The sequence below is a fragment of the Dreissena polymorpha genome, chromosome 7 (assembly GCF_020536995.1).
Source record: "Dreissena polymorpha isolate Duluth1 chromosome 7, UMN_Dpol_1.0, whole genome shotgun sequence".
In the NCBI taxonomy this organism is placed as follows: Eukaryota; Metazoa; Mollusca; class Bivalvia; order Myida; family Dreissenidae; genus Dreissena; species Dreissena polymorpha.
Window position 1 is genome coordinate 110,947,354 of NC_068361.1, and position 72,089 is coordinate 111,019,442.

At 35.8% G+C, this 72,089-nt stretch overlaps 5 protein-coding genes and 1 long non-coding RNA gene across 11 annotated transcripts; all 6 read left to right on the forward strand.

The window, feature by feature from the left end:
• The first annotated feature begins 6,036 nt into the window (after positions 1 to 6,036).
• On the forward strand, positions 6,037 to 18,942 carry LOC127837700 (uncharacterized). 2 transcript variants are annotated; one of them, XM_052364976.1, is made up of 6 exons: positions 6,037 to 6,257; positions 8,107 to 8,484; positions 10,670 to 10,826; positions 13,158 to 13,847; positions 14,622 to 14,867; positions 17,481 to 18,942. In XM_052364976.1, the coding sequence occupies exons 2-6, from the start codon at positions 8,395 to 8,397 to the stop codon at positions 18,275 to 18,277; spliced, it is 1,980 nt and encodes a 659-aa protein (XP_052220936.1). In that variant the 5' UTR covers positions 6,037 to 6,257; positions 8,107 to 8,394; the 3' UTR covers positions 18,278 to 18,942. The 2 variants fall into 2 exon arrangements, with proteins under 2 accessions (XP_052220936.1, XP_052220937.1); XM_052364977.1 differs by lacking the exon at positions 14,622 to 14,867 and having other exon boundaries at positions 6,041 to 6,257.
• Positions 18,943 to 25,461: 6,519 nt separating this feature from the next.
• Positions 25,462 to 28,054, forward strand: LOC127840035 (zinc finger protein 596-like). The gene is made up of 3 exons (XM_052368424.1): positions 25,462 to 25,489; positions 25,768 to 25,974; positions 27,834 to 28,054. The coding sequence occupies exons 1-3, from the start codon at positions 25,462 to 25,464 to the stop codon at positions 28,052 to 28,054; spliced, it is 456 nt and encodes a 151-aa protein (XP_052224384.1).
• Positions 28,055 to 31,500: 3,446 nt separating this feature from the next.
• On the forward strand, positions 31,501 to 34,093 carry LOC127840036 (zinc finger protein 596-like). Its single transcript, XM_052368425.1, has 3 exons — positions 31,501 to 31,528; positions 31,807 to 32,013; positions 33,873 to 34,093. The coding sequence occupies exons 1-3, from the start codon at positions 31,501 to 31,503 to the stop codon at positions 34,091 to 34,093; spliced, it is 456 nt and encodes a 151-aa protein (XP_052224385.1).
• A 261-nt stretch (positions 34,094 to 34,354) lies between these two features.
• On the forward strand, positions 34,355 to 46,334 carry LOC127840037 (gastrula zinc finger protein XlCGF49.1-like). Its single transcript, XM_052368426.1, has 5 exons — positions 34,355 to 34,376; positions 37,907 to 38,023; positions 41,125 to 41,271; positions 44,188 to 44,337; positions 46,126 to 46,334. The coding sequence occupies exons 1-5, from the start codon at positions 34,355 to 34,357 to the stop codon at positions 46,332 to 46,334; spliced, it is 645 nt and encodes a 214-aa protein (XP_052224386.1).
• On the forward strand, positions 46,334 to 50,797 carry LOC127840038 (zinc finger protein 765-like). Its single transcript, XM_052368427.1, has 3 exons — positions 46,334 to 46,376; positions 48,202 to 48,376; positions 50,587 to 50,797. Exons 1-3 carry the CDS (start codon positions 46,334 to 46,336, stop codon positions 50,795 to 50,797), a joined length of 429 nt encoding a protein of 142 aa, XP_052224387.1.
• A 9,956-nt stretch (positions 50,798 to 60,753) lies between these two features.
• On the forward strand, positions 60,754 to 63,445 carry LOC127837701 (uncharacterized). Of its 5 annotated transcripts, none has more exons than XR_008029433.1 (2): positions 60,754 to 60,793; positions 63,235 to 63,445. It is a non-coding gene; the product is annotated as an uncharacterized LOC127837701 (long non-coding RNA). The 5 variants fall into 5 exon arrangements; XR_008029434.1 differs by lacking the exon at positions 60,754 to 60,793 and adding an exon at positions 60,834 to 60,869; XR_008029432.1 differs by lacking the exon at positions 60,754 to 60,793 and adding an exon at positions 60,915 to 61,096.
• Positions 63,446 to 72,089: the final 8,644 nt, after the last annotated feature.

Sequence of the window (72,089 nt, forward strand, 5' to 3'; positions counted from 1 at the left end):
TATATACTATATCCATTAATGTCATTAGCACATTGCAAGTGTGCACGTGTCTGATGCATAAAGACTACAACGCGAACGACCCGCTCAGGACCAAGCCATTTCTTTTAAGAACCTAAGGGCTTTCTCTGTGACATACATTGTGCGCTTAAATTCTGACTCACGAAAGAAGATGTGACGAATGTGTCGAATTATAGATGCAATTGCCAGCTAGTTCATTGTAACTTAAAGCCATTCAATTTTGATGTGGTCTTGATGCTGGTGTGTGGGGGGGGGGGGGGGCTGGAGGGACCGGAGTAGTGCCCTGAGGAAAACCCACATGTCCGGTTATGGTGACCACCCACAAAACTCACATTCGCCGGGAACCGACTGCGCTAAACGGACAGACGCAGTGGCAAAAGCACGCGTATTTTGTCAGTTTTAAACAGTTATAATGATTACAGCAGTGGACCAATCCTTATGTGAACGGTTATCACTCATGTCACAATGATCTTCTTTTACTCGAGGAATACCCACTCTAAGTCGGTACACAAATACAAGCGGTCGTCACTTCGCCGCAGACAGTTAACAGTATAAGGCTTTTGAAAATTTGTATTGATTATAAGTTAAAATTATCTTGTCAGACAATAATATAGTTAAATTCGCTGCCAAAACCTGCTTTCTGATTTGAGAAAAACTCAACGAACATATATATTTGTAAAACTAACTGATTTTATCTTTTTTACTTACCTGTATCTAGTGTTTTATTGTAGATATCTGGTGCATTTTATGATCCACTGTGAAACTAACTGATTTTACCCTTTTTACTTATCTAGTGTTTTATTGTAGATATCTGCTGCATCTTATGAACATTGTATTTTAAAGGAACGAATCTGCCCTTTTAAATGTTTTATCTTGTAGATATATAATTAATCTTACATCACTTCAATTATTTAGCAAATGTCTTTAATGTTGATAGATATCAGGTGATATTAGGCATTTTATTTATATTGCCTGTGTGATGTACTGTTTCCTATAATTCTATTATGAATGGCCATGTGTACTTATTTTATAATGTTGTAGATAATATGTTTTATAATGAAGTACAAGTGGATGAGACAATAATAAATAAATAAAAAATATACTGTCTTATGCCTATTATTGTGTAGCGCCGCATCGTTGTCAGAGATTCGTTACATAGTTAAAGCCATACACCTTTAATGAAACTAAATTTAAGTATAAATAAGAAACATACTTTATCTATGCCAATTATAATATATTTGGTGGCTACAAGTAGATATCCGTCTTTTTGCGCTTTAAACTTTAAAATAATCGCGTTTGTCGAAATGGACGTATACGTATAGAAATTCTACTTTTGGTTTTTAAATTAAAAAAAATATAAATTACTTGCTAACTAGGCTACAGATTTAATTTCATCTATGTCATTAGAATATATCTGGTGGTTACAAGGTAGAAATCTGTCTTTTTTACGCTTTAATAAACTTAAACCTAATCGCGTTTGTCGAAATGGACGCATACGTATAGAAATCCTAGTTTCGGTTTTTAAAATTTAAAAAAAAATAATAAATTACTTGCTAACTAGGCTATAGATTTAATGACAATTTAGCACACTTTCAAATTGGATCGATATGTATTGATTAACATGTATTTCATTTCAAGGTGTGTGGCTTTAAATTAATATTAGACTACTAAAACGCGCAGTTCACTCTCTCTCTATGAATGGACGCGATGAATGGACAAATCAGAACAGCGGGCATGCTTCAATGCAAAAGTATAATTATAACAGACGGACGGAACTGGGCGGGGGTGGCATGCGGGCTATGGGTCGGACGAGGAAGCTGCTTGGGTTGGGCGGGCGATCGGGCGGGCGGCCGTTCGGTCGGGCGGTTTGAGCGGACGAGCGGTTGGGCGGGAGGCAGGGCGGGGTGTTGGGCGGGGCGGGATGTCTGGCCGGCCGGCCGACCCGACCGACCGACCGACATACATACATATGGACGGACGACGGACCGACAAACAGACAGTCAGTCAGACAGACAGACGACAGACACAGACAGCAGACAGACAGGAAGACAGACAGACAGACAGACAGACAGACAGACAGACAGACAGACAGACAGACAGACAGACAGACAGACAGACAGACAGACAGACAGACAGACAGACAGACAGACAGACAGACAGACAGACAGACATTTACACTCCTCACAGCTCCAGCTCCATTGGTTCTCACACGTTTGTGTCATGAATAACCCGTGTTATTCATAAAAAGAGCGGCCCATTTTTGCTGATATTGGCAGGGTCACGTTCCACTCATGGAAAGCTTGCATGTACGTATACAAGAACGTCGCGTTTTTGCAAATAAGTGTGTACCAAAAGTGATAAGTATTTCTACTAATAGATTTAAAGGACGAGGGAGGGAGAACTTTTGTTTAAATCTCCACACAGCAAGTGGTCTCCATTATAAATTATTTATCGCTTATCCCTTTCGCGACTCAGCATTGCAGAAATAACAGGGGCTTACAGATTAACAAGCTGAGAACAAATAGATCCTTCCTGATCGCGCTTTCACAACATCGCATTGAATGCACCGCAGCTCCGTTGTGAACTCTGGTATAAATGAAGCCTCTTTCTTGGAAATGGGGTCGGTGTCGTCCCAAAGGATAATCAGAGACGACAATGTTGCTCGATAGGTCATTGTCTGCTCTGATACTTCTTAAATTTAACCCGGGTAATTTTTAAATATACTTAAATGTTCCCCGGGTATGGAGAATAGACTAACACGTACCCGCGCCAATTTAGACCGTAACCGATTTTTTATTCCCACCCAAAATCCTGATGTCGTAAAACGCGCTACGGAATATGAAAAAATTATCTTTTTTTGAACAAAAACCTGTCTCAGCATGCTTTCTTGAGTAGGAGTTCCATAAATTTCAGGCCCTTTTACAGAATATTTACATACATATGAACATTATTAATTTGAAAAAAAATCAGACAACGATCAATTAAGCGTTATAATGCCCGGGTTACGTTTCAATATACTCTCCGTACCCGGGGTACATTAAAGTATACTTAAGAGTACCATACCCGTAGCCAGAGGGGTGCGTTGGGTGCGTTCGCACCCAATTTTTTTGACGAGTAAAAAATTGAACTATAAGTCGCACCCAACTTTATTGAACGCAAAAACGGTTATTAATTTTTTCCAGTAACCCAGTGGGTCTTCGTATTTAAGCGTTAAAATAATGTTGTATTCAATATGCAACCGACAGGTCACCATATAAATTATTTCTCGAGTTAGTCATTTCCAAGATAGCGCGCGATTTTTATTAACAAGTTTTAATTTTAGAATGTTGAAATCAACAGAAGTTGTGACAGCAAATTTGAGAAGCCAGTTCCCGCAAAATTGAATTGGCATCTTTTTTACAATAGATTTTTGTTTCTGTATAATGCAAAATTATTAACCTGGCACTCTAATCCGTATAAAATCGATACTTATTCAAAGGTATTTGATACTAAATGATTGTTTTGTAACTTTTGTCATCGTTATTAATGTCTGTTAAAGCTATAACTGTAATAGATATCATAGCAAAATGTTGAAGTCTAATTATTGTGGGTTGAAATCCCAGTCCACAAACCTTTTTTCGACACTTATATAAATGGCTGGAAAAACAATTTGATTAACTTGAATAAATAAATAATCTTATTAAAAGAAAATACATTTTAGATGATTATTTACGAAATGTTATGTCTGCTTCCGAAAATGACTAAAATCAAAGGACACCCTTCGACTATTGCCGAAGACTAATGAGTCACTTGTTAATAACTTTGCATTATATCACGATTTATAACAATAACACCTTGTGTACAGCATTTTCGACAGACTGCGTTGTCTTTTTGTTATATCCCCGTACAACCATTTTCGGATCCCCTAAAGGGATTTCCAGCAAAAAATATCAGCTATGCTCAAGTCATGATAATTTTTTGTTGTTGAATGACAGAAAACAAATCATTGTTACAAAGCAATGTAGCTTTTTTGTAGTTTACCAACACTTAATGGCATCTGTTCTGCTCCACATACATATGTTCCCACAATGTTTTAATAATGACAAATTTGACACTATAAATGTCTTACTATGAAACAGTTGTTATCATGAATTTAAAACGTTATAACATATGATCAGATGGGCGTTAACGTTTAATTTTCAACAACAGTGACGGATCTTGAGCATACAATGGGCAAATAAGCACATCTTTTTTCTTCAACGTCCTGGTATACGTTGTTAAGGACTTTAAAACCACAGGGCCAGTAGTTTGTGGTAACCGGGTCTAAATGAAACCTAAAGTGTAATACGTTTCTGAAATTCGTTTAGAAAAAGACAACTAATTTGTTTAAAAAAATAAAGTAACCAGTTATAACATTTTGATTTCTTTATAGTATTGATGCACATTAGAGAAAACCCAGTTTTGTTAATTAGTGTTTGTTATAGAATACACTACGTTTAGAGCAATGCTACGCCTCTGGTACTATCCATAGTATCAGACAAACAATTGTTTTGAAAAAAAAGCCAATGATATTTCCATTTAATTTGATCGATTTATGAATGTTAGAATGTTGGAATGGTAAAACACAGGAATGTAATCAAGATTTCAAGATTCCAATAAATAATGTTATTTTATACCGATCTTATTGTTGATTTTACATTCTATAAATGTTTTGTTGCATATGTAAACAAACTGTGTGCGCGCATACTATAGTGTCGGGTTAAACACCGTATACAATGTTGTATGATGTATTTCTGTGACTGATCGAAAAAGGTGGTTATTGAAAAACGGTAATGGGGAATATATCTATGTTATTTCATATTCATGTCGATCAGTCAGTGAGTATGGTCTATGAAAGTGAAATTTCATATAAAAATGCACTATAACTTCAGTCTCTAAAAACAGTTTAAAAGTAACCAGAAAGCAGGAGCTTACGTTTCATTTTCAAAATTGTCTAGGGGGAGGACCCCCAAAGCCCCCGATTGCAAGAGGAACACCCCTTCCCGCACATACCCTCTTCTCGCCACTTCGTTGCTCAATAATAATTGTTGATGGCAAAAAATCGCACCCCCTTTTCAAAACCCTGGCTACGGGCATGACAAAAATATACTTACCTTTACACAACACATCAATTTATGTTTGCAAACAATATGGCACCAACATAAATATTTACATATAAAACATAAAGATATAATCAAATACAACTCTACTCAATAAACGGTATGATAATATACTTCGAGCCTAACTTACCTTTACACAACACATCCATTTATTTGCAAACAATATAACACCAACAGAAAACAGGGAAGTTATGTAAAACATTTTTATTGCTCGCTTTAAATATAAGAGTATTTAAAACAGTATCGATTTGTATGTAAACATATTAAAAACTTTTCTTTCAAAATCGAAAAACTGTGAACTAATCCCTTTAACGCATGTATAGGTCGTGATTATTTTTAAAAGGACGCAAATCTCCCGTATTGCTATTCCACATTCCTTCTCTTCTGTAAACTAAAACGTTAATGGACGAAAATGATTTAAAGTAGCAAATTGATAAAAAATAAATAAATGAAACAACCCGAAATTAAAAAACAAAAACGTCTAGGTTGAGCAAACGCAATGAGAGTCTGCCGGGTTAGATCTAGTGGGGAAAAAAAGAAACGTTTATTACTTATTCATAGTTAATATATTACTCCATACTGCGTTTGAACCTGAGATATAGCCTGTTGGACAAACCGTATCACCAATATCCGCGTACACCATTCACCGAAGTGTAAGGTGTGAAGTGTGAGATATTTTATTGTTAATGAATACAGCGACAGTGTGGGGATTACAAATACAAATTCAAGACTTTCATTATCAGGGCAAGTTGATAACGCGATCACGTGATAAGAATCACGCATAATGTGAATGGGCTCCCTTAGGAAAATCAATTTAATTCATATTGAAAACAAATATTTATGAGCAATATTAATGAAATCAAAATTCTAAATTAATTAACACAAAGTTATTTGCAACATAAATTACAAAAATACATTTAATACAGATCTTCCTTTTGTTTAAAGTTTTAGTCGGTTTTCCCGAATACCCTTTGTGGGCCTCATTCGTCGCCATTTTCTAGGATAATGATAGCTTGGTAGAGAGACGCAGAGAATGATGCTGCAGAGTTTTGAGACTTAACTTGGTATTCTCAGGCGGTCTTCCTCATTTTCCCTAAATTGGTGAGTAAATAGTAATGTATTGCGATATGTATTATGCTATTGGACATGCAGCTACCGTTCAAACTGATAGGCAGTGATGGGATAATTGTTCGGATGATGTCGTCCAAATTGTTTTGACAGTCATTCAAAATCTTGTTTAAAACGAAGACATCCTTCAACGGCGATGTTAAACAGATCTGGATGTAATAATGATATAGAAATAAAGCTGTTGCAGGATTGCGTTATGTGAATAAATTAAATGAAATCGAATATGCAATGCATAATGTGTTTTATGTAGTGATCATTGTTTTGCAACGTTAGCATCCAAATCCACATAAAGATTACTTTTTATTTGGGACAGTATTTTCTTATGTCTGCATCATGTGAATTTATTGAAAGCAATGGTGTTTTGTATTCATTACAAATTTTGCAGTGTTTTAGATTATATTGCTTCTGTTCCAAAAAATGAAATATGTGTGTTTAGCATAAATATTTCATTTAAAAAATACCTACACAGAAACTACATTTTCAATTTTTGTTCCATAAATATTTAAAGAATAACATTTTCATTTTGGTTGCATCAACAACTTAATCCATTTCATTCGGGTCTTGATAGACTCTTAATTCAATTTGCTGTAAGAAAACAATCTACACGTGTGAGTTTTTTGTAAAAGCAGATTCCAGACAGTACGGCCTTTTGTGTGTTTTCTCTACTGTCCTGATTTGAGACCATTTATTCGGATATTCTACATGTAGAATAATATGATGGTTTTATGAGTTTAATATAACACTTGCAATGCAATCTTTGTACGGCTAAAACTAACCATTGGTTATCCTTTTATTGCCCCCTAATAACCCCATCTATCAACAGTCAAGCATGAACCAGTTGTCTTTATTAACGCTTGATTGGTCATTGTCGGTTTTACTACTTATATGTACCCCGGGTACTCTTAAGTATACTAACATGTACCCCGGGAATGGTAAACATACTAAAACGTACCCAGGTATTTGAACCCTTAATCAGTTGTTGTCAGCTATTTTTTAAATAAATAATGTATCACATTTATGTCAATTTTCTGTTAAATTTCCTCTAAATTTCAAAACTCATACTAAAAAGCATGTTGATCAGATGCATTTTTTTTCTTTAAAGAGAAGTTTGTTTAAGATAAACAATATCATTTTACGGTAATCGGTAGCGCGTTTTACGTCATTGGATTTTTTGGCGGGAATACAACTTGGGTAGAGTCTAATATCGACCGGTTACGTTTAAGTATATTTACTGTACCCGGGGTACATGTAAGTATACTTAAAGAGTACCCAGGGTACATGTAAGTAGTACAAAGACCAATCAAGCTTTATTTACACATAATCAGCAATTTATCCGCAATAAGAGAATTTATCAGGCATTCACACGATGGTGTTTTCATGAAAGGAGTTACTTATTTGCTGTCCATAGAAGTATTGTATTGAAATAAAAGCCAAACACTTATGTTTTTTATGGCCCAATCAAGTCTAAAGGTTAAATTGTCCTGTGTATTTTACCCTGAAGTTAAAATACAAATGTATAATCATTCATAATAGTGATATGCTGATTAATTGAATACAGACAAGTACAAGTGGAGTTTGCATATAAATTTACATGCATTTTGTCTGATTTGTAGAAAATAGTTTGTATATGTTGCATATGATAATCTAAATGCACATTTATTTGACAATTGATGGAATAAATAGTGCTTGAAATAAGTATATCAGGTAACACAATTTACACATGTTCAATGTGATAACCCCTGTCACGATTGGACGCCAAATAGAGGCATACCACACATTTCACTGTATGACGTCATAGGCATGATGCTTCTTATTTTTTCAGAATACAATATTCCATAATTCCATCGATGTCATTTTACTGGTAGATAAATTGACACTACTAGAAACTCTGCGTCCGAAACTGGATTCACCAATACAAGCAAACTTCCAGAAATTTTGAGTATTTTGAAAACTTACATCGCAGAAGCAGGGAGTCAGAAGACCAAACGTTTCTAGTGTGTGGAGTAATCACAAAACCAAACATATAGTGTTTGTTAGCCCAACGTCAAGGAGTTATCACAACACCAAACATTTATAGTGTTTGTTAGCCCCCCCCCCTCCTCAAGTAGAGATGCCACCTCCAGACATGGATGTGATCAAGGAGGTACCTGGATACAAGGTCATACTGAAGGCAGTCCTCAAGAGTCAGATACAACAACTGGTGGGTACAAATTAACTGTTTTCATTTATGTTAATTCTTTACTGCTTAGATACTTGTTTTGAACACTTTGTAGTCCTTAAGAAAATTAAATTACTGGCACAACTGTTTTCATAAGCCACTCTCTGGAAGAAAGGGGCTTATTGCATGTTGGTAAAGGGCTGTCCAGGATCAGTGCTTTTTATGTCCCCCACTATAGTAGTGGGGGACATATTGTTTTTGCCCTGTCTGTCTGTTGGTCTGTCTGTCTGTTTGCGCCAACTTTAACATTTTGCAATAACTTTTGCTGTATTGAAGATAGCAACTTCATATTTGGCATGCATGTGTATCTCATGGAGCTGCACATTTTGAGTGGTGAAAGGTCAAGGTCAAGGTCATTCTTCACAAGGTCAAGGTCATCCTTCAAAGTCAAACGTCATATAGGGGGACATTGTGTTTCACAAACGCATCTTGTTCACACCATTTTTGGAATGGGTTCGGGTCCCATTTGATTTGGAAATATCACATTGTGTTGGCTAAAATTGGTTAATGAGTGTTGCTGTCTTTTTTTCTAACAAATACTTAAAATTAAGAATAAAAATGATATGCATACATTTATTCAGGTTATACTTATAGAGCTGGATTGGAGGTGAACTAAATTTTGAGATATATTAATTTTTTTGAAATCTTGCCGATATTTCATCCTTGAGTAGCGACCGTTGAGTCTGGTAGGAAAAAATCCCAACAAAATGTCCCAAAATAACATACTTATGGAAATAACGTCATTCGTTGTCTGCAGGTATTTAATGCCAAAAAGTGCTGTCGCTCATGCAAAGCATGCACTCCAATTGGCCAATATTGATTTTCCGATACAACGATGCTTAAGATGGGTAAAGAGATGCATTTTATTGACAGAGAATCATAAATAGGCTCTCAAAATATTCAGGGAAGTCAATATCGCTTTGATCATAAGAATGGCTACTTGCAGTTAATGAAAAATTACACTTATCAGTAAAATTCATGTGCCCTGGGGACTCTGAATTCTAAATTCAAGTGCCTATATGGAAAGCACTGATATCCGTACGATAGTCTACCTATAATATTGGTGTGGTATTATGGATGTGATATTCTGTATATGCTGTATATGTGATATTCTGTATGTGATATCTATGATTATGTGTGTGATATTCTGTATGCAGGGGGTTTTTTTTAGAAAAAGGGGAAGACGCTGGACGCTGGGTAAAAGGGGAAAATCGAGCGCGAAAGAGACATATTTGGGGAAAAAATAAAAACTGTTCATTTCAATGTCTATAACTCACCTACAGACTTCAGGAGTTTTTTATTTTAGAAAAAGAGGCATGTCTCTGACCTTTTTGTTCTTAAACACATGAACAAGTATGATATTAAAGTCAAAGTCCTAAATAAAGTTGCAGGGGTAGATCTTATAATGGGAAATGTTTTCAACTGGGGCCGGGGAACGATGTCAATATTGTGATTTCAATTTCATGATGAATGGGTTAACGATCTAGATATGCTACAGTATTGGAAGGGAAAGGTGCGGCAGCTGCCGATTGTCTACTTTCACTTTCACAATAATCCGACAGTATTAATCGATGTTGATTACATGTACCTCCGAATCCTGCTTGGTTTCAACGGTTTTTGATGATTCATTCTAAAAAAATGCGTCAACGCAATTAATATTTTCCGAGTCCGAACGTTTTATTTTGTTCGTGTATGAACGCCAATTGTGAGACTTTTTCTGTTTTAACGTTTATATTTTGGCTTTCACATAACCCGGATGAAAATTCGACTGGTTTCCAGTAATTAATTGACGAAACACCCTTCTCGCGCAAGACCGGAATCCAGTAAAATAGTCACATGATTAATACAATTAGTTGCCCGGTTTCCATGACGTAATTTCAGAGCTATATATAGAATCACTGGGATTCCCAGATTTGAGTGTTCGTCGGGAGAGAGAGAGAGCGAGATCGTTGTACGTGGTACAAATTGGATAAGTGTCGACTTCACAAAAGAAAAAAAAACATTTCTTTGAGGGTAAAATATTATATTTTGGTGAAAAGTTATATTTTTGGAGGGGAAATGGTATTTTTAGGGGAAAAATTCTGGTAGGGGAAGACGCCGAATATCGGCGTCACTTTCTTAGTAAAAAAACCCCCTGGTATGTGATATCTATGTGGATATTCTGCAGGTGGAGCAGCTTGCTGAGCACACAGATGAGGAGTCGGTCATTCTCACGGCCAGTGTTGCAGACGGCACTCTCAGCCATCTTGGATCCGAGTCAGGAAAGTCGTACCTCGACGATCATGAGGATGTCAAGTCCTCATTCCTCGGATTCTGTCTCAAAAGTAAGTATTGGAATATAAAAGGCTGAGAGACACATGTCCAACAGTGATGGTAGCTAACTTTTTGGGAATTGAGAAAAAAATATCCATATTTGGCATTGGAGTGGGCCCACTATCGGACCCCTGAGATAGGCAAAAAAAGGCCTGTTATACTTGGAAATCAAGATGCAGCATTGAGTCTGGTTCTTGGAAAACTGGGTTTATTGCATTTGCGTAAAGTGTCGTCCAACAGGCTAAACAGGGACAACTCTTTCAGCTTTTATGGAAGCTTTCGTTTATAGTTAGTCCTTTCTAAACAAAGATCCAGTGCAGACAAAAAGTGTCATCCCAGATTAGCCTGTGGTGAAGAGATTTTGTTATTAATTTGTCAGTTTGAAGTTAAATATGTATTCTTAGACTGAAGAAGAAAACATATGGTATGTCAATTGCAATTGCAGGGCTCAATTTAAACTTTTTACCACAAGGACTTTTTTGTGTCTAAGATCAACTTATTTACCAACTCGCAAAAAGTCATTTAGCCAATCGAAGATATGAGTACCCATTTTCTGTTTGGGTAACTGGAAATACTAGCATAGAAATGTTTAATTGGCAATATGTAAATTGAAAAAAAGTTAAGTATTGAAAAATTACTTACCGTAAATCCATGAATATAATACGCCCTCGTGCATAATACGCACCCCCGAGTTTGGTAAAAATTTATCGGTAAAAATTGAAAATCCGAGTAAAATACGCACTAAAAAATCAGTGTCCGAAATCGGCCATTTCCGAAAAAATGTGTCAATATATTTTTGTGTTGTGAAAATAGCAAATCAATTTGGTGTTGTCAACTATCTGTTACCCCGGTATATTGATCAGGATGTGTTATAGTGCTGTTGTTATGACAGTTGCATAATAAATATCTCTGTCTATTGTTTATATTACCATTGATTGTTACCGATAACACACGGGCCCCTTGCTGACATCCGGGTCAAGCAGTCTGTCATAATTACAAAAGAAAGAAGCAGAGACGCTGTTTTTTGTTTTCACATTTAATTCAATTTGACAATATTCGGGAAGATAATAATTATAATAATAATAAAGTAATAAGAAGACAAAATGGTTACTTCCGTTTTTATAGTTGTCTAGATGAATTACTTTTTCTTTTTTCGAGTTACAAACTCGATACTTTAATATAACTTAAAATACAATTAAACCGCTTGTGTTTTTCATGATCTCTTTAATTGAAATACGCTGCTGTCATTAAGGCTAGTTTGGGAGTAAAAAACAAATTAATTAATTATCACCTTTCAATTTAATTCGGCAATCGGCAGACAGGTGTAAAAGACTCTATTAGCATCATAAAACTAATTATTTAATTACCACTCTTTACTTCAGATATGGTAAATATGCAGTAGAAAGATAAATAGTGGTCAGCTAAGAAATATTTATTTACGGGTATTGTCAGTTGTTTTTTTCACTTGCTAATCTCTTTATACGACTTAGCGTCCAGTCGTTATTTTGTAGGTAGACGACGATATTAACTGTGTATTCAAAGTATACAGTGTCTGCGCATGGATGACCCAATATTATCCGATAGCTCCTCCCGTTCTCACGTTTCATTCGACAACGTCATTTCATGTGTAAGCGAGCTCAATGTTGATTGGCCAGCTTCCATGCGCACTTCAATAACAATAAGGTCAAGCGATGTCTCATAATCGGGTACAGACCGGGTTTTGTTAACTGTTCCAATTGCGAACACTTTCATCAAAACAAAGAGACAAATATAGAAAACCAGTCCGATATAAATGGCGGATGTTTTCAATGAAATTTTACTAGATTTTCGCATTTTCGCAAATAAGATTTTTATTGAGCCAAATTCTCAATATTTTCACAAATGACTCAAATGGCAAACAACAGCGCGAACCCTGTTGCACCCCTTTGATGTAATGGTGTAGTTCAAAATGGCTGCCGCGAAGCGAATAACAGCGATTAAGTTGAAAATTTGCACAAGAAATTTTTTGTTCTGCTCTAAACTCGTATATTATTCGCACCCCCTACTTGAAGACAAAATCAGCAGGTAAAAAAGTGCGTATTATATTCAAATATTTACGGTAATGCAAATTTGTTTACCATACTTTACCATGTATTACGCGCAATTTTAAACCCCCAAATTTTAATTTAACAAGAAAGTGAGCATCTTAGATTGAAACAAAGATTTTCTGACTGCTTATTTTCGAAAAGTACATAGTGCTTTCTTTTTCTTCTCCATTTTTGCATAACAAAATCAGGTTCGCATTATTCATGGTTGCACGTCGTACATAGTAAATTATGTTAATCTGTGTTTGATTTCTTCAGAGCATCACATGAAGCAGCTGATGGAGAAGGACCGACAACAGCAGCAACAACTGGCTGCCCTGCAGGCCTCCGCCCAACTGTCCCAGCTACCCCCTCACCTCTCAATGATCCCAGGCAGGGACCGCCGGATGTATCCGGGACACATGGGGAGCCCACGGCATGCCAGCGTAAGGGCCGGCGTGAGGCATGAACCATATACGACGACACGACCTCGGCACTCCAGCCCTAGACACAACAGCCCACGACACTCCAGCCCTAGACAGAGCAGTCAGACTGCGGGCCAGGCGGTCGTGAAATCAGAACCAGTGGACATTGTTAACAATGATTCGAGTAATGGTGCTACTAAAGACAATGATTCACAAGAAACGTCAGTGAAAAGCTTAAAAGACCATGATGAAAACTCACCATCTGTGACTGATGAACAAGGTCGGGAAAATAATTCAGATAATTCAAACGACCAAGAAAGCTCTCGGACTAGTGGGGAAATACGAGACAAAGACCCCAATGTCAGTGTTAAGCTTGAAGAAGATGGTGAATCAAACTCTGAACTGGAAATAACTGGAGTGGAACCGGGTCAGGTACCGGCTGGTTCCCAAGACTCCTGGGATCCCAACGTTTCCATGGGTATGGCCTTCGACACAAGTGGCCTGGGGGATACGACGACCAACCTGAGCGCCGACCAGAGCTTCAGTAAGTGCATGATGTTTTTATTTTTATTGTTTGAGTCTCATCCTGAGAAAACTTGGCTTAAAACATGCGCAAAAAGTAAAGCAGTCCGCCAAGGCTAATAAGGGACGACAGTGTCCGCTTATTTGGAGTTTTTTGTGTATAGAAAGTCTCTTCTAATTGTAAATCAAGTTTAGGTGGAAACTGCACAGGCTAATCTAGGACGAAACTTAACGCACATGCATTTAGCGCAGTTTTCTCGGAATGAGGCTCGACTATAAACGCTGCAATCTCAGTTATCACTAGGGTTGAATGGTGCTAGGCAACGTTATATAGCCCAGTTTGGTGAAATATTATGGCCATATTGAACAATATTCTGATCAAGGTATGATTATATACAATCTAATTTCCCCCCCCCCCCCCCCCCCCCCCCCCCAAAAAAAAAAAATACATGTGGGCACTTATCTTACTTTTCAAAGTGCCAGTTGCATAACATAGTATTCACATTTATCTGTAACATAAAATGCACAATTTTTGTATGATTTTGCTGAGGTATCTCAAGACATGCTACAAGTATTACTATGCACAACTTTCCTATTTGAAAATGGCCTTGACACAGGCTGTAACACGTGTTGAAGACTGTCTGTTACCAGGAGCAACCAATCAGTGTCATGAAACATATGAAAAACAGCAGCTCTTCCTTCCTTGAAACTCACCCCAGTGTCATGAAACATATGAAACACAGCAGCTCTTCCGTCCTTGAAACTCACCCAGAGTAAGATGACTTTTCTCTTGAAGTCACTGGAGCAGAAAACACCTCGGCAGAGGAATGTACTGCAACATCATCCTTCTTCGGGGTGGATAGTTACCCGTCGCCCTCGGATACGACCTGTGACCTCTCCGGTGACCCCGGTGGCATGGACTGTGAGCCCCCCAGGCGGCGATTCAAGGCCGTGTCAGACCGCTCCTTGGAACAGCTGAAGCTGCCCAACACGGGCAAGACTACCGACCGGCAGACCAAGTGGGCTGTACGACTGCTCAAAGGTACGTCCCCGTGTAGTACAGGGCCTGTTTGCTTAAAATAGCTAGTTAAAGTAACAGTCTGTTAACTAAAGACCTAAAAAAGAATTATTATTGAAAAGCAATAATATTATCAGACATATACATGCAATGTTATTGAGAATAGCAATTGGTTTATAATTAATACATGTATTCAAGGATGAACAATGAAGTTACATAAATACATGTAACTAGATAACAAATTAAAGGCTGTTTGCTTAACTGACTGTTTTAGTTGTGAGCAATCAGACCCAGAGGTGGCATCAGTCACTGATTGCCGTTATGAGTGATTGTTTTAACTAGTTAGAAAAACCTACATGTTTTTATGCCCCCAGAGCGAATGATCAGGGGGTGTATTATTTTTGGCCTGTCTGTCTGTCATTGTATTTGTGTGTCGTTCCCAAAACTTTAACCTTGCTCATAAAATAAAAATTCTTGGCTCTATATTCTTTAAACTTCACATGTGTATGCATCTCATTGAGATCTACAATCAAACACGGTTTGAGGTCACTAGGTCAAAGGTCAAGGTAACTGTGACCTTTACATTCAAAACATAACCTTTTTTCTAAAATAGCCGCCATGCGGCTTAAAAGTGCAGAAGGGGCATTGTGTTTCACAAACATAGCTCTTGTTTATGTTTTAATTTGAGAAAACCAGACTTTAGGCATTTGGAAAAAAAACATCATTCCAGATTAGCCTGTGCAATCTGCACAGGCTAAACTGTGCAATCCACTCATTCTAACCTGTGCAATCCGCACTGGTTAATTAGGCAGGACACTTTTCTCTCAAAATTAATTTTTGTTCAGAAGAGACTTTCTTTTGGCAAAAAATTCCATTACAGATATGTGTTGTCCCTGATTAGCCTGTGCATGTATTGGACTATACTTTAACCCTTTCCACCATAAGAAGCAAAGTGAAAATGGCTTTTGCAACCAGCATAAAACCAGAGCAGCCTGCAAGTAACTCGCAGTCTGTTCAGGTTTTATGCTGTTTGCTGCTCATCAGTAACTAAGGGTTGGAAATTAAGCATTTAAAACTTGAATTTAGTAAGTAAGGTATTAACCCTTTACCACTTAAATACGTATTTTAACGCATTTGTGGTCCCTTAGAAAGTTACATTTAATTTAATACCTTTATTACTATATTCACGTTTAGAGGCTTCATTTCAAAACCTCAGATGCTGATAAGCTGCAAACAGCATCAAACCTGAACAGACTTCGAGTTACTCGCAGGCTGTTATGGCTTTATGCTGTTTGCACATAGCCATTTTCACTTTGCTTTTAAGTGGGAAAGGTTTAAATGAAATCTAACTTTTTAAGGGACTACAAATGCATCAAAATACATGTTTAAGTGGTAAAGGGTTAATTCATGTCCTGTATCCTGCTCTTTAAGATAAACCTCAGTAATATAACAAAGAAAACAATTTTTATACTCAATGACTCAATTGTTAAGTACATGTAAGCAAAAAAAACACCACCAACAATTTAACAATTTGTGTCAATGGGTGAAAGTTTTCCGGGTGTCTGGTGTGCCCCCAACGCCCCCTCTCCCCCTACCAGGGCTTAGCCCTGCACTGACCAGGGAGGGGGGGGGGGGGCATTGACGGCCCAATGGACCCCAAGCAAAATTTTTTTTTTTTTATACATTTTTAACTTTCACTAATGTGTGTCAAAATGACACAATTTTTCCCAATCCAAAGGGCACTGGTCTGATTCCTAAAATGGTGAGAAAATGGTGGTCAAGGACAAGAGCAGGGTCATGATTTTGTCTTTGCATGGCAATAATCATGTTATTTCAAGTGTATGGGCCCTGTTCTGTGAAAAGGGGTTTAATGCATGTGCGTAAAATGTCGTCCTAGATTAGCATGTGCAGTCCACACAGGCTAATTAGAAACGAAACTTTCGGCCTAAACTGGATTCTTGCTAAGAAGAGACTTTCTCTAAACGAAACATTTCATAAAAGCGGAAGTGTCATCCTTGATTAGCTTGTGCGGACTGCACATGCTAATCTAGGACAACATTTTACGCACATACATTAAACCCCCTTTTCACGGAGCACGGCTCTTATTAATTAATCACATGCTGCATAACCTTTTTAGTGACAGCAACATGTAGATTGGTCAATAATAAGTTAAATTCACAAATTAGTTCACAAATGTTATTGTATAAACCTCATTCTGGTAAAACAAGACTTAATATATGTGCAAAAAGTGTAGTCTCAGATAAGGCTGTGTAGTCTGCACAGGCTTATCAGGAACAACACTTTCCACCTAGACAGGATTTTTGTTAAGAAGAGACTTTCTCTAAATGATAAAATCCATAAAAGCGGAAAGTATCATCCCTGATAAGCCTGTGCAGACTACGAACTGCCCAGTCTTATTTTGAATGACACTTTACACACATGCATTAAGTTCATTTTCCCCCAGAATTTGGCATAATTAATCATATCTGTTATACATTATTATGTTAGTTACAGCAACATTTAATAAGACAATAATAACCTAATTCACAAATTATTTTACAAATTTAATTAGATCAGCATTTTGGTGTTTACTTTCCTATCAGTGTTATTAATGCCCTGTTTGTTCTCATTTTCCAGCCTGGATGTCAGAGACAGGGTACGAGAGCACCTGCTTCGAGACTCTGGACCCCAATCAGCTAGATCTGCTGCTCCAAAAGTTCTACGCCGCCCTGCAGACCAAGGACGGTAGTGACTACAGCAAGGCCGCCCTGACCGGGATACGGGCTGGCCTGCAGCGATATCTCACCTGCCCCCCACTTGCACGCAAACTGAACCTCATGAGGGACACAGAGTTCCTGCCCTCAAACCAGGTCCTCATGGGCCTGATTAAACTGTTGAAGAAGGAAGGCAAGAATGTTCAAATGAGGAAGGAACCGATTTCTGACGAGGACTTGACGCGGTTGTATGAAAGTGGAGTGTTCTCTAATGATACTCCATGTACCTTGCAGAATAAGGTGCTATACGACATTATGTGCTACTTTGGGATTAAAAGTCATGAGCCGCTGCAAGAGTTGAGGAAAGACTCTTTCATCATCGTGAAGAATCAGAAAGGCCAGCAGTATGTACGCATCACTGCACAGGAGCTGGATAGGCTTCATCTGAAGAAGGGGAAGGAACTGCGTATGTATGAGACGGGAGATGCGTTCTGTCCCGTTGAGTCGTTCCAGAAGTACCTGTCCAAGCTGCATCCCCAGGCAACCAACTTCCTCCAGAGGCCCATACATAAGTTTGCGCCTGGGAAGCAGGTCTGGTATGATCCCAAGCACTTGGGCATCAACTGTCTGGGGGGCTTTATGTCACGACTGTCACGGGAGGCTGGCCTGAGTCAGAGCTACAGCAATTATTGTGTGCGGGCACTGGGAGAGGAAATATGAACCAACACCAATGATAGGCTGTGTGCGGGCATTGGGAGAAGAAATATGAACCAACACCAGTGATAGAGATAGAATACAGCAATTACTGTGTGAGGGCATTCAAAGGTAGGTTGAGGAAATATGAACCTACACCAGTGATACTAAGGCTGTGTGCGGGCATTGGGAAAGGAAATATGAACCAACACCAGTGATAGGCTGTGTGTGGGCACTGGGAGAGGAAATATGAACCAACACCAGTGATAGGCTGTGTACGAGCATTGGGAGAGGACATATGAACCAACTCCAGTGATTGGCTGTGTGTGGGCATTGGGAGAGGAAAAATTAACCAACAGAATTGACATGGATAGAAAGTTACTTTTTTATCTAAGATTGCCAGATGGGGGAATATCTCTAGTACTTTGTTTGTTTTGGCCTAAGAGTAATTAGACCAGAACCAAGCACATGTCATAATTATCTTATGCTTATTTTACTTGAACAATATCAGACAAGGCTATAAATCTGCTGTCATGATTCAAGGCAGTATGCCCTTTGATGAGCTTCAATCTTCAAGCTAATTAAATGTGAGACTGGAAGACTGTTTCAAGCTTTTTAAAAACAAGCTAATTAAATGTGGGAAGACTGTTTCAAGCTTTTTAAAAACAAGCTGATTAAATGTGGGAAGACTGTTTTAAGTTTTTTTAAAACAAGCTAATTAAATGTGGGAAGACTGTTTCAAGCTTTTTAAAAACAAGCTGATTAAATGTGGGAAGACTGTTTTAAGCTTTTTAAAAACAAGCTTATTAAATGTGGGAAGACTGTTTTAAGCTTTTTTTATGTGTTTTTTTCAAGTTGGGGTCAACCTATTACCATATTTTGAAATGTACTTACCAGGACCTAAATCTACTTGTCTCAGGGAAATGGGCAACCAATAATGTCTATCCCTGTCTTCCCTGAGTAATTTATTTTTGGGCTAATCAAAAGTACCATTGAAGGCAGTTTCCCCAAACAAACTGTCCTCCATGTTCATACACATTGTTGATTTTTCTTATCCACTAGTATTTTGTAGGTGCTTCGATAAACATGAAATAAATTTCCAATTTGCACATATTTTGGAAATATGTGTTGTGAATGAAATTTGATATTAGATATATAAAAGTAATCAAATAAAAAGCAAAATAAACAACCACACACTTTTATGATAAAGGCACTTACAATAAGCTAGATCTTTCGCAATTTGTTGCGAACAAACTTTCATTTGCAAAGTATACATGTAGCTTGGAACGGCTAGGATAGGTGCCCCCTCAAAGATTTCTCGCTGGGCGGAGAACTGCCCCCTCACTGTTTTTTAATGGGCGGAGAACTGCCCCCTCACTGTTTTTTAATGGGCGGAGAACTGCCCCCTCACTGATTTTTAGTGGGCGGAGAACTGCCCTCCTCCTGGAAAATAGGGGGCGGAAAAGTGCCCTCCTGTCAGAATTGAAGACCCGGAGAAGTGCCCCCTAAATAAAGAAATTGCGCGGCGAGTAAAGTCGATATATAGATCGAGTATTACAATGACAAAAAACGCCAATAACTTTTTTGCTAATATGGTTAGAAAGTAAGCGAAATTTATGCAATTAATAAAAGATTTAAAACAGCAGATAATACCTGCCAAGGAAACGACGTCGCCATATTGATAATAACGTGATTTTCCCCTTTTTGCTATTAAAAAGTTATCGCGGCTGAGTTATTTGATATTTTTCCCGTCAGTAAAATAAACCATTAGTATGCAATTTATTACATCCTTATGCAAGCTGAAAACAATAATGTTTTTGTTTATTTTTTCCAACAACGGATTTCGACGGTTCAATATAACAAAACCGTATGCGGCTTTCTTTAAAGATAACAAGTGCTCAACAATTAAAGTCCGCCCAGTCTACCGATTAAAAGATTAAAAGATCGCGGTACTTATCGTTAATGGTAACACATTCGCAGCCTGCCTAATTAGCTGCAAATTAAAGCAACTGAAACTGATTTTGTTTTTGAAAATGCACGACACGCTTTGCTAAAAATGCAAACTGTTTTCCGTCAAATGTATAAAATGCAAATTACAAAAATCAGTTTCCATATATTCTAGCTCCAGATTTTGTTCTTTAAGCAAAGTATGTATGTATGTATGTAACATCAATAACATAAACAACAAATAAATAAATTGATTATAAACTTTTCTTCGCGCCTCTCCAGATACCGCTTGGAACATGCACTTGAAAAATGTTTAATCTTTTTTTGCCAATAACTGTAAAAATAAAATAGCGTTATGGCATGCACAAGTCAGTAAAACATAGGAGTGAAACATATTACAGGGATATGTTTACATCCAACTTGTCCAGTCCTTATAAGACCACATATAAAAAAAGTGCTATTTTAAGAAAATTCTTTAAAAACGTGCTATGGAACACTATTTGTTCAATATTTAATGTAATCAATTTTGCTGTAGCAAAGTGTTAGAAGCAATATTTTATATATGTTTAAATAAACTCCTGTATGTGCTTATAATTTACATATGAGATAGCCTTATATTGCATTCCGACCTTGTGGCGCTCTTAAGGTGACACTGGAGATATCTCAGACCTTTTTCAGCCATAACTATGGGTTTGTTAAACGGAATTCCTTTAATGCAAAATGGTAACAAAATTCCCAATTTGAAAAAAACACACTCCCTTTTTTATTATTTTTTCAAAAATTTGAATGATTACTTAACCTCTGGCTAAATTTTATTTCAATAAGTATTACATCTATAAGTTTACAATTGCATTTTCCTAAAATGGCCGTAAAATGCCTTTATCTACTAGAACCATTCATCCTCTGAGATTGCAGGTTTTCTTTTCTTTATGAAGTCACTGCAGCTTAAGATAACATTGCACAGCTGCATTTTATCAAACAGTTCCAAATATTCTGTAGAATTTGTAAAACACATATGCAATGCATGCAAAAAAGCTAAATATCTTCATTGCCATGTTCCCAAAAAGCTGCACTCTGTTTCATTAAGCAAGTGTCTTCTGTTGAATTTCAGCAGAGGTGTTTTTGTTGTTTTGTTATGAGTATGAATACTTAAGCCTTGCTGTGGAAAACAGGGCTTAATTCATTTGTGAAAAGTGTCATCCTAGATTAGCCTGTGCAATTTGCCCATGATTATCAGGGACAACACTTTTCGCTTTTATGTAATTGTTTTTTATTGGAAGTCTCTTCTAACAAAAATCAAGTTCCGTATGAAAGTGTGGCACATGTCAAGCCTGTGCTGACAGTACAGGCTAACCTGTGGCAAAACTTTATTCACATGCATTAAGACCTGATTTACCAGAACAAAGCTCCCTTAAATGTTCTGCTACTTGTGAGCAAAATAACATACTGATTCATAAAGTTCTCACTTTTCTTACTTTTGGTATTGAATTACAACTGATATTTTTAGAAAGTGTGGAACATGCTCGCAAACATTTTATTTTGTTCAAGGTTTATGGTATTCTATATTCTGCTGAAAGTTAGGTCTCTAAATTCAGTAAGATAGGTACATGTGTATGTATTATGAAATAAGTGTTCCATGCCATTAAAGTTGTCTCGAAGAAGCATATAACAAGTTTGCTGAAGTGACTTTTGTAATGAAGATCTTATAGTTCATATGTTTTTCCATATTTATTTTTTCTAAATAAATAATCAGTAGGTTAACATTAATTATGTGTACAAACAAATTCTCTTTTGATAATATGCAAAGCTGTAAATTTAGATCCTATGAATGGCAACATATCAAATATTAAAGGTATATCAACATATAATATTACAGGAGATTTTCTAAATGCTATTTGCATCTAGCAATTAATTTAACTTTGCAAGAAAATGTTTATTAGTGTGCCATATTCGCTCATTCAGTCTCTACAAACTGTTGCCATGGGAATCAGTACATGTACATGTATGCAATCATAATATAGTTTCATACCCCGAATGGCTCTGATTTATGATCAATTTTTTATGGTTGACATCAGGTAAGTTTTAGCTCCACGGAACACTGATAACTTTAGACTAGCAGCTTGTTCAAAGATAAGATTTTATTGCATAACATATTATACTTAATAACATTAGTAACTGTTAAATTAACTATATGTCTTTGTGTCAACATTTCATTATTTACATGTGTATTGCTAAAGAGTCACATAAAACATATATTGTTTGACCCCCATATATATGTCATTTGCCATTGTGCAGGGTGTAGTTTGGTGTTCAGTAGGGTCTTAAAACTACATGGAAAGACTAGGACTGGTGCTTTGATTGCCAAACCTCATCCATCTCAAACTATGAAATTTGATTGATCCAATTTCGACCTAACTTTGCTATGAACATTTCGGAAAGATTTACACTTGTATATAGCGAGGTTTAATGTTTGAATTATTTGGTAACTAGTCAAACTCTAAAATATTCTAAAATAATGTTGTGTGCTTATACATGCTGCTATGTATGATATTGTGGTGCTATTGTGTGTGCTAAGGGTTCACCCTCTATATATATGAGCCTTGTTCTGGGAAAACTGGGCCTAATGCATGTACATAAATTGTTGTCCCAGATTAGAATGTGCAGTCTGCAGAGGCTAATCAGGGACAAAACTTTTTGCTCCAACTGAATTTTCACAAAGAAAATACTTGCTTTAGGGAAAAATGCTCAATAACTTGGAAAGTGTAGTCCTAGATTAGCCTTTGTGAACTGCACTGGCTAACCTTTGACAACACTACACACATGATTTGTCTCCCCTGACAGTACACACATGATTTGTCTCTCCTGACAGTACACACAGGATTTGTCTCTCCAGACAGTTCACACATGATTTGTCTCTCCTGACAGTACACACATGATTTGTCTCCCCTGACCGGTTTTCTTAGAGAGAGGCTTGTATATAGTAGACATTGGGAACACTGTTCTTTTGTGAAGAAATTATTAAACTGTTATGAATCTAACTGTTTGAATCAGTTATTTAACACTTTCTATGATGCATACATCCTAGATGATTTGAATACTCAAGTGTGCTACTTGCAGACTTTGTAGATCAACAGATGTTTCAGAACAAGAAAGATGGAACAATCGAAGATGGAACATGGTCTAACCAACACACAGATGGTCCTCTTGCATCAAATTTTATTGGAAAAATAATTGCAGTGTACATGGCTGCAAAAATCATGTACTAATGGTGTCTAAAAAACTGTGTACCAGCAGTTTGCATGACTGCATAAATCATGTACTTGCAGTTTTGATAACTGCGAAAACCATTGATTCACAGTTTAGCTGCATAAACCTAGTGTCAATGGTGCACATTTTTAAGGACCTTTTGCTCTCTTTTTATTAGCTTGGCTGTTTTCGGAGAAACCCCGAGGTATTGTCAAAGCCAGCTTGTCGTCCGCCATCTGGCATCTGCCGTCCGGCGTCTGCCATTTGCCTTCCGCGTCGTGCTAAAACCTTGACATTGGCTCTAAAATCAAAGTGCTTCCGCCTACAACTTTGAAACTTCATATGTAGCAGCACCTTGATGAGTTCTACACGCCACACCCATTTTTGGGTCACTAGGTCAAAGGTCAAGCGCAGCCAAGCGTTGGCAATCGCTATGCGATGCTCTTGTTTTACAAAAGTTTAGTTTTCCGACATTTGGAATTGGTGTGTGTGTGTGTGTGTGTGGGGCTCTTCCCCTAAGACGCATGAGTGGTTATAACAATCTTTAACTTCACTTTTCCATTCAAACCTAATTTAATGTATACAAATTTTGTAAAGGCCATTACCCTTTCCCAGCAAACAGCTTCAAACCAGAACTGCCTGCGAGTAACTGGCAGACTGAACTGGTCCCTTTAAAACTTGAATCAGTGAAGAAAGGTCTTTAATATAATTTTATTTTCTTTGGGACTAAAGACGCATACAAGTGCGTCAGTGCTTTCCACAGGATTTGTTTGCAGACGCCCCGGCGCCAATGGGGTGGGAAGTGCATAGTCATACATGCCATACGTCCGGGATTGTCCCGGAAATGAAGGTCGTGTCCCGCAGTCCCGGAAATCTGTCAAATGTCCCGGATTTTACTAAATCCATATATACATGTACCTAAATATGTTATGCTTAACTGCACCTTGAGTCGGTGTTCCCACTAATCCGCAGGGTCTCCATGGCATTGCCTACCCAAATAGGTGACAACGCTACGTGTCAAAATCGATCAATTAACAGGGGTCCTGTTATCATATCGATTGTCTCACTTTCACAGTCAAACCGAAAAGGCGGCATTGTTTAATTTGGGTGTTAATTGGCTTTAATATACTACATTATAATTTTTCTCTGCGTAAGGGCAAAGGAGTTGTTCACACATCTGAAGATTCTTGCGGTTGTGAATTAGTCATGCGTGAATAACATTGTGTCACTATCAATCTATAGTTTCAGTGGCTTTGTTATGCCACACTAATTGGTCCGTATTGTGTTCTCCTCTAAGATAAAATCGTGGACCGTTACTTTGGAGACTTTTGATGAAAACATCGATGTTGGCCTCGTGGAAATTGTGCATTTCATGCATAGTTCAGTTAAAAAAATAAGAAATAAAATAAGAAATGTATTATATAAATTGCATATTATGTAATTTCATTTTATGTATTTCTTAACAAGTCTATCTTCTTTAAATAAAGATTTTATTATTATCATTATTATTATTATTATATGAAAACATTTATTTTTACGCGATATTAAATAAAAAACAACACACACACAAAGTGTAACTTTATCGTCTTTAAGATAATTAATTATTGAAACAATTACTGTAACGAATACTAATTAAACAAAATGCGAATCGCCTATAAGGCGGATATATTATACGATTTAACGTTGCTAGGCGCACCTTCCGCTTACATCATTTCAACGAAAATAAATTGTGACTCGGCAAACATGGCAAATAAAGATCGAATTAACGATGGAGATCATACACTTAGAAAAGATTAATGAAATTCCTGTGATAATCAACGATGCATAAAATCGATTTAGATGCTAATTACATATTTATTAGTAATGTACTCAATTTACAATGTGAAAAAAATGCGTGCCCAAAATGCATATATGTCTATACATATATATATCGCTATATGTATACATGTCCCGGAAAATCGGCAAAAGTCCCGGAAAATTGAGCGCAATGTCCTGGAATTGGTCTGAAAATTTATGGCATGTATGGCATTAGTGCATATGTGAGTGGTAAATGTGTAATCAACTGTTTTTGGTCGCCATGGCCTAGTGGATATGGTCTCCACCTTGTGACTGAGAGGTTATGGGTTTGATCACAAGTGTAAGAGAGTTCTTTAATTAAGATCTTCCCCAAAACACCAAGTAATGGTTCTACCCAGGAATCAGACTCTAGAGCGTTTCAATCAGCGTTGGGCTTTGGATGTTATTGAGCTAAATTAAATAGGTTAAAACTAACTGTTTTTGTGCAGAATATCAGCTCATTGAACTGCCAGCCTTTCAACTTTCAGGATTGCCAACATTATCAAGGTTTACATGTCACATCTGTGGCAAGGTTAGCAAGACACGCCAGCACATGGAGTATCACATGAGAGTGCATACGGGGGAGAAACCGTTTGGCTGCAGGTTCTGTGGGAAGAAGTTCAGACACCAGCACCATATGAGACAGCACACTGTGAACACGCACCATCGAGAGATGGGCCTTACCTTGCCTGGGGGCATGTGAGATGTCAAAACTGGGCCTGACCTTGCCTGGGTGCATTTAATGTGTAAACACTGGGCCACACCTCAACTGGGGGCATGTGATATGTGAACACTGGGGCTGAACTTGTTTAGGTTACATGTGATAGCTTAAAACTGGGTGAAAGATTACATGAGAATGGTATGAAGAATAGGCGTCATCTTACCTTTTGGCATGTGATAAGTGAAAACTGGGCCAGACTTTGTCTGGGGGAATGTGAACTAATACCTTGCAGTGACTCTTGCTTTTATTTAGTTTTTATGCCCCCGGATCGAATGATCGGGGGTATATTGTTTTTGGCCTGTCTGTCTGTCATTCTGTCCCAAAACTTAAACCTTGGTTAAAGTTTTGCGATAACTCTTGAAATATTGAACATAGCAACTTGATATTTGGCATGCATGTGTATCTCATGGAGCTGCACATTTTGAGTGGTGAAAGGTCAAGGTCAAAGGTAAAAAAAATCAAAGCGTCGCAATAGGGACATTGTGTTTCTGACAAACACATCTCTTTTTTTCCCAAAGGGATTCTAGCCTGTGCGGACTATACTTTATATGTACATGCATTAAGCCATGTTTTCCCAGGGCGAGCCTTAGGTACAAGTTATGTGCTCTGAAAACTAGGGCTGGTACTCATAAAGCTCCTAAGAGTAAACTTAAGAAAATTCCTTAAATAATCAAAAATTCCTTAAGTATTTTTCTCTTTCATTTTTGTGTCTTTTTTCATTTAATTGGTTTAAGTAAATTTTGCATAGAAGAACATTATTTAGTCATTATACAACTAAAATCATTAGAATTTTAATAGAAAATTGAATTTTAAAATTTTCCCTTAAATCCAGCTTATGTAAAGATTTGCCTTTGGAGCTTTATGAATACCAGCCCAGGAGATAACCTTGCACATTTAATGGATGCTGGAGTTGTTAGTTAGCATGGTTTGTTAGTGTTTTTCTTTAAATTGAAAGGGAAAACTGCTAAAATTTTACATTGCTGTGTTAGAGGTAATCGGTATGTTTGAATATTTGACATCAATGATAATATACTGTTGTGTTCCAATTTGTATTTATCATTTGTGATGTTCAAGTCTAAATTTATCACTTGTTCTATTCTGCGTTTATCACTTGTTATGTTTTTATGCTCTATATGATTTCACGATTTTTGTATAAATTGTTTTGGCTATGTACAGTGTATTTGAATTGCATTGCAATTGTGGCAATAAACATAGTTAAAATGTATGTATGAAAAAACAAGTACTTTCTCTGGACCAAATCTATCATTCTGTCATTTCATTTTCCACAACAATGTCTATATTATGTACTAATTAGTTAAAATACAGCTTAAAACAACTTCTAGGAAGATTCCTTCCAAAAGCAATATCAAAGCTGGCGATAAGAAAGCAATATCTGTGTGGTTGATAGCAAAGAAATATTTTGCCTACATGTGTCTGACAAGGGTAAAGGTTGCTGTGGCGTATTGGATTTGATGTCTCTATTAGTGATATCAAATCAATTCATTTACTGGTGATATAAAAAGAATATCTACCGGCTATATATAGGTGATATCAAAGCAATATCTATACTGGTAATATCAAAACAACATCTATATTGGTGATAAAAAAAGCAATACAATTACTAGTGATATCAAAGCAATTTGTTTACTGGTGATATCAAAACAATATCCATAAAGATGATAACAAAGCAATACGTTTACTGGTGATATTATAGCAATATCGATATGTATAAAGGTGATAACAAAGCAATATGTCCACTGGTGATATCAAAGCAATATACAAATATATATACTGGTGATATCAAAGCAATACGTTGACTGGTGCTGGTTTCAGAGACCCCAGACAGCATGATGGTCCGATCCTCAGAAGGCATGTACCAATGCCTGCTGTGCGGTAGACAGAACAGACACAAGGCTGACCTAAAGAAACATCTGCGAGTGCACACGGGAGAGAGACCGTTCAAGTGTCAAGTGTGCCAGCGAATGTTCCGACAGATACAGCACCTTAAACGCCATGAGATATCTGCTCATATCTCCCATACAGTCATGGAGTGAATAGAGATTTCTGTTCATATCTCCCATACGGTCATGAAGTGAATAGAGATATCTGCTAATATCTCCCATTAGGTCATGAAGTGAATAGAAATATCTGCTCATATTTCCCATATGGTCATGTAGTAAATAGAGATATATGCCCATATCTACCATACTGCATAAGATATCTGTTCATATGGCCCTTACAGTGATTGACTGAATAGTGCCCCATTATGCCAAAATGGGTCTTAATTCATGATATGAAATTTTTCGTTAAATGAGATGTCTTCGAAACAAAAATCCTGTTAGTGTAGACGGAAAGTTGCGTCCCTATTAGCCTGTGCAGATTGCCAGGCTATTCTTCATTTAAAATCCTTTTCTTGTTTTCTGCTGTTTTTAAAGATGAAGCTTACTTGAAATCAGTATCTTGTATAATTCTTATGTAAAAAATTATTTTTATGTAGGTGATTTATTTGCCACATCATGATTTTATATAGGATGTTTTGAGACAATTAGGAATCTGGGACTTGGTTGTTTTGATGGATATGAACATTTTGTTCACTGTGTACAGTGTTGGACTGAGGAGGCATAAGGCTTAATCATGATTAATGTTTCATTCACCTGGAATTCAAGTCAAATTTAAAAATTGTTCATACTTTGTGAAAAATGTAAAAAAACAACAGCATCTTTCTGTAGAGTGTGCATTAGTATTTGAAATTTGTTCACAAGAATGATTTAAGTTTGTGATTCTGAGTGAAGCAAAAGATAAGCTTGACTATTTTTATTTTATGTTTGTGCTAAGATTTTGTTTGAAAAGTGTTAAATTTATTTAATAGTATTAAACTGAACCAAGTTCCTGTGTTAGATATTGTTTATCGATTTGCAGTTACAAAATGTTGTATTTGTTCATAAATAGGAATACCTATTAAATCACATACATAAACCTTGTTATTGTTGAACATATTATTTTAGGTGAAATTGTATGAGATGTGATTATCGAGATACAAAGTTTAACAAGTTTTAAAGAATACAAATCTAACTACAAAATTGTAGTAGAATTTAAGAGGAAGTGAACTTAATTTTAAATCGGTCATTTAATTACATACCCTGATACAAATCAAAGCACAGATCCCAAGACCCTGTTATGTAATGTTAATGTGGATTATACAAGTTTCTTCCCTGGAAAGCGATAGAACTCAAGTATCTTGTTTTCTTTGGATTGGGAAAAACATGTAGTTTTACTATTATTGAAAAATTGATGGTGTGTTTTGTTTGGTAATAAATACTTAAAAGATTGAGAAAAAAGTGCTTTCAATATTATATTAACAAAGGTTCAACTTATAGAGCTGAATAGGGAAATTAACTTAATGCTGAAGTTTATGGCAATTTTGATTTCTTTTATTTGTTGGAAACCTTTTATTGGGAATTTTAGTCTGTCATTTGGGAAAAAAACACTTTGAGATTGGGAATAGTGCAGAATTTTGGCCCAAAATTTGAACAACAAACAACAACAATATTGAAAAATATTCTGGAAGGACTTAAAAAAACTTATCAGATTCGAATTGGAAAGATTGCTTCAGATTGAAATATCTTTGTTTAATGCTAATTTCAGAGAATACTGAAGGCTTGATGGTTCGTACTTCGGACGGTTTACACCAGTGCTTGATTTGTGGTAGAAGAAACCGAAACAAGGGCGACCTAGTGAAACATTTGCGGGTACATACTGGGGAGCGCCCGTTCAAGTGCCAAATGTGTGATAGAATGTTCAGACAGGTTCAGCATCTAAAACGCCACGAGTTTACTGCACACGCCTCGCACTTGCTGAATTTAAATATTTGAAATATGTGACCCAGAAAAACTTGTGTTCAGAAATGTTGTCATTTTTGTTCATAGAGAGCTGCTGTAAATTTGTATCACACATATTATCGCCTGACTCTGGGAAAATAGGGCTTAATGCAGGTTTGAAGGGGATGAAACTTTCCGCATTAACTGGATTTTTCACTACTTTAAAAAGAAACTTCCTCTAAACAAAAAGTACAATTCAAGCAGAAAGTGTCCTCCCTGATTGGCTTGTTGTGACTGCACATGCATTAAAGGGGCCTTTTCACAGATTTTGGCATGTTTTGAAGTTTGTCATTAAATGCTTTATATTGATAAATGTAAACATTAAATTTTAAGAGCTCCAGTAAAAAATCAAAAATAAAATTTAAAAAAGGAAAAAAAGTAACCTGCAGCAGGGCTCAAACCAGTGACCCCCAGAATCCTGAAGTAAAAACGCATTAGCCAACTGAGCTATCCTGCCAAACATACATAAGATGCGTATTTTATACCTTATATAAGCAATCTTCGTAGTTTCACAAATTTAAACGACAACAACAGAACTTATTCAATCGTTTCGCGTTGCAACGCTTTATAATTTTTAGGTTTTTAAATCGTCAAAAGATGCATATAATGGCTATATTAGACCATGGCAAATGTTCAGTAATACTGTTTCCTCACAAATATCATAACCAAACCGAAAATTTGCGAATCTGAAACAACTTTTTTCAATTTCGTCAATTTACCAAACTGTGAAAAGATCCTTTTAAGCCCTGTTTCCCCAGAGCGAGGGTTATTTGAATTATGTGTTGTACAAGGGCTTTACATTTGTGTTTTTTAAAACCAACAAGGAAAATAGCATTGACTTGTTTATACATGTAACAGGGCCTTGCAATGATAAGTTTGTTGTGTGTTTTAAGTATGTGACCTTGATCTATGTTCATAGGTATATAGTCTTACTCTTTGTGTAAAACAAGATAAGCTTGGTTGGCTGTCTTTAAAATACACAGTATTAAGAATTATAAACATGGTAAATGACTGATTTTGAAATAAATTGCAATTGATACAGGATCATTTAATGATTTTGTTAAAGTTGTAATTATATTATGTTTTTGTATATATGTGTGCCTGCCTTCTACATTATTGAAACATTTATTAAAAGCAGCATACACATTACCCTTTTGCTTTCTTTAGTATTTTTTGTACAACTTAAAACATTTTCTTGCATTGCATTATTGCAAATTTGTTCCCCTGTCAGTTAAAAACTGCTTAATTAAGAGAATCATATTTTGAGGTGCAAATTTTAATTGGATCTAAAAAATTGTTCGTTTTAAAAAACACAAAATATTGACATTCCAAAAGTGTTCAAAAAGTTGAAGCCTTGTGTTAGGCAAGTTGGTCGTACACAAAATTATTAGTATTCTCATAGCTAACATTTTTCAACCACGATACCGTAAAAACATTATTATCTGTGGGACATAAACTTTTGTTGATATGGATGGTTGACCGATCCACCAATTTAACAAAAAGACATTCAAAAGTTACCGACACAAATTACTCATTTTTCCCCCTAAAAAATAAAAAAAATCGCGAATTTATGTGTGCACAATTTTTAACCAGGTTTTGGAATTGGTCTGAAAATTTATGGCATGTATGGCATTAGTGCATATGTGAGTGGTAAATGTGTAATCAACTGTTTTTGGTCGCCATGGCCTAGTGGATATGGTCTCCACCTTGTGACTGAGAGGTTATGGGTTTGATCACAAGTGTAAGAGAGTTCTTTAATTAAGATCTTCCCCAAAACACCAAGTAATGGTTCTACCCAGGAATCAGACTCTAGAGCGTTTCAATCAGCGTTGGGCTTTGGATGTTATTGAGCTAAATTAAATAGGTTAAAACTAACTGTTTTTGTGCAGAATATCAGCTCATTGAACTGCCAGCCTTTCAACTTTCAGGATTGCCAACATTATCAAGGTTTACATGTCACATCTGTGGCAAGGTTAGCAAGACACGCCAGCACATGGAGTATCACATGAGAGTGCATACGGGGGAGAAACCGTTTGGCTGCAGGTTCTGTGGGAAGAAGTTCAGACACCAGCACCATATGAGACAGCACACTGTGAACACGCACCATCGAGAGATGGGCCTTACCTTGCCTGGGGGCATGTGAGATGTCAAAACTGGGCCTGACCTTGCCTGGGTGCATTTAATGTGTAAACACTGGGCCACACCTCAACTGGGGGCATGTGATATGTGAACACTGGGGCTGAACTTGTTTAGGTTACATGTGATAGCTTAAAACTGGGTGAAAGATTACATGAGAATGGTATGAAGAATAGGCGTCATCTTACCTTTTGGCATGTGATAAGTGAAAACTGGGCCAGACTTTGTCTGGGGGAATGTGAACTAATACCTTGCAGTGACTCTTGCTTTTATTTAGTTTTTATGCCCCCGGATCGAATGATCGGGGGTATATTGTTTTTGGCCTGTCTGTCTGTCATTCTGTCCCAAAACTTAAACCTTGGTTAAAGTTTTGCGATAACTCTTGAAATATTGAACATAGCAACTTGATATTTGGCATGCATGTGTATCTCATGGAGCTGCACATTTTGAGTGGTGAAAGGTCAAGGTCAAAGGTAAAAAAAATCAAAGCGTCGCAATAGGGACATTGTGTTTCTGACAAACACATCTCTTTTTTTCCCAAAGGGATTCTAGCCTGTGCGGACTATACTTTATATGTACATGCATTAAGCCATGTTTTCCCAGGGCGAGCCTTAGGTACAAGTTATGTGCTCTGAAAACTAGGGCTGGTACTCATAAAGCTCCTAAGAGTAAACTTAAGAAAATTCCTTAAATAATCAAAAATTCCTTAAGTATTTTTCTCTTTCATTTTTGTGTCTTTTTTCATTTAATTGGTTTAAGTAAATTTTGCATAGAAGAACATTATTTAGTCATTATACAACTAAAATCATTAGAATTTTAATAGAAAATTGAATTTTAAAATTTTCCCTTAAATCCAGCTTATGTAAAGATTTGCCTTTGGAGCTTTATGAATACCAGCCCAGGAGATAACCTTGCACATTTAATGGATGCTGGAGTTGTTAGTTAGCATGGTTTGTTAGTGTTTTTCTTTAAATTGAAAGGGAAAACTGCTAAAATTTTACATTGCTGTGTTAGAGGTAATCGGTATGTTTGAATATTTGACATCAATGATAATATACTGTTGTGTTCCAATTTGTATTTATCATTTGTGATGTTCAAGTCTAAATTTATCACTTGTTCTATTCTGCGTTTATCACTTGTTATGTTTTTATGCTCTATATGATTTCACGATTTTTGTATAAATTGTTTTGGCTATGTACAGTGTATTTGAATTGCATTGCAATTGTGGCAATAAACATAGTTAAAATGTATGTATGAAAAAACAAGTACTTTCTCTGGACCAAATCTATCATTCTGTCATTTCATTTTCCACAACAATGTCTATATTATGTACTAATTAGTTAAAATACAGCTTAAAACAACTTCTAGGAAGATTCCTTCCAAAAGCAATATCAAAGCTGGCGATAAGAAAGCAATATCTGTGTGGTTGATAGCAAAGAAATATTTTGCCTACATGTGTCTGACAAGGGTAAAGGTTGCTGTGGCGTATTGGATTTGATGTCTCTATTAGTGATATCAAATCAATTCATTTACTGGTGATATAAAAAGAATATCTACCGGCTATATATAGGTGATATCAAAGCAATATCTATACTGGTAATATCAAAACAACATCTATATTGGTGATAAAAAAAGCAATACAATTACTAGTGATATCAAAGCAATTTGTTTACTGGTGATATCAAAACAATATCCATAAAGATGATAACAAAGCAATACGTTTACTGGTGATATTATAGCAATATCGATATGTATAAAGGTGATAACAAAGCAATATGTCCACTGGTGATATCAAAGCAATATACAAATATATATACTGGTGATATCAAAGCAATACGTTGACTGGTGCTGGTTTCAGAGACCCCAGACAGCATGATGGTCCGATCCTCAGAAGGCATGTACCAATGCCTGCTGTGCGGTAGACAGAACAGACACAAGGCTGACCTAAAGAAACATCTGCGAGTGCACACGGGAGAGAGACCGTTCAAGTGTCAAGTGTGCCAGCGAATGTTCCGACAGATACAGCACCTTAAACGCCATGAGATATCTGCTCATATCTCCCATACAGTCATGGAGTGAATAGAGATTTCTGTTCATATCTCCCATACGGTCATGAAGTGAATAGAGATATCTGCTAATATCTCCCATTAGGTCATGAAGTGAATAGAAATATCTGCTCATATTTCCCATATGGTCATGTAGTAAATAGAGATATATGCCCATATCTACCATACTGCATAAGATATCTGTTCATATGGCCCTTACAGTGATTGACTGAATAGTGCCCCATTATGCCAAAATGGGTCTTAATTCATGATATGAAATTTTTCGTTAAATGAGATGTCTTCGAAACAAAAATCCTGTTAGTGTAGACGGAAAGTTGCGTCCCTATTAGCCTGTGCAGATTGCCAGGCTATTCTTCATTTAAAATCCTTTTCTTGTTTTCTGCTGTTTTTAAAGATGAAGCTTACTTGAAATCAGTATCTTGTATAATTCTTATGTAAAAAATTATTTTTATGTAGGTGATTTATTTGCCACATCATGATTTTATATAGGATGTTTTGAGACAATTAGGAATCTGGGACTTGGTTGTTTTGATGGATATGAACATTTTGTTCACTGTGTACAGTGTTGGACTGAGGAGGCATAAGGCTTAATCATGATTAATGTTTCATTCACCTGGAATTCAAGTCAAATTTAAAAATTGTTCATACTTTGTGAAAAATGTAAAAAAACAACAGCATCTTTCTGTAGAGTGTGCATTAGTATTTGAAATTTGTTCACAAGAATGATTTAAGTTTGTGATTCTGAGTGAAGCAAAAGATAAGCTTGACTATTTTTATTTTATGTTTGTGCTAAGATTTTGTTTGAAAAGTGTTAAATTTATTTAATAGTATTAAACTGAACCAAGTTCCTGTGTTAGATATTGTTTATCGATTTGCAGTTACAAAATGTTGTATTTGTTCATAAATAGGAATACCTATTAAATCACATACATAAACCTTGTTATTGTTGAACATATTATTTTAGGTGAAATTGTATGAGATGTGATTATCGAGATACAAAGTTTAACAAGTTTTAAAGAATACAAATCTAACTACAAAATTGTAGTAGAATTTAAGAGGAAGTGAACTTAATTTTAAATCGGTCATTTAATTACATACCCTGATACAAATCAAAGCACAGATCCCAAGACCCTGTTATGTAATGTTAATGTGGATTATACAAGTTTCTTCCCTGGAAAGCGATAGAACTCAAGTATCTTGTTTTCTTTGGATTGGGAAAAACATGTAGTTTTACTATTATTGAAAAATTGATGGTGTGTTTTGTTTGGTAATAAATACTTAAAAGATTGAGAAAAAAGTGCTTTCAATATTATATTAACAAAGGTTCAACTTATAGAGCTGAATAGGGAAATTAACTTAATGCTGAAGTTTATGGCAATTTTGATTTCTTTTATTTGTTGGAAACCTTTTATTGGGAATTTTAGTCTGTCATTTGGGAAAAAAACACTTTGAGATTGGGAATAGTGCAGAATTTTGGCCCAAAATTTGAACAACAAACAACAACAATATTGAAAAATATTCTGGAAGGACTTAAAAAAACTTATCAGATTCGAATTGGAAAGATTGCTTCAGATTGAAATATCTTTGTTTAATGCTAATTTCAGAGAATACTGAAGGCTTGATGGTTCGTACTTCGGACGGTTTACACCAGTGCTTGATTTGTGGTAGAAGAAACCGAAACAAGGGCGACCTAGTGAAACATTTGCGGGTACATACTGGGGAGCGCCCGTTCAAGTGCCAAATGTGTGATAGAATGTTCAGACAGGTTCAGCATCTAAAACGCCACGAGTTTACTGCACACGCCTCGCACTTGCTGAATTTAAATATTTGAAATATGTGACCCAGAAAAACTTGTGTTCAGAAATGTTGTCATTTTTGTTCATAGAGAGCTGCTGTAAATTTGTATCACACATATTATCGCCTGACTCTGGGAAAATAGGGCTTAATGCAGGTTTGAAGGGGATGAAACTTTCCGCATTAACTGGATTTTTCACTACTTTAAAAAGAAACTTCCTCTAAACAAAAAGTACAATTCAAGCAGAAAGTGTCCTCCCTGATTGGCTTGTTGTGACTGCACATGCATTAAAGGGGCCTTTTCACAGATTTTGGCATGTTTTGAAGTTTGTCATTAAATGCTTTATATTGATAAATGTAAACATTAAATTTTAAGAGCTCCAGTAAAAAATCAAAAATAAAATTTAAAAAAGGAAAAAAAGTAACCTGCAGCAGGGCTCAAACCAGTGACCCCCAGAATCCTGAAGTAAAAACGCATTAGCCAACTGAGCTATCCTGCCAAACATACATAAGATGCGTATTTTATACCTTATATAAGCAATCTTCGTAGTTTCACAAATTTAAACGACAACAACAGAACTTATTCAATCGTTTCGCGTTGCAACGCTTTATAATTTTTAGGTTTTTAAATCGTCAAAAGATGCATATAATGGCTATATTAGACCATGGCAAATGTTCAGTAATACTGTTTCCTCACAAATATCATAACCAAACCGAAAATTTGCGAATCTGAAACAACTTTTTTCAATTTCGTCAATTTACCAAACTGTGAAAAGATCCTTTTAAGCCCTGTTTCCCCAGAGCGAGGGTTATTTGAATTATGTGTTGTACAAGGGCTTTACATTTGTGTTTTTTAAAACCAACAAGGAAAATAGCATTGACTTGTTTATACATGTAACAGGGCCTTGCAATGATAAGTTTGTTGTGTGTTTTAAGTATGTGACCTTGATCTATGTTCATAGGTATATAGTCTTACTCTTTGTGTAAAACAAGATAAGCTTGGTTGGCTGTCTTTAAAATACACAGTATTAAGAATTATAAACATGGTAAATGACTGATTTTGAAATAAATTGCAATTGATACAGGATCATTTAATGATTTTGTTAAAGTTGTAATTATATTATGTTTTTGTATATATGTGTGCCTGCCTTCTACATTATTGAAACATTTATTAAAAGCAGCATACACATTACCCTTTTGCTTTCTTTAGTATTTTTTGTACAACTTAAAACATTTTCTTGCATTGCATTATTGCAAATTTGTTCCCCTGTCAGTTAAAAACTGCTTAATTAAGAGAATCATATTTTGAGGTGCAAATTTTAATTGGATCTAAAAAATTGTTCGTTTTAAAAAACACAAAATATTGACATTCCAAAAGTGTTCAAAAAGTTGAAGCCTTGTGTTAGGCAAGTTGGTCGTACACAAAATTATTAGTATTCTCATAGCTAACATTTTTCAACCACGATACCGTAAAAACATTATTATCTGTGGGACATAAACTTTTGTTGATATGGATGGTTGACCGATCCACCAATTTAACAAAAAGACATTCAAAAGTTACCGACACAAATTACTCATTTTTCCCCCTAAAAAATAAAAAAAATCGCGAATTTATGTGTGCACAATTTTTAACCAGGTTTTCCGTAGGAGAAAACTGGTTATTAGATTGGCGAATGTCGGCGGGCAGGCGGGCTGGCGGAACAAGCTTGTCTGGGCCATAACTTTGGCGTCCATTGTGAGATTTTAAAATCATTTGGTGGCACATTTGTTCACCATCATTAGACGGTGTGTCACACAAGAGAATTACGTCAATATCTCCAAGGTCAAGGTCGCCACGACCATATATTTATTTTGAAACAAGGGGGGTAACTTAACAATCAGTTCAGTTTGAGTTGTCTCCCTTTATCAGACTATTTTTTTTCAAATTGAAAACCTGGTTTTGTGACAATTTTGTCCCTTGTTTCTTTTAAACCACAAAATTTTATGGAAACGAATATTAATAATTTTACAGTATCCTAATTATGCTTTCCAGCCTTGCCTACAAAGCTGTTCACGTGTGACGTGTGTGGTAAGACCAGCAAAACCAGCACGAACCACAAGATCCACATGCGTATTCATACAGGGGAGAAACCCTACCACTGCAGGCAATGTGAGCAGACATTCAGGCAGAGACACCATCTGCAGCATCACATCCTCAGGTGGCATTATCAGCAGGGACCAGTGCCATCGCCACGGAACGACGCACAATGGGGCTTGAAATGATACCAGTTACACCACATCTTCCAGTGGCACTATCAGCAGGGCCCACGCCACCGCCACGGAATGAGGCACAATGGGGCTTGAAATGATATTACTGTACTTAAGATTGTATAGCTCGCAACCATTTTAAAGGACTTACTTTCAATTGGACTTAAAATGGTAGTGCCGTACTTTACTGTACTTAAACTTGTAAATCGTACAATCATGTATTACGGGCACCTAGGTTTTTAATTCCAAAATTGACTTAAAATGATATTGCCATACTTAACAGTGTAAAGTGTGCAGCTTTGTGTAATGGGCATTACATCAAAGTATTATACAAGCCATGAAATGAAAAAACAGGGCTTAATGCATATGCGTAAAGCGTCATTTAGGACAACACTTTCCACCTAATTTGAATTTTTGCTAAGATGAGACTTTCTTTAAGGGGAAAATATCATAGAAGCGGAAAGTGTCTTCCCAGATTAGTCTGTGCCGATTGCACAGGCTAATTTGGGATAAAACTTTGCCCACAAGCTTTAAGCTTAATTTTTAGCTCTACTGGCCATAGGCCAGAAGAGCTTATGGGATGGCATTGTGTCTGTCTGTGTGTGTGTGTAAGTTAGACTTTCTCTTGTTTATCCGAAAAAGTCCACATCTTTCATCCGATTCTTTTCAAAATTGTATAGTGTGTTGATATTAATGAGGACTCGAACCCTATTGAAAATGGGTTATATCGGAGTAAAAAGTCCAGAATTATCTCTCCTTGAATTTTAGAAAATTGTGAAATAAGGCTTGTTAACGCAATAAAGTCCACAGTTTTCATCCAATCATTTCCCAACTTGCACAGTGTCTTTATCTGAATGATGAGTCAAACCCTATTGAAAATGAGCAATATCGGATTTATAAGTCCAGAATTATCTCCCCTTGAATTTGAGAAAAAAATGAAAATCTTTGACATTTTGCCATAACTTTTGAAATATTGAAGATAGCAACTTCTTATTTGGCATGCATGTGTATCTCATGGAGCTGCACATTTTGAGTGGTAAAAGGTCAAGGTCATCCTTCAAGGTCAAAGGTAAAAACAATGAAAATCTTAAACATTTTGCCATAACTTTTGCAATATTGAAGATAGCAACTTCATATTTGGTATGCATGTGTATCTCATGGAGCTGCACATTTTGAGTGGTGAAAGGTCAAGGTCATCCTTCAAGGTTAAAGGTTAAAAAAAAAATCAAAGAGGCGCAGAAGGGGACAAAGTGTTTCGGACAAACACATTTCTTGTTTGTTTACATATTAAGTTCTATCCTTTTGAAACTTCAACGGATGTTTCATATCATCAAGGGCCAGAACCCCATTGAGAGTGAAGAAAATTTGTCCCAACTTATTGTTGAAAAGGAGCCATTTGAAGTTTAAATTTTACGTTTCTTCTTGTTTATGTGATGAATTTCCCATTTTGGGTCTGTTTGTTTAAAACTTACTCAGATTGTTCATACTATCAAGGCCTTGAGCCCTATTGATTCCAGCCAGAAGAGCAATTCAGGCCCTCATGGGCCTCTTGTTCTAAATGAGTCAACAATAATATGATTCTCTCAGCATGGATATACATGTTATACCAAGTACAGATTTTAAATGACATTTGCTGCCAGCAAGATCTGAAATTAAAAGATTAACCATTGAATGAACATGGAGTTAATTTCTTGTATTGCTGTGGAACTGTTGTGATTACTTAATATTTTGAATATCAGATACATTATTACAGTGCTTCATTATCATACTTTGAGTTGACACTTGGAAGTGATGGACATTTAATGATTTACACTGCATTTCGATGAAGTGTTTTATGATTATTTTTCATCCAAATTCCCTCCCCTTCTTTATTTATAAAAAAAATAAAAATTCACAAATGTTAACATTTGGTCAAAATTGTACATCAATTGACAGCAGTATATTTTATTCCTTTTAATGCCCCCGGATCGAAAGATCGGGGGTATATTGTTTTTGGTCTGTCTGTCTGTCTGTCATTCATTCATTCATTCATTTTTTGTGTGTGTCCCAAAACTTTAACTCAAAACAATTTATGCTTTTATTAAATGTTTAGATTTCAGATAGTCTCTTAAAGTAAAAAGTCCATTTTAGGCTGAAAGTGTCACCACAGATAAGCTTTTGAAGACTGCGCAGGCTAATCTGTGATTACACACAGCGCACTTACATAAGCACTTACATAAGCATTGTTTTTCCAGAACGAGGTTGAGGTATTACGCTGCTCATATCAGAGCTTCTAGTTATTGAAGATCAAACAACTGAGTTTATGTTTACAGGAAATGACTTATTATTTATGTTGAGATTTTAAAATTATTTCTTTGTTAATAGAACCCCCCACTTAGAATCAAAAGAAGATAACTTTAATTTGTTGATGTAATATATGTTATGCATTCTATTCCCACTATTTGCATGTATTTTTCATAATCCTACCATTATGTCATACGATAATAAATAAAAGTTGTTTTAAATCATATAAAGGTGTTACAATTATTTTGATTTTCTAAGAGACTACACGTGTGTCACTGTGCTTATCTGAGCCTCAAAGGGTTAAATTCCACTATAAAAAGGAAGCTCTTCATACTCTGTAAGTAATAGACTTCCTTTTAATAATAAAAAAATGTGGAAAGTGTTGTCCCTGATAAGCCTTAGCAGACTGTGAAGGCTAATCTGGACGACACTTTACACACATGCATTGAACCCCTTACAGAGCTCTTACCACATTTACATTGTTTTTTTACTCCCTTACAGTGTTATTATCTCAGTTTGATTACCTCCCTTACAGTGTAATTATCTCAATTTTATTACCTCCCTTGCAGTGTTCTTACCTCACAGTGGTATTACCTCACCGTGTTATTTTCTCCCTTAAAGTGTTATAATCTCTCTTGCAGTGTTATTGCCCTCCTTACAGTGTTATTGCATCTCTTACAGTGATATTACCTCCCTTACAGTGTTATTCCCGCATTTCAGGTGTGTTAAGGAAGGAGGGCCAGTTTGACTGCCCCACGTGTGGCAAGGTGATCTCAAGCAAACAGAACCTTGCCCTCCACATGCGTGTACATACTGGTGAGAAACCCTACGTCTGCAATGTGTGCAATAGACGCTTCACCCAGAAGAGTAACCTGAACTCACATCGGGTAGTCCATCTCAACCTGAATATATAGTGATTGAGGAACAAACTACAATTCTTGCAATTGATAGATATTAATGACTTATACAGTAATTTACCATGTATTATGCGCAACCATGTGTGAGAAACCTTACGTCTGCAATTTCTGCAACAGACGCTTAGAATATGAAGAGCAACCTGAGCTCAGAAATGAGTGTCCACCTAAAACTTAATATATAGGACGGATTTGAATAGTAATTTAAAGAGTGATTGAAATGTCCATCGAAGCTGAATACATATGGATGATTGGTAGAATGTTTGGAGAGTCCACCTTAGCTGTATATAAAGTGATTATTTGAAAAGTGATTTGATTGTCCATCTTAAGTTGCATACATACTTAAGATTGGATGGGCGATAGAATGGTCCACCTAAGCTGAATATATAATGATTTTTTGAAAAGTGATTGGATGATCCATCTCAAGCTGGATTTGAAAAGTGATTGGATGATCCATCTCAAGCTGGATTTGAAAAGTGATGGTCATTGCCAATCAGAATATATAATGATGCTTTAAATAGGGATTGGATTGCCCAGTAACATATTACAATATTATTGGGCAAGTGATAGTTGTACAGATTTAGGGAGTCCAGCAACAAGTTTCTGTGACTTAAATCAAGCTGAGCCAACCTAGGCCAAAAAATATTCCCTGTTCAGTGGAATTATGATTGAAAATATTTTCTTATTCATGTTAAGGCTAGTTGTGTAAATCATGTTCAGGAAAGGAACATAATGAGATTCTTAGTTATCATATTAACTAGTCTGTCTTATGTTCTGTAACATGGTATGTCACATGGTTTGTCACATTGCCAAAAGCTGCATTTTTATTGTTCAATCAAATATTTCACTTTTTTACCAACATGTGCAAAATGGCATCTGAATGTTCATTTTCTTTTGTTAACATATTCAGTGTTTGAGAAGGCAAACTCTAATGTTTGTGTATGTTAAACGTTGGTATCCTAATATGTTTATGCAAAATTACCTTGTTGTGTGCAAACCTTTGTAGATGGAAAATAATCAGTTTAATTATTTTTATGCTCCCCATGTATATATATGGGGAGCATATAGTTGCAAGTTTGTCCTTCCTTACTTCCTTCTTTCACACTTTTTAGCTCGACTATTATATATGAAATATATATATATATATAGTGGAGCTATCCTACTCACCCCGGCGTTGGCGTGAGCGTGATCGTGAGCGTGCAAATGTTTATGTTTGCGTACCGCCCCAAATTTTGTCTATGTCCCTTGACATATTGCTTTTATATTTTGCATACTTCTTTACCAACATGACCCCAACCTATAAACAAGAGCAGACAACTGTATCAAGCATTTTGTAAGAATTATGGCCTTTTTTTCACTTACAATATGCATATTAGAATATGCATATTATTGATAAATCTATGTTAAAGTTTGCGTACCATCCCAAATATTTTCTATGTCCCTCGACATATTGCTTTTATATTTTGCATACTTCTTTTTTAACAACATGACCCCAATCTATAAACAAGAGCATACAACTGTATCAAGCAATTTGTAAGAATTATGGCCCTTTTTTCACTTACAATATGCACATTATTGATAAATCTATGTTAAAGTTTGAGTACCACCTCAAATACTTTCTTACTATCATGATATTTGACCGTGACTATTGAATGACCTTGACTCAAGGTCAAATTAATAAATTTTATTTAAATTGCCATAACTTCTTTATTTATGATCACATTTAATTCATACTTTGACATAACAACACTAACCTGACATACCACAATGGACTCCACCCAAACCATCCCCCAAGCCCCACCCCAGAATCCCCCCTCAATTTTTTTTTATTTCTTTTTTCGTTTTTTTGAAAGATCATCTATTTAATGAACACACACCCACATTATACCCTCCTCTCCATGATGGCTTACGTTATGCTGTCAAGCACTTGAATAGTCGAGCGCGCTGTCATCTGACAGGTCTTGTTTATTAGATTCTCATAACGCCTTCAATATTTTACTGATTTCTTACATATTTGGCATGTAGGTACCTTGCATAGACCTCTACCTCTTTATGAGGTTTGAGGTCACTGGGGTGAAGGTCACAGAGATTTATAATAGATTTTCTCAAGGTCACACTTTTTTTCCACACAATTAACCCATATATCCACAAAGCATCATCGGGGAGCATCCATCAGTTTTACTGATATCCTTGTTATTTGTATTTCTTGTTTATTGCTCTTTAGTTTAAAAGCCTTTGTATGCTTTTTGTAAACTCAGCATCTTGTTTCACAAGAAACTGTCAATACTATTGATGTTGTTTGTGCAAAAAAATCAATAAAATAAGAAAAAATAACTGCAGTCCTTAATTTATGTTGTATTGATCATATAGTTGGAAATTAGTGAACATTGATTAAGTTTACTAAAATAAATATATGTTTGTAGTTTTCGACCAACATATTCATAGGTTTTGACCACTATTGGACGTTTTGGTTTTGTTTCAATTAGCTCATTTACGTGATGGCCAGTACTGTACTGAAATTACAATTATTTTTTATCTCTCTATTTTAATCATCAAGTTAAGTAACAAAACTATTTGTTTTATTGCCATTTCAATGTTACCTTATTCCATGACTTGAGCCTGGTTCTGAGAAAACTGGGCGTAAAGTGTTGTCCCAGATTAGCCTGTGCAGTCCGCACAGGCTAATCAGGGACGACACTTTCCGCCTAAACTGGATTTTTGCTTGGAAGAGACATCGAAAAATGTCATAAAAGCGGAAAGTGTCGTCCCTAATTAGCCTGTGCAGACTGCACAGGCTTATTTGGGACGACACTTTACGCACATGCATTAAGCCCAGTTTTCTCAGAATGTGACTCACTTCTGTATTCAGATGCACAGACTCAGACTCTCGCCGATGTTGGCACCAACTACACTTACCAGGAACTCTTGCAGTTGTCTCAAGGAAGCTCAGACTGCGTTGTTTGTGGCAAGACCTTTGCCAATCGCTCTAACATGACAAGACACTTGACACTCCATACAGGTCGGCGGCCTTTCAAATGTGACCAATGTCCCAAAGAGTTCACACAGAAGGTCCACCTGCGATCTCATATGGTGGTTCATATGAGGAACGAACTGCAGTTCTTGTAGTTGATAAAAACTGTTATTTTATACCGTAATTTACCATGTATTATGCGTAATTATGTATAACGCGCACCTGATTTTGTAATTCCAAAATGGAGGAAAGAAAGTTTTTTAATAAAGAAAAAATGCAACTTGTAACTTATCAATACTGAACAATGACAATATTTATCAGCATGAAAATTTCGTGGTTAAAAAAGACTTTTGTATACTCGTAAATTCGAGGATTTGTGATCTTGGAAATTTTTGAGAATTTAGATTGGTAATTTTCTTTTGTGTTTAAGTTGTGGTTTGGTCAACCCACGAAATCAAAGAAAATTTATGTCCCAGGAATATTAATGATTTTAGACTATTGTTTACTGCTCATATATCATTTTGTGTGCAATCCACTTCCAATGGCAGATGTGGGCAGATAAATACATGTTCTTTTAGATTTAAACTGTACATATTTTGATGCGATTTCAGTAATTATGTTTGTTTGCATGAATTTGCTCTGTGACTGGCAGATGAAATGTGATATGACATGTGTCATTTAACTTGCTAATCATGACATACATTTTTCTCTTTTTTTCATTTAAGTTGTAACATGATTATTCGTTTAAAGCATAGTATTTTTACCTGGAAGAAATAAACTTTATGCAATGCGTATTTTGTGCTCTTTTAAAGAATAAAGTATTTGATTTTACTTGCTACTAGCAAACATAATACAAATCAATTTGTTTGGCAAGATAAACTATTCATTTACCCCATTTTTCTTCATGTGTTTCTGTATACATATGCTATTGATATGTTACCTTCCATAAAAACACCAACTACATGCATATTTATAGCTTCATATCCACTATGTTCGTTTTTTCCATGTCTACAAACACAAACATGCAAATTAATAGCTTCATAATCACTATGTTTGTTGTTTTCAGGTCTACTCTCAAAGCCGTGTTTTACGTGCAACACATGCGGACATATTTTTCACAGAAAGGACCACTTAGAACGCCACTTTGCGAGACACAGTGGATACAAGCCTTACGAGTGTGATGTGTGCAACAAACGATTTTCACGCATTGACAATATGAGAACGCATAAGTTTACCATTCATGGAATAACATTCACTACATGATTAACTGCAGTTAATTGTTATGAAGAATCCTTGCCTAAGACTATGTGAAACTGTGAATTTCCATCTCGGAAATTTATGTTTAGGGTTAGGTTTGACAAGTCCTTTCAGAAACAAGCACAATTGGTGTTCATAAGTTGGCTTCTACAATTACAAAATTGTTCATTCATATGTGGACTGAATGCAATGATGTATCTATTTCACATAGATATTAAAGCAGCTATGGCAATTTTTAATAAACTGCTTTGTTATGTCCCTTACAAGTGTCGTGCTTCAACATGATTATCAATTACTGCAAAATCATTAAATATGTTGCCATGACGTTGTGTGTTTAAAAAAAACCTTCATGTATACATAATTCGTAGATTTCTGACTTTGGAAAAAAGAGGAATTTGTGTTGTTTTTTCCAATGTTCGTGTTGAATTTGTGGATCGGTTAACAAAAATTAATGGCCCACACTAATTTTACAGTACACTATGAATGGTTTTATTGAAGTTTTAATAGTAACGATTTTATTGCAGTCATGTGTCCCATCTCGGTGTCACATAATGTTCTCAATGTACTTTTTTACTCCAGGATCGCCTATTGAGACTGACAACTCCTCCTCCGGTAATGACGAGCTGCAGTGCAAGCTATGTGGGAAGCACTTCTCCACGAGGCAGAGCCTGCAGCGGCACAGTGTGATCCACACCGGGGAGAAACCCTTCTCCTGCCACATCTGTCAGCGCAGGTTCAACCAGAAGTCAAACCTGAGGACACATCTCGTTGTGCACATGAAAATATAATGTCGCAGGTTCAACCAGAAGTCAAACCTGAGGACGCATCTCGTAATGCACATGAAAATTTATCTCTTTGCATGCTGGGAAATTTGTCATCTGCTAAAATGTCATCTGCTGAATTTCTAAAATTAACATTTTCTTAGATATTTTTCAAAGAATACTATCAGAATAGCAAACAGTTTGGATCCAGATGAGATGCCACGTTCTGTCAAACCTGAGGACGAATCTTGTTGTGCACATGAACAAATAATATCCAGAAACAAAGCGCAGCAAATTAACGTGGTCTATTTGATGCAGTGACAAATCATATGAATAGAAATGACAAAGGGCATCCCTTACATACATGTTCAGTTTTATGGATTGTAAATAATATACATGGACAAGACCACAAGAAACAAAGTGGTCGGCTAAGCAAAAAACAATGACAAAAAGAGATTTTAAAACAATATTCACGATTGTGAAGAAGCAAAAAATGACACAAAAAGCATTTGTTTTGTGCTTGATTATAATAAGATGATGCTATGTCAATAGTGGTGTAAGTAAACTTGATGATTCATTAACATTGGTGTCTTCCCAGATTTTCATGTACATAACATGATGAAAGTCTATTTAATATGGATTACATTTTGTACAAAAAGTCATAGCTTTTGCATTTTATCTGTAAATAATGGCGTAATGTGTGTATTATTTTCTTACTGAGTTTTTTACAATGACGTTTTATTATAAATTTTCGGTACAATAAACCACTTGTGTTACAAAAACACTATTTTGTTTCTTGAATAGACCTACCAAAATATAACAAACACCTGTTAATTCTTTAGTTTTCAGCACTTTGTAAAAAACGCTGAATTTCTCGACTGAATTTGAAAACGAACTACAGTTGCATGAATTGTGTTATTTGAATTAATAGATTTTTAATAAACTTACATCACGACAGGGCCTTTAATCATGTTCCCCGGGCCAAAATGATCATATCGACCCCGGGTCGATTTTGCGTGTGGAAAGAATCCTTAATCGTAACAAAATGGCGTCCACACCCACTCTTAGAAAACGGTAATACATCAAATTGAGCCTCAAATAAATGAAATAATAAAAATCTAAATAATAAAAGGCAGCACACGATTCGAATCATCAAAAATCGATAACATCTGAAACTGTAGAAAAGATTGATAACCCTGTTTAAGATTGAAAAAGAAGTAAACATACAAAAAATAAACGATCCACTTACTTAAATCGCAGCTTTAATCCAATAATCATGACAATAAAATTACGAAATGCACTTCCAATACAGACAAAAAAAACGCGATTAAAGAAACCGAATACTCAGTAACTTATTTATATTATTCAAATTATTCCTATAAAAGTATCGAATACCGCATGACAAACGCACAATCTTGAATATGTTTTCGCTTTGGTTGATTTTATCTTTTGTTTTTATATTATACTGTTAAAAAACAACCGCATCCCAATTGTTGTTTCTAAAATCCAGAGAATCTAGTTTGTTTCTTCACAGAAATTACATCACACGAGATACTTCATAAATTGCGTAATCAGTTGAATGAAATTAAAGTATGAGAATATGGAACGAAAAAGGATATGTAATATAAACGATAACACACGGCAGAACTCAGCAGAACTTCTATAATCAGAAATAAGTATTACCATCCTTTAGTATTTCATTTAAGTCGAGTGACCTGTTGCCTGTACAAAACAACTATATCCCTTATACACAAACAGGTGAACTATTGCAGCTATACATACGCCTCTTACCTAGGGAAAGGGCGACATGTCCTATACAGCACAACACATACGATGCCTTTTTTTTTATGCATTTCGACTTTGTCATTCACTGTGGTATCACTGCATGTTTCAGCATCCTTCAAGCAAGCCACAACCGGCGCGATGACTGGACGGCCTACATGCTCAGTGTGTGGACGAACATTCTCCACAAAACAGAATATGGAGACCCACAGGCGTCTCCACTTCGATGACAAGCCCTTCGCCTGCAGCCACTGCGATAAACGCTTCAATACACGCTGGAATCTCAAGTCTCACCTATTGAGGCATTTGAAGGATTAATTATGACAAGTTGACCGTGTGTAATATTTTATTGGGCATTTTATGTACAGTTAATTTTTGTATGATTTTGCACAGTTTTGTAAATTGTATGGTCCACAGGTTACTCGCAATCTTATATCAAATTTGGATTTTTTTGATTTGTTGTTGTTGTGATATTTGTATTGTGCATAAAACTGAACGGCTGAGGTAGTTGTGTAACGAGATATGCATATACAACATACGTATATTATTGACTGTTTTATTTCATGCTTTAAGCCAGGGGCTGTTCTGAAGTATTGTGTTGGTACGTGTGTAGTTTTAAGTTCATTATTTTGTTTGTATTTCATTGTGTTCATATATGAGTGCATTTCAAAATATAAAATATACACACAAATATAGGTGTTTCTTGGTATGCCATAAATGAATTAACAAGTTGTGAATGCCTGCACCATTCAAATGTATGACTCTTGTAACACGAAGTTGTATTCTTATGATAAAGAAGGAAAATACACGTGAGTTATTCTTAAACAAACTATTGGTGGAGCCTTTTTATGCACCTGGTAGCGTGGCATATAGCAGTCTCACTGTCCGTCCGTCTGTCTGTCTGTCTGTCTGTCCGTTCGTCTGTCTGTCCGTCACACACGTTTAGGTTTCGAAAAATGCTCATAACTTATATGTCCCTTCAGATGTAACCTTCATATTTGGTATGCATGTGTATATGGACACGGCCTTTCTATACGCACACAAATGTTGACCTTGACCTAAGGGTCCGCGTTTAGGTTTCAAAATCTGCGTTTAGGTTTCGAAATATAATTTTTCGGGGGCATATGTCTTCTGATGGAGACAGCTATTGTTTAAAAGTAATTCCGAAAATTCAAAGAGAGTGTTCAGTTATATTCAGAACGCGCGATCTTGCAAACTGTTGAAAAACAAGTGATATCTGCAATATGCAGCGCAGTTAAAAGACATGAATATTATCCTTATTATGTTGAAGTTATAAAAATGTTACATTTTTGTAACTTTGAAATTTTATTATTTAAAAATTTGGAATTGTATAGGCTCAATATTTTCAGTGTATGAAACAATAGAAAGGACATTACATTGGTTATTTACACTGTTTATGATGAAGCTGATGTCGTTTGGCAGTGTTTATATGTGCTTGTATCACAGACATGCAGGCGAAGTATATATTCAAATACTCCGGCTTTTGTCATAGATAAACTCTGGCTTTTGCCCATGGGATTTAATTCCTAGGCTAAGCCACTTCATACAATTGGTTATAACCGAAATACTTTTTGATTTGATTTCAACCAGATTAAACATTGAATTTGCACCAACTTGCCTGTATGATTTCATAGGGCATAATATGTAAGACTTGATGTTATAAATTTGACTTTGGAATGACGTTCTGCGTTGCAGTCGTAAAGCCATCATAACAAGTGTTGTGAAGTCTTGGTTAACTGGATACATAGTAGAATTTTGTGTTGGTAATGTTGGCAGAAAATGTTACTGATAAAAAAAGAGCAGCACTATACAGTTCAAGTGATTTCTGACATGTCATCAATTGTACACAACTAATATTACTGTTTTATAACAAATTATTAAAAATATTTTTTTTCTATTATATATTTATATTAAAGTAAAATCGTATTCAATTTTAAACATAAATGTTTAAAATTCAGTTATCATTCACTGTTCATTTTTAAAAATAAATCAGAACTATTTTTTTTCCGTTTTTACAGAGATTTAATGAGTATAGGTACAGTTTGGTTGTTCCTTATTTAAGTTTGTTGTCATATTTATTCAAAATATTTAGTGTTTGAAATTGATGACATGTTCGCTGAATTTTTGCCTACGCTCATAACGGTTATTTAGGCATAAAGTGGCGAATTTCTTATTTTGAAGGCACACCTTATTAATAAATGGACTCTTACACACATATAGTACTATACCATCAGACGAAAGTGTAGCGTTTTTCAGTACATTATTTCAATCTTTAAAGCAGTAGATCAATATATATTTGCATCAAATAATTGTTTGAATAAATAGGTTAGACATTCAGATAAATAACATCATGTACACTCGATATCCCTATCGCCAAAATATGATGTTTTTTTTATTATATTACATGGACAGTGGCTATAACTTCTATAATATCATACTTCCACGATATCTCTCTTCCAGTGGCGTTTTCCCGCAGCGGGCTGGGCCAAATCCGGTGTCACAAGTGCCATCACTGCGGTAAGATGTTCTCAGACAACTTTGCGCTGACCATGCACATGCGCACTCATACCGGAGAGAAACCGTTCAAGTGTGACGTGTGTCAGGCCTCCTTCTCGGTCAAGGGCAACATGAAGCGGCATCGGGAACGGCACTTCAAAGACTTCCCGTTTAACATATCTACTGTCTAGATTTGTTATTGTGTACTGTCTACCATAGTCTTCAATTGAACTTATCTCTGGTCTATATTGTAATTGTGTTCTTTAAAAATAGTATATAATGGTTATATACCTCCTTTCTTTCCAAAAATGTGTTTCAAAAGCAACAGTGCTCGAAAAAGGGGCGTGTTCGCAGGTGTTTGTTGTTGTGCAAACAAATATAAAAATATTGAAATGATACTTGAACGTTTCCACCTAATTTTTATTATTCCTTGTGATCGATATGCATATGGCATTACCACTGCGATTTCCAATTTTTAATATGTATTGTATTTTTTATACGCTTGTAAGAACATGAATAGAAAAATACATCAACTTCATCAATTTTTGAGTGTTATTTTTAAAAACGAGTTTAGGTATACCACACTATTGTTTCAAATTCCTTGTATACACCTTTATGTATTGGAATCCAAATTATGGAATTGTCAATTCGGTTATCTGTGAACAGGTCCTTAAGTGTTCATTTTAACGACATGTATTTATGCATCTGGTGTTTATTACACCTATGATTAACATTGATCTGATCAAGACAGGTTTTTAATGTTATTTGTAAAGAGCACACTTTTCTCGTTGTACGATATGTAATAACTTATGATGTTTTTGGAAACATGGAAAAAAAAATGCATTATTTTCCTCTTAGTAGCCCATATTAACCAGGCACAATAGTTTTTCATAAATAAATTAAAATGTCACTTTAATTGCAATATCACAGTTTGTAAACTGTAAAGTCATCATATAACAAATGCAAAACGTGCATGATCAAAACTGGATACAAATATATGAAACAATGCGTATAATTTATGCTAATTGAGATCGCGCAAGTTGTTTAGCTATACATAGCAGCTTTAAAGAGTTAAAGCAGGGCGATTTGGCAAATTGTTGTATACATATGTATCATATGCATGTTTTATTATAAAAGAGAGAAAAGGTTATAAGATTGTAAAATCGGACTTATAATGCTATTTCTTTTATTCAGTTTTTCAATTTCGTCAAGAATGGTTTTAAACATATCTGCATTCATTGTTGAATTCTTCTTATGGTCCAATTAAGCGAGTATGAAATCGTAATTTCAAACAAAATACACACGAACTTGTCAAAATTATTGTGTAAAACATGAGAGCAAACATAACATATGAAAATATGCTGGACAACAAATAAGAAGTTCATATGATATATTATAGACAAAGTGGTAACGACAACAAAGTGGTCGCCTGTATGGAACCGGGATTTACGTATTGTTTAATTGCAGTTTGATTTGAATTAAGATGTTGCGAGGTAAAATCTTTATTAATACTTGTTTAATATGAGTCTATCGAGGCCAAGTTTGAGGTTTGTGGGCTCTTAAACTGGGTTTAAATCCGCCATGCAAAGATTTGTATTAACCATTTTTAGTTGGTGAACCCAGTTTTATTGATTGGTGTTTGTTTTGTTCTGTGATTTTATTCTGTGTTATATGTATGACAACAGGTAATTTGCATCAAATAAAGAACTTTGAATTGATTGAAAGAGTGATGCAATTGGAGTTTCAATTTGTTAATATTTGAAATGTCGTGTGTTTCAACATTGACTTACTCAGTGGGATGCTTTAAAATAACATTAAACTTGTGTCTGCTTTTTAAAATAATTTAAATATATCTAGTTGTGAACGTTGTTTACTAGTAGCGTTATGATTTTACTGTTGAATTTTGTCAAGGTTTGGTAATAAACTATTTAAACATGTTTTTATGCATTATATATTGGATTGACACATACAGCAAAGATTAGTAATATTACTACTACTAAAAATAATAACAACAGTAGTAATTTAAGAGAAAAATAGGTATACTTTTGCCTTGCAAAATGCACTGCCATGTGTTTACAATATATCAATATAATATCAATACAAGATAAGTATTGATGCAAAGCATCAAAGGGCGTCGGGAATTTCAGTGTAAAAGGCACTCAATGAAGTTACATGGAACGATTTTTTTCTACTGTAAATATTAATATATTGGCCGATTATTTTAAACAAAATAGAAAAAGATACTGGTATAACCATTATCTATAATTGTGTGTTATAACCACCAACTAACTATTATTTATGATGTTGTGTTATAACCCCTAAATAACCAGTATCTATGATTTTGTGTTGTAACCCCCAAATATTTCATAGTTCATTTTATTCACATTGGTTTCCTTTTTTTACTAGCATCCGTGTGTAGTTTTCATTAATGGAACAGAACTGTGTAGGTTTAAAAAAATCTGCTTCATCTTGTAAGCGTAATTTCATATTTTTCTCAACTTCAAGGGGAGATGATTCCGAACTTATTCTTACGTTGCTCATTTACGATAGGGGTTGAGTACTCATTGATATGAAAACACTAAAAGTTTGAAAAAAAAGGAATGAAAACTGTAAATTGCATAAAGAAGCTGCATTTCACAATACTTTGAAATTCAGTAAAAGATCAAAATAGATTTATTGCTCCGATATTCATCATTTTCAATAGGTTTCGAGTAATACTGATATAAAAACACTTAACAAGTTTGGAAAGATTTAGACGAAAGTTGTGAAATCTTTTAAACAAGTGGAAATTGTTTATTTTGTCCAATTTAATAGAAAAAAATTCTGGACTTATTGTCCCGATGTTTCTCATTATAAATGAGGTAAAAATGCTCATTGATATGAAGACACTGTAAGTTTGGAAAGAATCTGATGATATGTTGACATAATCACCTAACCAAGCAGTTTTTCACTTTTATTTTTAAACTCAAAAGACATAATTCTGGACTTATGGTCTGATATTGCTCATATAGAGTTTGGGTTGGGTCCTCATTGATAAAAAAAACCTGTGCAAGTTTGGGAACAATCGGATGAAAATTTTGGACTCGAACAACGATTTCAAAATTTCTCATCTTCTAAGGAAGATAACTATGGACGTAATTTTCGGATAATGCTAAAGGGCCCATACCACCTGGATAGTAATACGTGTCGCGCCTCGCGCTCTATATGTGGTTCTTAAAATAAAAAACTCCGAGGAGTGCTTGACTCTAGGGAAACGGGTTGCTGGAACACAGCTCCTTCTTGATAAGCGGCTGCTTCCTTTATCGCAACTCATTTTTACAATCAATAATACGTGTCGCGCTTTGCGCTCTTTATGTGGTAGGGGTAGTACTTAGGGCCTATGATAGACAATCATGAAAATGCATGGATAATAGATGTGTTGTTTGCATTTATTTGTTAATATAAAAACACGTGTATTTTTTTATAAGATGTTTAAGTGATGTAAGAAATTTAAATAACGTTGTCACCACGCCGCATCCATTAATTTTAATAAAAATGTCCAATTGTAGTAATATGGATTTTAAAATGTCTACATAACATAAAGCTTTATTATATTTATTAACCTGACTGAGAAAATTGTCAGCCGCCGAACTGTTCCGTTCGTGCCGGTACCCGGGATTGAACCGGGGGCTTTTAGATGATTGTTGCGTAAACAACTTCAGTCTAACGCTCTCCACACTGAGTGAGCTATTCCGGCTGACATCATTTTTGCACTGTTATTTAGTGAAGTTGTGTATAGCGATCGTTATTATATGTCTATTTATAAACTAATACATTGTTTGTTTTCGTACCACTACGCCTTCCAATAAACTTGCTTGCGCGATAGGTCATCAAATATCGTACTACATTGATTCTCCACTAAATAAGCAATTTAGAAAAACCACAAAATAAATATATTTTGATTATGTTTTGTTTTTATACAAAACCAGAAAGTTTCGCGTATTTGCCCAGGCCCTGTGATCTTTCCCCTGTGATCAGTTGTGGATAAGTTATTAATTAAAACAATTAGCTTTGCATTATTGGCAATAAATTTTGTAATAAATGTAATAGGCACAAATGCAGTACTTATTTACACTAATTTACCCAAAAAATCACCACCATGCAAGATATTTTAAAAACAAAAATATATACATTGATCCGTAAAATAACTTCTCCCATAAGCGAAAAAAACTGCATTACATACTAGTCGCCGCCCTCCAGATCGACACCAATAATAATTAAAAGTTTGTTCGCTGCGTTTTTTAATTTGGTCAAATTACTAATACAAAACCCTATTTTATTCGGAATTTTATTCGGCTTTGTCTTAATAAACAATAAATGTTACGAAGTTCACATTTGAATCAAACGAAACGTAGTGTGTTAACACGACAGGACAAGGAATGCACGTGGAAGAAGACAATGTCAAATTTTGATATTGTGAAACTCAAAATATTACTCAAAACGCACAAACATTATTGATTTGTGTGAACAAAACGTTAATCCAACGTTTAAAATATCATTTCAACATTTGCTGCCGAAGAAGAAATCTGTTGTTTTAGTGGCAGTGTAAAATTTGTGTCTCCAATAGATAGATATATTATCGTTATTTTGAATAAATATTAACCGTTGTAAGTCAGTCTTTTAAAATTCAACGTGTTTATAGTTAATATTGTATACTAACATTTAGTTACATTTTGTTGCATGTTGTTCCCAGTAATCTCAAAAATACTGAAATATTACCTAGTAATTTAAATTAAGTTGTACATGTATTGATTTTTCTTTTTAGTAAAACTGAGTGAAGACGGCGGTACGAAGTTCCAGTGTCCATGGTGCGGCAAGACTTTCACGCGCAGACTTCACCTTGACAACCACGTGAACTCACATACCGGAAACAGACCGTACAAGTGTGACATGTGCAATAAACGCTTCACACAAAAATCTCACTTGACCACGCATAAAGTGACGCATTTGAATAAGGATACTTTCATGTTGGACATTAAGTGACCACGCATCATGTGGCGCATTTGAAGGAGCGTAATATCATGCTGAATATTTAGTGAAATTTAGAAGTTAAGTCAGACTTGCTAATGCCTGCTACAAACGGACATTGGAATGGTAGATAAGGTGTTTAATTTACGTAACGTGTTTCAAGTAAACTCTTCGTGTTCTTTTTGAATATGTTTGTGATTTTGGCCTATGGTGAGGTTCGGTTGGACCATATGGGCGGTTTTGGATTCATAACTCATTAAATTGACCGTTCTTTTGCGATGACCCCTGCGTTGATTCCGTTTGTATTTTGATTTGTGTATGTATAATCATTATTGTATAGGCAAACGGTAAAATGAGTGAATTGCCACAAGAATTTATCTCGTGATAGTAATTGTGTATTTGAATGTGTATATGCATGGTGTTTGCATTTACGGATATATGTAGCGACATAAGAATTCATAATAATGATAATGTTTTGACTAAGAATAAAACCTGATGAAACCATATCTGACATTATCGAAAGGCTTACCCCCCTAACACTATAGCTTTTCAGTTTTGAATATATATATATACAAATGTATATAAATGCATTATTTATGTTTAATCATGTTTAGAAATCATGTTATGAACAAAAAAAGCGCACGAAAGTACCAAGTTGTTGAGAGTACATGGGAATCGGTCTCTTTGACATGCGGTGTCATCTAACGTGACCTCAAATAAAGAGAAACGTCTTAACAACCAGGCTTTCCACATTTCGATTGTAGTAGTATGGAGAAATCTCAATAACATGTGCATTAAATAGTAACACATTAACGTGACGTGCGGGCCGTTATTATAATTTAATATGATCATGTCGACCCGGGGCTGGTTTTTAAAACTGAAATGATTCTGATCGCGCGACTTAAACTAAACAAAATGGCATCCACATTCAGCCATAGATATTGATGATAAATATATTTAAGCCATACATCAACGAACACTCGGAAACAAGAATAATTTAACCAAGCCAAGCAAATTATTTGTTGACAATATTAAAAAAGAAACTTCCCACACAATAATAAAATACACTCTTACTTTAATTACAATTTATATCCAATTTTTGTGACAATACAATTAAGATATGCACTTCCATGTTTTATTCTGCCATCAATTAATCTTAATTTTATTTAAACCACGTTCTTTCTTTTAAACGTTTTGTATATATTTCTTAACATTCTGACAAACACTATATACACACATATATATATATATATATATTTACGACATCGAATGACTAAATGAAGGTCGCCGTTGCGACGTGAATATGGTGTTCGCCTAGCAACCGGGAGGTCATGGGTTTGATCCTTACTGTTGGAGCGTTCTTTAAATCTCCCCCGTAGACACCAAGTACTGGATTAGTTCCAGGAAGCGGACTCGAGAGCGTTCCAAATAAGGGTTAGGCTTTCTATGCAATCGAGCTGAAATACAAAGGTTTAAAATAATGAATGGTTGAGCCGATTAATATTATTCCAATATGAAGTTTCCAAAAATGCACTATCCGGAACAAGTTTTGGATTCGTTCGATGCCTATCCTTCAATTTAAATGTTTTATTGTGAATAATAAAAAATACAGCCGAATTGGTGTCCCGAAAATCCTGAGAGTTTAGCTTATTTTCGTACAAACATTTCGTCACACGAGATGTCATAAAATGCGAAATCATTTTTATGAAAGTAAAAGTATGGAATTCTGGTTCTGTAAGAAATTCAGTGGAATAATATAAGAGATTGATATGTAATGTACACGATACAATACGGCAGTGCTGGGCCAGACGTCTATAAGCGACCCTTGCCGTATAACAACCCTAAGGCCCTGTTATATCGGCAGCAGGCCGATTATTGTCGCCCCGATCAGCTCTGCCGTATGTTATTTTGTAAATGTCTCATACTTGTCGTCAGGATAGTAAACTTGCAATAAACTCTTCAAACTGACATTTTACTTGTCAACACAGAAAGAGACACATATTAAATAATTAGTAACATGTAGAAAAATAAGTCATTGTAAATTAAGAAATGTCGTGCATATGGGCAAGATAGACATCTTAAGGTGATACATATCACCATAGACAATGAAAGAAATACCAACGCCACATTCTGATTATTTCACAAAGGCCTGTTTGTCTTAATATTTTTTCATATGATACATTTTTTAGCTCATCTATTTTTTGAAAAAAAATTATGAGCTATTGTCATCACCTTGGCGTCGGCGTTGGCGTTGGCGTTGGCGTTGGCGTTGGCGTTGGCGTCGGCGTCCGGTTAAGTTTTGCGTTTAGGTCCACTTTTCTCAGAAAGTATCAATGCTATTGCATTCAAACTTGGTACACTTACTTACTATCATGAGGGGACTAGGCAGGCAAAGTTAGATAACTCTGGCGTGCATTTTGACAGAATTATGTGCCCTTTTTGTACTTAAAAAATTGCAAATTTTGGTTAAGTTTTGCGTTTAGTTCCACTTTTCTCAGTAAGTATCAATGCTATTGCATTCAAACTTGGTACACTTACTTACTATCATGAGGGGACTGGGCAGGCAAAGTTAGATAACTCTGGCATGCATTTTGACAGAATTATGTGCCCTTTTTATACTTAGAAAATTGACAATTTTGGTTAAGTTTTGTGTTTAGGTCCATTTTATTCCTTAAGCATCAAAGCTATTGCTTTCATACTTGCAACACTTACTAACTATCATAAGGGGACTGTGCAGGCAAAGTAATGTAACTCTGACTGGCATTTTGACAGAATTATGTGCCCTTTTTATACTTAGAAAATTGAAAATTTGATTAAGTTTTGTGTTTAGGTCCACTTTATTCCTACAGTATCAAAGCTATTGCTTTCATACTTGCAAGATTTATGAACTATCATAAGGGGACGGTGCAGGCAAAGTTATGTAACTCTGACTGGCATTTGGACGGAATTATGGGCCCTTTATACTTAGAAAATTGAAAATTTGGTTAAGATTTATGTTTTGGTCACTTTACCCCTAAAGTATCATAGATATTGCTTTCATACTTGGAACACTCACAAACTATCATAAGGGTACAGTAAAAGGACAAGTTGCATAACTCTGGTTGTCATTGTTACGGAATTATGGCCCTTTTTTGACTTAGTAACTTTTAATATATGGTTAAATTTTGTGTTTCGATCCACTCGAAGTATCAAGGCTATTGCTTTCAAACTTCAAATACTTACATGCTATCATGAGGTTACTGTACCTGGCAACTTGAATTTTACTTTGACCTTTGAATGACCTTGACTCTCAAGGTCAAATTATTAAATTTTGCTAAAATTGCCATAACTTCTTTATTTATGATTAGATTTGATTGATACTTTGATGAAACTACTCTTACCTGACATACCACAATAGACTTCACCCAAACCATCCCCCGTGCCCTCCCCCCCCTCCCCCCCCCTCCCCCCCCCCCCTAATTTTTTTTTTTTTTTTTTTTTTTATAAGATCATCTCACAAATGACCACCACACCCTCACACTATACCCCCACCCCACCCCCCCCACCCCCCCCCCCAAATTTTTTTTTTGATTTTTTTTTTTTTTTTTTTTTTTTTTTTTTAAGATCATCTCACAAATTATCACCACACCCTCACACTATACCCACCCCCCCCCCCCCCCCCCGATTTTTTTTTTTTTTTTTTTTTTTTTTTCGCTTTTTTGGAAGATAATGTAATAAATGTCCACAACCCCACACTATACACCCCTCTTCACTCCACTCCTCCCTCCTTTGTGATTGAAAATGAGAGTCCCTTCACCTTTAAAAAGAAAATAGATGAGCGGTCTGCACCCGCAAGGCGGTGCTCTTGTTTTAAAGTTACGATTCAATTGTGTTTCATCAACAAGTTATCGCAGATACGTTTTGTTAATGTCCGTTAGGCTAGTGTTTTTTGATCTGCTGTTTAACGGGAGAGCCTCATCCAATTTTCCGAAAAGTGAAATAAAAATAATGCAGAAAAAAATAATTTTATTTTTATTTTTTCCTCCGCTTCCAATAAAAAGTGGTCTTCAAAAAAAATTTGATAGGTATTTTAGCCTTTGCTGTTTTTACAAAACAAAGAATTTTGTAAACTGGTTTACGACAGTCAACACATAAAAACTTCAAATTATGAGTGAAACAAACAACCAGTCTACACATCAGCAAACACAAATTGGCGCGTTAACAAAGTCTATTTCATCAAATGGCATCGTTGTATTTCAAAACTTCAATTAAAAGTATAATAACAATAAATGAATCTAACACTTTATCTCCTCTTCCGTTAAAGGAAAATTAAGACAATTTAGACGGTAATACACTGTACGGGTTTATTCGGAGACTAATTTACAATCAATGCTATCGTCAAGCGGACATGAATGTAAAACAAATAATTCACTGCGATTTCCGATTGTTTTAGGTAAATAGTGACCACTTTACATGATTTTCGAAGCTAATGTAATATGAGGATTCTTGAATATTGTTTATTCTTTCGATTGGTCGCCACCATCTGCTTTTTCAACAGTTTGTGTGTCCTCAAAAGTTTGCTTAAACATTTAACTTCTTTTCATGTTTTTAAACTTGTTGAGTCCCCTCACTCTTTATACTGACTGGGGACTGTCTGGCAATAACAGGCAAGTTTTTAGGTATTTTTTAAAAACTGTTTTAAGTAACTTTCAAAAATATTTTTTTTATGTGTTTTTTAATTTTTTTCCTACAAAACTTTTTGGAGTTTTTTTTTCCTTCTACTCAAACTTAAAAAAAACACCGTTGAACAGAATATAATTAAACTCTGGACTTATGTGGCACGTTTATAATTGTGAATTCTATATTTCACAAAAATATATAAAGCATTGCTGATCACTTCCCTTAATACTATGCTTATTTCTCTTCTAGCTACTGTTGCCTTGAATGCAGACATGTCCTGTCGCCAGAAGCTGTTCCACTGTACGTTCTCTGCGTGCCGGAAGTTCTTCACGAGCCGGACGCAGCTTCAGATCCACACGCGGACGCACACAGGAGAGAAACCTCACAAGTGTCTCAACTGCGGCAAGGCGTTTGCACAAAGCAACAACTTGTATCGGCACCTCAGGTAAAATTGAGTTATTGTTTAATCTTGACATAGACGAGGCGTTTGCACAAAGCAACAACTTGTATCGGCACCTCAGGTAAAATTGAGTTATTGTTTAATCTGGACAGAGGCAGGGCGTTTGCACAAAGCAACAACTTGTATCGGCACCTCAGGTAAAATTGAGTTATTGTTTAATCTGGACAGAGACAGGGCGTTTGCACAAAGCAACAACTTGTATCGTCACCTCAGGTAAAAATGAAATATTGTTTAATCTGGACAGAGCAAGTCATTTTCACAAAGCAACAACTTGTATCGTCACCTCAGGAAAAATTGAGTTATTGTTTAATCTGGTCAGAGACGGGGCGTTTGAACAAAGCAACAACTTGTATCGGCACCTCAGGTAAAATTGAGTTATTGTTTAATCTGGACAGAGGCAAGGCGTTTGCACAAAGCAACAACTTGTATCGTCACCTCAGGTAAAATTGAGTTATTGTTTAATCTGGACAGAGGCAGGGCGTTTGCACAAAGCAACAACTTGTATCGGCACCTCAGGTAAAATTAGGTATTGTTTAATCTGGACAGAGGCAAGGCGTTTGCAGAAAGCAACAACTTGTATCGTCACCTCAGGTAAAATTGAGTTATTGTTTAATCTGGACAGATGCATGGCGTTTGCACAAAGCAACAACTTGTATCGGCACCTCAGGTAAAATTGAGTTATTGTTTAATCTGGAAAGAGGCAGGGCGTTTGCACAAAGCAACTTCTTGTATCGGCACCTCAGGTAAAATTGCGTTATTGTTTGATTTGGATCGAGACGGGGCGTTTGCACAAAGCAACAACTTGTATCGGCACCTCGGGTAAAATTGCGTTATTGTTTAATCTGGACAGAGGCAAGGCGTTTGCACAAAGCAACAACTTGTATTGGCACCCCAGGTAACATAACGTTATTGTTAAATATAGACAGAGACAAGGAATTTGCTCAAAGCAACAACTTGTATCGGCAACTCAGGATAAATACTTAGCTTGTTTATGCGCACGCCCAAAGCAACCAAGTGTATCAACACCTCTGGTAAATATAGTGTGTATTTAATTGTATTTACTAGTAATTGGTCTAGACTGCGCAAAGAAACAGCATATATCAATACCTCAGGTAAATACAGTTATTGTTGAATTTTGTTAAACGCAAGGTCATCAACAGAAGCGCATGTGGTAGATCATATTTTATTTTCACTAACGGTTTGTAAGAAGGTTTAGTCGAATCACTCTGACACGTCGGTCTGTTTCGGATTGTTATGTACCATACCTGCAATTGTATTTTTGTTGTAAAGATAAATAGTAAACTTAGTGCTTTAAAAATCACACTTGTATTTATAAAATTACTTCAAAAAATATTTATTTCAAGATAATCGTATCGTATTGGGCGTCGTTATTTCCCTCAACAACGGTGTTTGTTAAGCATACGCCCCATCCCCGTAACAAATAAAAAACATTGGTACTTAAGGTACTAACACGGCCATGTTTTAATTTCGGTTTAATGCTCTATTTCATAACGTGATGGCATATTTACAGCGTGCTCAAATGAAAATAATAGCATTGCATGCAATCAATAAATACAATATGTACTGAAAAAGAAAGAACAAGTATCCAAATGTATGTTTTTTTTATGTCCCCCACTATAGTAGTGGGGGACATATTGTTTTTGCCCTGTCTGTTGGTTGGTCTGTTGGTTGGTTGGTTTGCGCCAACTTTAACATTTTGCAATAACTTTTGCTATATTGAATATAGCAACTTGATATTTGGCATGCATGTGTATCTCATGGAGCTGCACATTTTGAGTGGTGAAAGGTCAAGGTCATTCTTCAAGGTCAGAGGTCAAATATATGTGGCCAACATCGCTCATTTTATGAATACTTTTGCAATATTGAAGATAGCAACTTGATATTTGGCATGCATGTGTATCTCATGGAGCTGCACAGTTTGAGTGGTGAAAGGTCAAGGTCAAGGTCATCCTTTAAGGTCAGAGGTCAAATATATATGGTCCAAATCGCTTATTTTATGCATAATTTTGCAATATTGAAGATAGCAACTTGATATTTGGCATGCATGTGTAACTTATGGAGCTGCACATTTTGAGTGGTGAAAGGTCAAGGTCATTCTTCAAGGTCAGAGGTCAAATATATGTTTCCCAAATCGCTTATTTTATGAATACTTTTGCAATATTGAAAATAGCAACTTGATATTTGGCATGCATGTGTATCTCATAGAGCTGCACATTTTGAGTGATGAAAGGTCAAGGTCAAGGTCATCCTTCTAGGTCAAATATATGGGTCAAAATTGCTCATGTAATGTAACTTCTGCAATATTGAAGTTAGCAATTTTATATTTTACATGCATGTGTATCTCATGGAGCTGCACATTTTGAGTGGTGAAGGGTCAATGTCAAGGTCATCCTTCAAGGTCAAGGTCATCCTTCAAGGTCAAACTTCATATAGGGGGAATTGTGTTTCACAAACACATCTTGTTTATTATTTTTGTTCTAGGGCCAGTAAGGAATGTGCTGGTACAGTGGCTATACCCGACGATCTTCGAAGTTGCAGATATTAGCAATAACATTTTGTTGTTTTATTAGAATATATGTTTTACCTTCTTTGTAAAGGATACGAGTAAAAATAAATGAAAGGGTATAATTGCAAGCAGTAAAAAGTGCGATTATAATAAGTTTTGCATTGTAATACAATTCGTAAGATACCATGGACCTGTTTGTCATGATGTCCGACCGATCGTGCGTAGGCGTATCTTGACTTATTTTCGATGAAATATTTCAATTTTTTGATAACAGTTTCTAACTTATATTAAATAAACGTATTCATAACTATTTAACTGATATTCGAAATAGGAAGCAACGTTTAACACTTTACGTATACGATCTTAAGTTGTGCACATATTTCTGTTCCCGTAAGCCCTACACATTATTTCTCATTGTGTTAAGCGCACAGCTCATAGCAAGAAATGAGCGAAAGAAAACTATACTCAATCAATACATTTAAGGACTTGATAATGCCTCGGTCACATTGTCACGAATAAGAGCTACGAATGAGCTACGATTCAATCGACTATGAATTACTACGAAATTGTCAAAATTCGTAGGCCGCTACGATTTCAGTACAGAGCACAACGAATCTACCATCAAAATGTTGGAAAACGAACAAGGCATGTACGGACTGCTACTGATCGACGCCATTTAGTACGGAGCGACACGAATCGGTACGATCAAACTACGAATCCGTTACGGTCTGTAACGATTAAGTACGATGCTACGCGAATCAGTACGATCTAACTATGGATCCGCTGCGGTCTAGTACGGGTTAGTACGAACTAGAACGGTCCGCTACGAAGCAGTGGGAATTGCGACGGACTGGTACGGACAGGTAGGAACGAACTACGATTGAACATTGCGCCAACGGCCTATTGTATTGTCATGCACAGAATGCCTCCCAAAAAAGAGAACATGCAAGCGGCAGCAACAGCGCGTAACAAAAATAATGGAATCAGCCGTGTCTGGGGAAGAGTCTACCTCCTCCATTTGAAATCAAGAGCCGGGTCGTCTTAAAAGCCAGTCTCTTATCCATCACCTCCTTTTTCTTTTGTGACCTGATAAAGTATGAAATTATTGATGTACACATACAGATTATGCTTAGGAAAGTATGATTAATTTTGTATTTAATTATGTCGACTATTAATTTGACAATGCTTAAATAACGTAAAAGTAAGAGCAAGATTCAAAAGGCATATGAAGCAGACACTTACCGGAAAAAAAGGTATAACTAGTAAGTTCAAATTTTAATATTTTCAAAATACGTAACCTTTAGCACAAAGCTATACTAGTTATACGATATTGAATCATTATTACCTCTGTGCATATCGTCAAGCAGCTCGAATACGGCCTCTGCATTTTGTGCCATATCAATATCCAAGTGTAACACATTTACCTCAAACGCAATTTTCTGGCGGTTCATGATTGTTAACTCAACAAATGCAAGTACGGTTGCTTTATAAAAAAAATCAATGATGTATTTCAGTAGCAATTTATTGAAGTGGACCGTACTGTTTCGTGCTGAAATGTAATACATCGTACAAGATCGTGCAAATTCCTACCTATCCGTAGTACAACGTACTCTAACCGTGGCTTTCCGTAGTATATCCGTGGAATAATCGTGGCTAATACGTAGCGTAACCGTACCGCTCCGTAGTTCTTCGTATTAATCCGTAGAAGTCCTTGAAAATCTTTGGGCCTACGAAAAGGTACGGACGACTACGGTGTCGTTACGAACTAGTACGGATCAGTACGGTTTAGTACGAAAGGCTACGGATACGCTTCGGTCGATAAATTCGTAGCAATTTTTTTAACATGTTCAAAATTTGTCAATATTCGCTACGGACATCCAAAAACTATTACGACTGATCACGGATCAAGTACGGAGAGCCACGGTCCAGTAAGGATAGCTACGAACTGTGCCGAAAAGTATTCGTAGCCCGTTCGTAGCTCTGATTCGTGACAGTGTGACCGAGGCATAAGAGATTGGGGTATTATGTTAAGTGTACCAGTAAATATCATTAACTGCAATTTATATATTTTAACCTGGTAACTGTTGAATGTTATAATAACAAGACTGGAATTTAAGAAAGAAAAAAAAAGAAAACAAATTTTCACATGCGGGGCTCGAACCAGTAGCATTATCCTATACCATGCATCCAGACTATTGTATTATAATATTATTTTAAACTGTGTACTAGTAATTCACTTCTTTTTGCAAAATTTCACGAAAACAACACTAAAATTCCGATTCGACTTTCTAAAGCTTTTTAATTTTATCAAATTCAAATGATGATTCATTAACCAAGCTGTATTTTTTAATGTGAGTCTACTTTATCAGTGGTATTTAGCTCCGTGATTTAAAGTGTTCTCCTATGTAATAATCTGTGACAAAATTGTAATAATGACGATATACTAATTTACATAACTCGCCGTAAATAAATGACATAATCCTGCAAGGCGCACAACGGAAATGTATAATGAGCATTCGGCTGCAACATGTATGTATAAAGAGTATAGTGCTTACCCAATGGTGACCCTGAGGTAGCAGTCCACTTTTCGGTTTCATGATATTTGTTGAGTAAATAAGATGGCTATATATCGGCGTTTTTTTTAATTTTCAAATTGCACAGAGATATAGTCATCGTGATCTACTAAAATACTAAAAAGATCGCATTTCATATTCAATACATTATATAGTGAAAGCACTTCAATGTATCACTTCCATATATAATACTGAATATCCGCGTTTCTAAGATTCTCATAGGCGGAACTAATGCTCAAACAGATAAGAGAGGGAAATAAAGCGTAGAAAATAGAAAAAAACACAGAAAAATGATGCAATTTTTTAATGAATCAAAATAAATAACTCGAATACATTTACTTGATGTATTATGTTACATATGTATGTTTCTTTTTCGCACGTGCATAGGATTTATTGTATAATCGAACAGGCATTTTATACCTCGAATACTAGCTTCACCAAAAGCCTATAACATTATTTAAAATAAATGTGATATAAAACATGCAATCTTACGGTGGCATAGAGGTGATATTCACTCCTCTTTTTTAAATTGCACTCCTCTTTTTTAGCTCAACTATTTTTTGAAAAAAAATTATGAGCTATTGTCATCACCTTGGCGTCGGCGTCGGCGTCGGCGTCTGCGTCGGCGTCGGCGTCCGGTTAAGTTTTGCGTTTAGGTCCACTTTTCTCAGAAAGTATCAATGCTATTGCATTCAAACTTGGTACACTTACTTACTATCATGAGGGGACTGGGCAGGCAAAGTTATATAACTCTGGCGTGCATTTTGACTGAATTATGTGCCCTTTTTATACTTAGAAAATTGAAAATTTTGGTTAAGTTTTGCGTTAAGTTCCACTTTTTTCAGAAAGTATCAATGCTATTGCATTCAAACTTGGTACACTTACTTACTATCATGAGGGGACTGGGCACGCAAAGTAAGATAACTCTGGCGTGCATTTTGACAGAATTATGTGCCCTTTTTATACTTAGAAAATTGAAAATTTTGGTTAAGTTTTGTGTTAAGGTCCATTTTATTCCTTAAGTATCAAAGCTATTGCTTTCATACTTGCAACACTTACTAACTACCGTAAGGGGACTGTGCAGGCAAAGTTATGTAACTCTGACTGGCATTTGGACGGAATTATGGGCCCTTTATACTTAGAAAATTGAAAGTTTGGTTAAGTTTTGTGTTTTGGTCCACTTTACCCCTAAAGTATCATAGATATTGCTATCATACTTGGAACACTCGCAAACTATCATAAGGGTACAGTAAAAGGACAAGTTGCATAACTCTGGATGTCATTTTTACGGAATTATGGCCCTTTTTTGACTTAGTAACTTTGAATATATGGTTAAATTTTGTGTTTCGATCCACTTTACTTCTTAAGTATCAAGGCTATTGCTTTCAAACTTCAAATACTTTCATGCTATCATGAGGTTACTGTACCTGGCAAGTTGAATTTTACCTTGACCTTTGAATGACCTTGACTCTCAAGGTCAAATTATTAAATTTCTCTAAAATTGCCATAACTTCTTTATTTATGATTAGATTTGATTGATACTTTGACAAAAGTACTCTTACCTGACATACCACAATAGACTCCACCCAAACCATCGCCCGTGCCCCCCCCCCCCCCACCCCCCCCCTATTTTTTTTTTTTTTTTTTTTTTTTTTTTTTTTTTAAGATCATCTCACAAATGACCACCACACCCTCACACTATACCCCCCCCCACCCCACCCCCTCCCCAATTTTTTTTTTAAACGGTTAAAAAACAAAACTATTTATTTTGATTATTTTATGTTTGAAATACCGTCCAACCATCGCACCCAAGAATCCCCCCCCACCCCCCCTCCCCCCACCCGAATCCCCCCCCCCCCTATTTTTTTTTTTTTTAAGATCATCTCACAAATTACCACCACACCCTCACACTATACCCCCCCACCTCACCCCCCCATTTTTTTTATGAAACGGTTAAAAAACACAAATATTTATTTTTATTATTTTATGTTTGAAATACCGTCCAACCATCGCACCCAAGAATCCCCCCCCCCGATTTTTTTTTTCCTTTTTTTCGCATTTTTGGAAGAAAATGTAATAAATGTCCACACCCCCACACAATGCACCGCTCTTCACTCCACCCCTCCCTCCTTTGTGATTGAAAATGAGAGTCCCTTCACCTTTAAAAAGAAAATAGATGAGCGGTCTGCACCCGCAAGGCGGTGCTCTTGTTCTATCTCGTGATCAAGACCTAGTAACTCGTGGCCACGAGTTAGCTATGTCGTGGCCACGAGATAGAAAAAAGAGAAGTGCAAAACTAAATAAAAGAGGAATGCAATTAAAAAAGAGCGGTGAAGTAAATAAAAGAACGGTGCATTAAACAAAAGAGGAGAGAATTACGAGATCTCGAGATCCCGACTTAGCAAACTCGTGGCCACGAGTTATTCAGCCAATCAAATGATTCAATATGTATGGCGCACCAAAGGAGTCGAAACTTTAACTTTTGCTCGAGCAGAAAAAAATGCTGCTCAAGCAGCATTTAAATATATATAAATATATAATATATATATATTATTTCAGCTTAAAAAAGTTAAAAACTGAATATGAACCAAATTCAGTTCCAGAAATGTATAATCCCAATCAGTGTTTTTATCATTATTTTAGCTAATTCACATGTACACTCAATTCAGGAAAACTATTTTATTATATTTCACACAATCATAGTTACCACTATCATCATTTATTTAATGTCAATAAGCTCGATTTGTAATTGTCGGTTCGGCTCGGGTAATGCTTTAAAGTACCCCGTGTACTCTTAAGTATACTTTAATGTACCCCGGGTACGCTAAATATACTTAAAGGGACTGTCCAATGGATTAGTTTACTGAATTTAGAAGGCTATTATTTTGAGATTAATTAATAACATTCGTTAATTTGAACCATATCCAACTCAACCTTTTGCTAAAAACTACAAACTAAAGAGCAACAGCCAAATTGTATTACGACGTTTGCGTCTACCTTGGGAAATCCCTTTCTATTTGTATTTCGCGCATCGTGTCACGTCATTCAGACAAACACAATGGCGGAGGCTTCGAAATCTACAATGAGCGAACCAGTAAGAAAATGTGGTTTTATTGATTTAATAAAATATAATTTATTAAGATTCCGATCTGATTTTATTTAATTCAACAAGATGAGTTTATCTGCCGTTGAATGGTAGCGAATTGTTGGTCTTTACCTTGCAATTCGATGCTAAATGTCGCTGGTTTACAAATTAGACGACTCCAAATTGGAGTCCAATGCATGAACATGAGAATCAATTTAACGTATTTTGATTTTATGATTTTCTCGTTTTGACTTTCGAATTTTGTGTAGTTTATTTTGCAATGAACGTTTTTCATTAACTTTTAAATTTTGCTAATAGAAGCCAGTGGATTCTTACACAGAAAATTCGTACCCAGATCCTAAAGCACAAATAAGTCAGTGTACAGAAAATATACTAACATGTACCTGGGAATTATAACGTTAAATTGGTCGTTGTCGGCAATTTGTCAATGTTTTGTTAAAAGGCATCTATATTATCAAAACTCATACTCACAAAAAAAAGTTGAGGCAGGTTTAATTCAAAGAGAATTTTGTTTCTTATTTCGTAGGGCGTTTTGCGACATCGGATTTGGGGCAGGAATAAAACTCTGGTACAGTCTAAATTTCAGGGTACGTTTAAGTATATTTTCCGTATTGAGGTACACATAAAAAGACCCCGAGCCGACAATTACCAATCTAGCTTTACTAAACATATTACACCGTGCGGAGGCAGTACGAAGCCCTGTAACTAATACTATAGATTTATAGATTAGCATGTGACTTCACGTAGCCAATGAAAACGCGTATTATGTGCGAGTTAAGATAAAGATGCAACTGAACAAAACAATAAACGTGAATTCATCTATGTGGGTATATCATATGATCAACATTTAGTAAATGTATTTGCTGTTCGAACGATAAATAAAACCATTCGATTGCTGCTTGCTTATAATTCAGAATAGTAAATACTTATCCATTGACATTTCAGGTGTGGTTGGTGTCCTGCGTATAACTAAACATTTTCTCTTACTGTTATACTATATTTATGTGACATAACATTACATGCATACACATATACCCGTTGATTAATAAGTTTATCTTCTTGTTGCGACTGTAATTTGAGTATAAAACTCCAAACTTCAAATTAGCGTCGTTCTGGAAAAACTGGGCTTATTGCAAGTGAAAATGAAGTGTACAGTTCATAGCGGCTAATCATTGACGCCACTTTTTGCTTTAATGGTATTTTTCGTTAAAAGGAAGTCTCTTCTTAGCGAAGTCCAGTTTGGTCGGAATGTGCCGTCCCTGATTAGTCTAGGCGGACTGCACATGATAATCTGGGACGATATTTTACTCAAATGCATTAAGCCTCGTTTTCCTTGGGTGAGAAAATGGATCAATTAAGTTATTGTTGGATCATCATCGAACGAACGGATACAAAATTAAGCTTATGTATTAACACCTGAGTGATAAATATTTTATTAAGAGTATCCATAATTTTGCTGAAATACTACAACGGACTTATGCAATTCATTATATTTAATGATAGTAATAATTACCTGCTAAATCACATTGAGTACAAAGATAGACTTTGATATTTTAAATAATAATTAAATTTTACATAAGTGTGGTGACTGAGAAAGCTTCTTCTACAAACAACTTTGGCCGTGATTGACTGTGGCCGCAAAACAAGTTATCTCTCAATGATGAGCATATTACGCTATGTGATAATATAAACCCTTTGGATCGTGCCCAGAAAGCTTTAAGGCATCACGAGAACACTTTAAGTGTGTATGTATGTGTGATGACGCATATCTAGGTTAATGATGTCCTTCGACGACGCATGCTGTATAATGTAAGGACTAGGAGCATGTCCGATTACTCCTACCAAATAAACTTAGACACGCGAAAGTTGGAACTAATTTTAATAACATCTGCAATTTCCTGTTACTCAGTATTTCCTTTTTTGCCGAAATTCATTCAGTCGTGACCACCAACCAAACACACATTGGCCTTGAGCAGGGATTGAACCCGGGTCAGCTAAGTGAGAAGCTCGTGTACGAACCACTGCGCTAAACGGACATCTTTCTTGGCGGTGCACCAAGAGCGCCCCATGTCACGGGATAAACTTTGAAGTAAAACCCGAAGTTCTTATTACTGCTGGCGTCTTTGCAGCAGCACCGCGGTAGAACGCAATGGCACACCGACTGGGCGCAGACGCTGGGTTTCAGCGGAACCGCACGGAATGGTTCGTGGATCACTAGAGACTCTACGACAATCTCCTGTCACGCTTACGGCGTGCTTGTGCCTAATGCGGTGGCAGCATTTTTGTTTACGAAAGTCTTACGTTTTTAACAGTTAAAGTTAAGTATAAGATTCCACTGTTGTTTCCATTTTTTTCTCTGAACGTGTGTAATATGATTTCTGAACTATTCCCAATATTTGAACTTTCTTTCTGTATTGGTAAACATCGCCGTAGCGAATACGATCGAAAGTAGCAGACATGATCACACATTTAAACTGGAATAAGAAATACAGTTTATAGCAGATTCAGTCAGAGTTAGGGAACATGATGACACATTCAAACTGGAATAAGAAATACAGTTAAGAGCAGAGTCAGTCGGGGTTAGGAAACAATCATTTGTATACGCCGCGTGAATTGTAGAAGACATGATCACACATTTAAACTGGAATAAGAAATACAGTTTAGAGCAGAGTCAGTCGAGGTCAGGGAACATGATCACACATTTAAACTTGAATAAGATTGTTTTTAGAGCAGATTCAGTCGGGGTTAAGGAACATACATTTATATACGCCTCGCGAATTTCCACTTGCTATAAATCAAGAAAAAAAACGCATTAACATTCTTATGGAGCATACATGTTCAGAAAATATTTTGATGAGATTCTTCTTGCAGTGACATTTTGTTTCGATTTGCCAAAGGGCATTTATGTATGATTCCACTCTTATAAGGTACAATGGATGTAGTAGTGCTGTGTTCTGCCTTTCCCATATTTCATTAAAACACTTGATGAAACATGTGAGAGTATCAATTACTACGCGTTCTATGAATCTTAGGCTATACCTATTTAATCTGTAATATACTGTGATATTATAATAGTTCTGATTGTATGTCGGCTCACAGCTAAACTTGGATATATTATACACATTAATACAGATTTTAATATGCATCTACC

Bases quoted from the DNA above. Each gene is read 5' to 3' on its own strand.
- LOC127840036 (XM_052368425.1), top strand. From the start codon at position 31,501: ATGTATGGCATTAGTGCATATGTGAGTG. The intron at 31,529-31,806 runs GTAAATGTGTAA...TTCAACTTTCAG, and splicing joins CATTAGTGCATATGTGAGTG to GATTGCCAACATTATCAAGG. The intron at 32,014-33,872 runs GCATGTGAGATG...TGCTGGTTTCAG, and splicing joins GGGCCTTACCTTGCCTGGGG to AGACCCCAGACAGCATGATG.
- LOC127840035 (XM_052368424.1), top strand. From the start codon at position 25,462: ATGTATGGCATTAGTGCATATGTGAGTG. The intron at 25,490-25,767 runs GTAAATGTGTAA...TTCAACTTTCAG, and splicing joins CATTAGTGCATATGTGAGTG to GATTGCCAACATTATCAAGG. The intron at 25,975-27,833 runs GCATGTGAGATG...TGCTGGTTTCAG, and splicing joins GGGCCTTACCTTGCCTGGGG to AGACCCCAGACAGCATGATG.
- LOC127837700 (XM_052364976.1), top strand. From the start codon at position 8,395: ATGCCACCTCCAGACATGGATGTGATCAAGGAGGTACCTGGATACAAG. The intron at 10,827-13,157 runs GTAAGTATTGGA...TGATTTCTTCAG, and splicing joins CCTCGGATTCTGTCTCAAAA to AGCATCACATGAAGCAGCTG. The intron at 13,848-14,621 runs GTAAGTGCATGA...TTTCTCTTGAAG, and splicing joins GAGCGCCGACCAGAGCTTCA to TCACTGGAGCAGAAAACACC.
- LOC127840037 (XM_052368426.1), top strand. From the start codon at position 34,355: ATGTCTTCGAAACAAAAATCCT. The intron at 38,024-41,124 runs GTGAGCAGACAT...CCCGCATTTCAG, and splicing joins ACCCTACCACTGCAGGCAAT to GTGTGTTAAGGAAGGAGGGC. The intron at 41,272-44,187 runs GTAACCTGAACT...TTCTGTATTCAG, and splicing joins TAGACGCTTCACCCAGAAGA to ATGCACAGACTCAGACTCTC.
- LOC127840038 (XM_052368427.1), top strand. From the start codon at position 46,334: ATGTCGCAGGTTCAACCAGAAGTCAAACCTGAGGACGCATCTC. The intron at 46,377-48,201 runs GTAATGCACATG...TGCATGTTTCAG, and splicing joins CAAACCTGAGGACGCATCTC to CATCCTTCAAGCAAGCCACA. The intron at 48,377-50,586 runs GTCTCACCTATT...GTTTTCCCGCAG, and splicing joins AATACACGCTGGAATCTCAA to CGGGCTGGGCCAAATCCGGT.